Source organism: Apium graveolens, chromosome 8 (genome assembly GCF_009905375.1).
Source record: "Apium graveolens cultivar Ventura chromosome 8, ASM990537v1, whole genome shotgun sequence".
In the NCBI taxonomy this organism is placed as follows: Eukaryota; Viridiplantae; Streptophyta; class Magnoliopsida; order Apiales; family Apiaceae; genus Apium; species Apium graveolens.
The window spans coordinates 18,653,363-18,725,451 of record NC_133654.1 but is presented as its reverse complement, the minus strand read 5'-3'; the positions used below and the strand labels follow the sequence as shown (position 1 = coordinate 18,725,451).

The window sequence follows — 72,089 nt, the reverse complement described above, 5'->3', positions numbered from 1 at the left end:
GGATTTATGAAGGACCACATATGCCAACCAAACTCTCTGTAGAAGTTGCAGGTCAGCCAACAAAGTCTGTACCAAAGGAGAAAAGTGATTACACTGCTGAAGATATCTCTCGATTGCGAAGGATGCAAAGGTTAGACACTTGCTGCATAGTGCCATTGATAATGTCATGTCAAACAGGGTAATTAACTGCAAGACTGCAAAAGAGATATGGGATGCTTTGGAAACAAGGTGTCAGGGAACTGATTCAATCAAGAAGAACAAGAAGACGATACTCACTCAAGATTATGAGCACTTTGACTCAAAGCCTGATGAGTCATTAACTGATTTATATGATAGATTTGTCAAACTCTTGAATGATTTGTCACTAGTTGATAAAGAGTATGATATTGAAGATTCAAATCTTAAGTTCCTGCTAGCTCTTCCTGAAATATGGGATTTGAAGGCCACAATAATAAGAGACAACTATGCTCTTGAGGAAACAACTCTTGAATAAAGAAGCAAGAGGAATGGAAGAAAGTCAAGAACAGTTGCCTTTGTGGCTGAGGAGGAAAGTCCCAAAGTAGCTGCTTCAAGAAAAGGCAAGGAAAAGGCTCTCATCACAAAGTCTGATACTAAGTCATCAAGTTCTGATAGTGATGATGACTCAGAAACTGAAAGTATACCTGAGATGTTCCATGATGAGGAGATGATGAAGCTGTGTACTCTTATGGTGAAAGGGATCACAAAAATTGCATACAGGAAATTCAGGAGAGGAAAGAAGTTTTCCAGGAAAGGTGCAAGTTCTGATAAGAAAGGTTTCAGAAAATCTGAAGGCAAAGGAAGAAAGTCTGAAAGAGGAGATTACTCAAATGTTAAATGCTACAACTACGGTGAAAAAGGCCACATATCTACAGATTGCAAAAAAGGGAAAAGTGACAAAGGCAAGGCTCTTGTCACAAAGAATTAAAGATGGTCAGATGCTTCAGATTCTGAGGATGAAGAAAACTATGCCTTGATGGTAAATGCTGATAGCAGTTCTGATACTGCTGACTTAAAGGGCAACAGGAAGAACATCCTAGTTCTGGACAGTGGATGTTCAGGACATATGACTGGAAATAAAGCCCTGCTATCAGACTTTGTGGAGAAAGCTGGACCCAGGTGTTTCTTATGGAGATGGCAACATTGGAAAAACTCTGGGATATGGCAATATCAATCTTGAGAATGTCATCATTGAAAAAGTAGCTCTGGTCTCAGGACTTAAACACAATCTGCTGAGTGTGAGTCAAATCTGTGACAGAGGTTATCATGTCGATTTCTTTGAAGAACACTGTGAAGTTGTAAGCAAATTTACAGGCAAAGTTGTTCTGAAAGGATACAGGCATGGTAACATTTATGAAGCCAAGCTTTAAACAAGTGCTGATGGTTTTGCAGTCTGTCTGTTAAGTAGAGCATCAATTGAAGAAAGCTGGGATTGGCACAAGAAACTCTCTCATTTAAATTTTAACAATATAAATGAACTAGTCAAGAAAGATCTTGTGAGGGGACTGCCAAAATCAGTATTTGCTCCTGATGGCCTTTATGATTCATGTCAGAAGGCAAAATAAAGAAAATCTTCATTCAAGAGCAAGACTGAATCATCAATTCTTGAGCCTTATCACCTACTACATGTTGATCTATTTGGTCCAGTGAACGTCATGTCTATTGCAAAGAAGAAATAATATATGGTCATAGTGGATGAGTTCACCAGATACACATGGGTGTATTTCTTGCACATAAAAAGTGAAACTGCATCTATCTTGATTGATCATGTCAAGCAACTGGATAAATTGGTCAAAGATTCTGTGAAGATCATAAGAAGTGATAATGGCACTGAGTTCAAGAATTTGATCATGAAAGAGTTCTGCAAAGACCATGGAATAAAGCAGGAATTTTCTGCTCCTGGAACTCCACAGCAAAATGGAGTTGTTGAAAGAAAGAATAGAACTCTTATTGAAGCTGCACGAACTATGCTTGATGAAGAAAAGTTGCCAACCTACTTTTGGGTTGAAGCTGTGCAGACTGGTTGTTTTACTCAGAATTCAACACTCATTAACAAGCATGGAAAAACACCATATGAGATGGTGAAGAAAAAGAAGCCAAATCTGAAGTATTTTCATGTATTTGGATGCAAGTGTTTTTTTCTTAAGACTCATCCCGAACATCTATCTAAATTTGATCTAAAAGCTGATGAAGGAATTTTTGTTGGATATCCACTTTCTACAAAAGCCTTCAGAGTCTACAATTTAAGAACAAGGGTTGTCATGGAATCTATCAATATCTCTTTTGATGATAAGAAGATTACCGGACTTGAAGATTTCAATGATCATGATCAGCTGAGATTCGAAAATGAAGTTTTAAATTTTGATTCTGTAAATCCTGACAATCTAAATTCTGATACTGCAAACTCTGATGGATTAAACTCTGATGTTATTGAAACTGTGGTGACTACGCCTAAGGATAATGCACCTGTGTAGGGGGAGCATACTGAAGATCCAACCACATCTCAAGAAGCATCAGAACCTACAACAGGCTCTTCAAATTATGATGGGCCAAGTTCTGATAATTCTGGAAACTCATATTCTGATACTTCTAGAAACTCAAATAATGAAGGATCCAACTCAGAGAGCATAATTTCAGGGGGAGCATCAAAAAATGTTGATGGAGACAGCATGGATCATGGGGGAGCATCCAGTTCTAGAGAAAACCTTCCATCTATAAGGAAGTGGACTAAAGCACATACACCTGACTTAATTATTGGAAATCCTGATGCAGGTGTCAGAACTAGAACAGCTACATCAAATGAATGCCTCTATCATTCTTTTCTTTCTCAGACTGAACCAAAGAAAGTGGAAGAAGCTCTTCAATATGCTGATTGGGTGCAAGCAATACAGGAAGAGTTAAATGAATTTGAAAGAAATAAAGTCTGGACCCTAGTGCCAAGACCAAGGAACAGATCAGTTGTTGGTACAAAATGGGTGTTCAGAAATAAAACTAACAGTGACGGCATAATTACAAGGAACAAAGCAAGGCTGGTTGCAAAAGGATACACTCAACATGAGGGAATTGATTATGATGAAACATTTGTACCAGTTGCTAGATTGGAAGCCATAAGGATATTTTTGGTTTATGCTGCTCACAAGAAGTTTAAAGTCTTTCAAATGGATGTGAAAAGTGCTTTTCTTAATAGAGAATTGGGAGAGGAAGTATATGTTGAACAACCTCCAGGCTTTGTAGATCCCAAATTTCCAAATCATGTCTACAGGCTTGATAAAGCACTTTATGGTCTTAAGCAAGCTCCAAGAGAATGGTATGAGACATTAGCTCAGTTTCTTCTGGAAAGTGGATTTAACAGAGAGACTATTGACAAAACATTGTTCTACCTCAACCATGGAAAGGACTTACTTTTGGTGCAAATATATGTTGATGATATCATTTTTGGTTCTACAAATGACAGACTTTGTAAGAAGTTTTCCAAGCTGATGCAGTTAAGATATCAAATGAGTATGATGGGAGAACTTAACTATTTTCTGGGCCTTCAAGTCAAGCAGAATGAAGAAGGAACTTTTATTTGCCAATCTAAGTACACCAGAAATTTGTTGAAGAAATTTGGAATGCAAGATTGTTCAAGTGCATCCACTCATATGGCCACTGCAACAAAATTGGATAAAGATACTGGTAAATCAGTAGATATTACTGATTACAGAGGTATGATTGGCTCACTACTCTATCTAACTGCAAGTAGACCTGATATCATGCATGATACCTGACTTTGTGCAAGATTTTAAGCAGATCCAAGAGAACCTCACTTAACAGCTGTGAAAAGAATTTTCAAGTACCTTAAGGGTACAGCTGATCTGGGATTGTGGTATCCTAGAGAATCAGACTTTAAGCTAATAGGTTACTCAGATGCAGATTTTGCAGGATGCAAAATTGACAGGAAAAGCACAAGTGGAAGCTGCCAATTTTTTGGAGGCAGATTGGTTTCTTGGTTTAGCAAGAAACAGAAGTCAATTTCCACATCAACTGCAGAAGCAAAATACATTGCTGCAGGAAGCTGTTGTGCACAGATTCTTTGGATGAAGAATCAGTTACTGGATTATGGGTTAGAATTTTCTAAAATCCCTATTTACTGTGATAATCAAAGTGCTATTGCTATGACAGGTAATCCAGTTCAACACTCAATGACAAAGCACATCAGCATTAGGTACCACTTCATAAGGGAACATGTGGATGAAGGAACAGTGGAATTGCATTTTGTTCCAACAGATCAACAACTAGCAGATTTCTTCACAAAACCACTGTGTGAAGTTACTTTTACAAGATTGGTAAATGAACTTGGAATTGTTTCAGGTTCTTTCTCTAAATCTGCTTAGTTTATGTTCTGATATATCAGACTTTATGATCAGTATTTACAGATATTACTATCTTTGCGTATTCTGTGCTTAAATTGAAAATTACTTAAGTGCTGATTGTTGTCTGATATGAATTTCTAAAATCTGATAGTGATATGAATGTTTCTGTGACTATTCAATCCAATGAGGATAACTGTGCTAGATGTTGACCTAGTAATCTTTAATATACTAAAGATCCCATGTTTGAAGTAATTGTTTATATGGAAATCTTTTTAACACAAGCAAATTCTGATATTGAGCTTAGTTAAGTTTACTTTGTGTATCTTATTACTAAGTCAAAAACTAGAATAGTGCTTCTTATCTGTTAAGTTCTGATGTTAGTAAATCTGGTGGATGTACTAAGTGCTGATAAGCCTCACTTATCAAAAGAAAAGAAAAGAAATAAAAATCAGGTACTCCTTTGAGATCTAGAGTAAAAATGTGGAAGGGAAGACCCGAGTGCATTGCTGGTATTAAGTAATATGCATTAGAAAAGCAAAATAAAAAATTTCTTGGTGACTTTTCACACTCTATGATTACTGGAGAAATACTCTGATAGTAGCATAAATTCTGCTAAGCAGTCGTGACTCACTTACACTGAGAAGCCACTGTAAAATAGAATTTCAAAAGATGCATAAAATGAGCACAAAACAGTTGAGGTGGACTCATGCATGAACTCATTCAATAGTAGGCTTCAGAATAATGACAGATTTTGAGTAAAGTTCTTAGTTATGCCTTATTTCTAAGATGTATTGAATTGAATCAGACTTTACTCTTTGTCTGATATTTAGCATAATGCACACACTTACACTCCATATGAATGATGAAAATTACTGTGGTGATCAATGTTATTTTAGATGAACAGTCTATGTGTCAGATTGCATAAATTCTGAGGACAAGTTCTGATGGAAGTTCTGATGATTAAGTTCTGATGAAACCATATCAGTATTTGTGTGAAGAATTACAGAAATACACATTCACTTTTCGAGTTAAGTAGCCATATTCTGATAACTTTTAAATCCTGATAATAATCAAGTTTTGATGCTTACGTGGCAGTATTTATTTACTTGGTTTATTTTTGGTCATTACTTGAATGATAATATTTTTACAGAATATTGGTTAATGTGAGATAAAACAGTCATAATCATTATGGGTTAGTGGTTAGCGTGTATGTCTTGAAAACCTGCATGCGCACAGTAATTATTATCATATCCCGTGCCCATTAACTCTGGCTTTAGATCTTTTACTGACTGTTATTATTACACATCAGTCTAGGGAGTCGAGGGGTTATTATTTTTAATTGTAATGTTTAACCAGTCCTCGTGTCCCTTAGTATTCCATTGCCTATTTAAATGACTGATCATTCTTCAGTAAAACCACATATGTTCATTTCTCTCAAACAATGGCACATTTTAGTTGGTTTTACTCTTATGGCCCCAAAACTGTGCACATTTTTCAAAATGGAATTCCGACTCCATATCCTATCAACAACATTCCATTTGTCATCTGGATTCAACTTCCAGATAATATTAAAAATGATTTGTTGTCTTTCCAAAGAGAAGCTCATCTTCGTATTCTTAAACAGCAGGAGCAAATCATTCGTCTTGTTGTTCTCTTTGTTGAAAGTAGGAAGAAGAATTAATTGTTATCCATCCGTTTCTCTTCACCGTCAGCTTTGTCAGGCTTCTTAGCTTAGGACTATGGCTGTTGATGTTAGGAATCGTAGAATAGGACTATCTTGTAATTTTTGTATGTAATTGATAAATTTCATCGAATGTAATCATCTGATATATCAATGAAATTTTCTTTAATTGCAAGATTTGTTCTTTGTTTCTCAAATTATGTGACTGTGCATGTTTAATTGTAATTTATTAATCTTCACTTCATCGACTTTTAATTTTATTTTGTGATGAATGTTTTGATTAAATTATGTTGATTTAAGAAAATAACTGAGGAACAGGTTCCCATATCAGAACCTGTTGTTGTAGAAGCTGAGAAGGTTTCTTCTCAGAAAGATACTGTAACTGGGAGTTCTAGGCCCCTCAAAAGGCTTAGAAAATTAAATTATGATGATTTCAAGGCACAACTGAGAGTTACTGCATTGAGTACAGGGCACCTTCAAGGTCAACACTCAATAACTCATGACAAGGTGAACAAAATTCAGGAAGCTCTGATCCAGCAAGATATGAATGTGAAACCTGAAAAGAACAGATTTTTCAAGCCAGCCTTTGACAGAATTGCCTATATTGAGAAAACTCAGGAGAAGCAACAAACTCAAATTGAATAAATTCTGAAGAATCAAGCTTCTCACCAAAGTCAATTCAATGAGATCCAATCCTCAGTAGAATTGCTTATCTCTCTTCTTTTACCTGCTGATGCCAAAAAGGGGGAGAAAGTGATTAAGTCCAAATGCAAATCTATTCAGACACTGAAAGGAAAGGATGATGGAAATAATGACCAGGGAAACTCTGATAAGGGTAGAGGTCAAGGTCAAGGCAAAGGATTTTCATCAAGTAAAGCTAGAATTACAAGTCAAGGAACAAGTTCTGATACTAGAAGAAGAATAAGTTCTGATACTGGTAAAAGGATAAGTTCTGGTGAACATCTGGAACTTGATGAAGAAATTTCAAAATAGTTATTTCTTAAAGAAAATCCAGGAATGGACTTTGAGAGTCTAAAGGAAGAAGAAGCTAGACTCAAAGCAGAAGGTGTTAAAACAAAATCTAAAGCTTCTGTTGTTGAAAAGAAATTTCCGAAGCCTAAGGGTATTGTGATAAAGGAAAGAACAAGTTCTGAGGCAACCAAGGCCAAATCACAAATGGAAATTGATCCGAGGTCCAAGGGTAAATAAAAAGTTGATGAACCTGTAAAGGTTTATATGCCAGTCATAGATGAAGAAGTAACTGATGATGAAGAAGATACTAGTCTTACTCTGATTTCAAAGAAGATTTTTCAAACAACCTCTGACATGGCTCATGTTGTTCAGAGTCAAGATATAGTAAGTTCTGATATGACAGTGAAGCAAGCAACCTCTGACATAGCTCAAGTTGGCTTGATATCAGAAGATAAGGAAAAGGAAACCTCTGACATTGCTCATGTTAAACCTTCAAAGATACTCCTACCAGGATTCACCAAAGCTAAACAGGCTCAACCTTTGAAGACTGCAACAAGTGGTTTTGAAGCAAGAGTTATTATAGGAAAGGAAGCAAGAGATAAATCTGGGTTGGGTAGTTCTGATGAAAGAAGAGTACATAACACTACCAATGATCCAACTTTCTTAAGTGAACCAGGTGTTGGAGCAACTCCTGAAAGATTAAATCGACTTGAATCTGTATAAATGTTTTGCCATACCTTCTTGAAAGAATATATCTTGTTATATTTTATGACAGATGGAAGGGTATACCAGATTAAGTAGAATGCTATACCACTGAAGTATTTTGAAGAATTGGAACATTTTCTATTCCTACTTCAAGTGAAAGATGGATTAACAGATAGTGCTGCAGGGTATTTAAAGTCTCAAATGCAAAGACAGAAGAAGCTTTATTATGTAAAGTCTAACAGTATATACTGTCCTCAGTACAGAGATCACAAAGGTGATATTGTCGATATGAAGCCTAACTCTGCTAGGATTATAACTACTTTGTCTGGGTTATAAGGCTGTGGAATTCAATCTAGAGTCTGATAAGGCATATCTGATAAGACTAGATCAGGAGATAAGAAAAGCTAAGATAAATGATCTCAAAACAGCTATTTTTCAAACTGGAGAAGATACAGCTGAATTGATAAATGCTAAAAGGAGGATGGTCAATGAACTCGAATATGCAGAGAGATGTTTGTTGAAGAACTATCTCAGGACAACTCCTGATATCAAAGAGATCAGAAATTAAAAGTGAAGCCAAGTCAAAGATCTATAACTGCTTAAATTCTGAAGTTTATACAGACTGAAGCTATTATCAGAATTTAAAGATGGTAAAGCTGAAAGGACTGTAAGTTGTAGTTATCTAGTCAAATTCTCATGCATTTGTACATAATGTTTTTGACATCATCAAATATCTGTTGAACTTGTATATTATGCTAATTTATAAGTCGGGGGAGATTGTTAGATATATTTGATAATGTCATGTGTAATATGATTTGTGTTTAGTTTTAAGATCTTACCTAACAGGACAAATCAATACTTAACTGGAAATCAGCACTTATACTGAAGACAGATGTTAAGATATCAGAACTTAAGTAATCAGAATTTAAGTGATCAGAAGATATTTATCAGGAGATAATATCAGGACTTAAGATGACTTTCAGATAAGGCAGGCGGCTGATTGAAAGGAAAGAAGATCGAGACTAAGACAGAAAGAATTGTGCATGAAGAAGGAATTCTATGAAGAATAGAATACTTGGAAGAAAAGATAACTAGTTGATATATTTTAGGAAGCAGAATTATATTCCATATCAATTAGAAGATTATCTTGTAATTGTGTAGTATATAAACACAGGCATAGAGTTTACACTATAAATGTTACGATTATCGAAGTTATTATTCTTTGTAACTCTAGCAGCTCTCGTGATAATTTGTTCATCACTGAGAGAGGACAGTTCCATATTGTAACAGAGTTTATTGTGTTGAATAAAATCTGTTTTCTATTACATGAGTTCTTAAATTCGATTTGATTGTGCTAAACACTGTATTCAACCCCCTTCTACAGTGTGTGTGACCTAACAATAATTTTGTTGAATAAAAATGAATTTATATACTTAGTTGTTAGCTAAAAATTATGTGTTATATTGTGTATGCATATCATTGTGTTGGCCAGAGGAACACAGCACAAAGATGATGCATATACTGAACTAAACCAAATTGTCAGCTGTAAATGGATAATTTTTTTTAATTTATATACTTAGAAAGCGGTTAATTTTTTTGAGAATATAGGTTTAAGTTGTGCATGCATACATGAATTTCTCCAACCAATGTATATGTACTTGCCTGTCAAGTTCAGTGGCTAAAATGTCACAGAGGCCAGTGCCTCCTACTATGAGGCCCGTCCCTCCAGCTGAAGCCGTGAAATTAATACTCTTCTCATATAAATCCCATTGCTTGTTCTACTAAAAAGTGGAGACTAATTTGCTCACTATCTACTGATACTGCATGGAGGAGAAATGCTATTCTACAAATCAATAATCAGATATAGGCGTAAACTTGTTTTATATCCACTTCCTTTTGCCGAATGATTTAAAAAACTAATCCACAATAAAATTTGTTTGCCTAACTAAATTCTTTAGTGGTTGAAACGTTATATAGGGCTGAGCATCCAGCTGCAAGGTGTAACATCCGGGATTTCGCGTGAAATTATTTTTATAAATAAATAATTTTTAAATGATTATTATATGATTTTTGGTGAATTATCTGATAATTGGTGTGGATATGTGGATGCTTATATGTGATACAGTATAAGTTTGTTAGTTTTATTATGACTAGAATAAAATATAGATAATTATGGTATTTTTCTAGTAATTTTTGGGCTGTTAAATGATTTTATATTGATTTATGAATTTATTATTTATTTTCTCAATAATTACAAAATTATTTTATAAAGTCGGGAATCTTCCGACTTCAACCGTTTTTAACGTTTTTACAACCCGAAACTCTTCCAAAAACTCCTTCTTAACCTAATCTGGTAATTCCGGACATTTTCCGTATTTTGACTTTTTCGATCCGGATTACGGTTTGACCCGTGCGTGGCTCGGCGCAAGATTTTCGATACGATAATCATTTCGTTGAACCAACAAAACCTGTATTTTCGAAAGACGGGATATTATTACGTTATTTTCATATATAATGTTTTATAAGAATCCCGGTTTGGATAATTATCCAATACGGGTATCGAATCGGATCGTTTTTGCAGTTACTTAGCGACTAAGTAACTAAATTAACGATCCAAAATGAGCCAATATTCCAAAAATATATATCGCCCTTTTATTATTTCATTTTATTCTTATACTCACAATCAGTCAGTAAAACCCCGTAAAATACAGTGAAAATGTCAAATTAATATCGTGTTCTTGAGAATCAAATGTACGAACGAAGGCGTTATCGAATTTCGATTCGGGCGTGCAACATATCAAAACGAAGCTCTCGAAATCTTCTTTCTGAATCAACCATTTGTTTTTGCCCAGAAATCAAGGTATTTCTCTGATTTAATTATTTTATTTCGAATTAATTATGGATTAAATTATGAATTTTTGTTCATGATATTTTTGATATGATTTGATGATTCCATCGTGTAGATAATCTTTTTCTGGTCATTTTGGTATATTATACTTCAAATTTAGAGTTCAATAACATGTAGAAAATGATGTTTGATTCTGGAAATTGGAATTAGGGTTCTAGTTTATATGAATATTCTTAATTGGAATTAGGGCTTTCTGCTCCTAGGGTTTTTTTGTGATTTCGATGATTGATTAATATTCCTGATAAAATTTGCAACTGATTCGTATATATAAATATATTAAACGATATCGGGAAGGGGCCGAACCGTGTCGCCGGAGTTCTTGAACTCGACGGCGGCGACAGTTTTTTTGACTGGTTTTTCAGGCTGTTTTGGCAAAGATTGGTAAAAACTAACTACAGGAAAGTGTTGTTGGCACATAGAAGAACTGATCTGCACCTTCCTGGATGTGTTAGAGCAGGGGAAGACGACGGTCGGCGCCGGCTCGTCGGAGAAGAAGGTGGAGGGGGGAAACTACATTTTCCACCCCTGCAATTTTCTAAACTTTCGATTTCCGTATTATGGTTTCCAAAACTTACGAAAATCGGATTTCTGTTTTGTTTTTTTTTCAAAAATGATATTCTTAATATTTTAAAAATAAGAAAATTGTTTATTTAATTATTTTAAATTCAGAAAATTATTTTAATTATTTATTTATTCCAAAAATAAATTAAAATTATTTTATTAATTAATTTTAATTAGTTTTTAATTATTTTAATTAATCAATTAATTTATAATTAATTGATTAATTCATTTAATTAATTATTAATTGATTTTAATTGATTTAATAATTAGATTTAATTATTTAAAAATTGATTTAAAAATTCCCAAAAAATAGTTTTGATCTTTAAAATATTATTCTAAATTATTTTCAAGGCTCGATAATTATTATAAAATTATTTTAAAGTCAGATTCGGGTGTTCAAACCCTATTATTTAATTATAAAATGACTCGGAGTCCTAATTTTAAATTCCAAAAAATGTTCAAAAATTCGTAATAAATACCTGGAAAATCAATTTGACCCCGAATCTTCTTTGAAAAATTATTTTGATCGAATACCTTACGTGTTATGTGCTACGTGTTCACTGATTGATGCGTTATATGCCTATGTGGTTATGGTTTGACTGTTTTAGTCATAACTTTTAATCCGTAAATCGGATTTGGGTGAAACGAAGGGTAGGTAAAAGTTATGACGTCTATGTGATGATTAAAATAATACGAGTATGAATAATTGATAGATACTTGTGATGCCTAGCAGAGTCAGCAAGGCATAGAAAAGGAAATCAGTGATCCATAAATAGAAGCAAGGCATAAAAAGAGAAGAAAAGTGGTTGATGAATAAAACTATTAGATGAGTACAAGTAAAGTGGAAATCATCGATGATAAGGCAAGTACTTCTGAACGTCTCTTCAAGATATATTGCAAATATTTTCGAACTGTTTTCATAACATGTCGCTATTATTCATAATAATTCATGTTCAATATTGCAAGTGCTTTAAACTATTTAACCTTGAACCCTGATTGTTATTGATCTTGAGCCATAAGCCTTATTTTTCATAAACCATTAATTGTTGAATTCCCAGATACGAGCCATACACATACGATACCACTCCACAAATACATATCTACTACTGATTCTGATATTGAATTTCTTAACATACCAACCCTTATATCCTTGTTTAACAGAAGACCAATTCTTGGAACCCTTGAACCCTTGCTCTTCTACTTTCTGATTCTTTCCTTGATTGAAAGCCAATCTTTTTGAATTCCTTGTTATACCTTCATGGTATCGTGAATCACCCTATGTTTTAAGATAAATGTTATTTATAATTCAGCTTATTGATTACATTAGTTATCATTTTGAATTATTTTAGAATTGGATGGTTTGATAAACTGTGGATCAGATTCGTGGTCGGACCAGATTCGTGGTCGGACCAGATTTGTGGTCATAATAGGCCAATGTGTGCCTTGGATCCAGTATATATAGAGCAAAGCTAGGAGCCTTGCTCGGGATTAGTGCGTGACTGATCAGCAGCCTAACCTTGGTTTTTAAAATGAAAAGTGAATATCCAATTCTAAGCATTGCTTATTCAGAAACTTGATTCTTCTGAATCATTTCAATTGGTAATTGTTTAACCTCAACTGCTGCTATTATTACTTGCAGAGCTAGTTAGCTCACTCTTGCAAAACTTTTTATATTTTCAACAGTTGAAAAGGAAAGTGTTGGTAACGAGGATTCCCTGTCCAATGTGCGAGCTAGGGTTTCCGGTTTAGTTGGATCGAGCTAGCAGGAGTTTCACATTGTAAATGGGATAAGAAAGATTGTAAGAACGATGTCATTATCAGTTGTAAGTTGAACTAGTTGGGATTTGGTATGATATACTAAAAGTTAAGGTTGTGGCTTATTTTCATATTTTAACCTGTTGCGATCCATGGTTATGTAAAGAAGGGTCAATGCATATAATATTATATATACAGGTTTGTATATTGTGTGTGAGTGTGTTGTGAGCCCCAAACTTCTGACCTGGGTTTGGAGGGCGTCACAGGGTGGTGTCAGAGCTACAGGTTATAAGTCACTGAAACAAGCCTAGATTGTCGGAAATAGGTAGAGGGTGAGATTAGAATTAAGAAATAGAGAAATAGAACGTCGAGAGGTTGAGTGCGATTAAATAATAGGTTTTAGTGAGATTCGTAATGAGATTTGACATCCTTATCTAGCGACGTGATTTTCAGATGACGATAATGGGAGATTCTTTTATTCCTGGATCATCTGATCATTCGGAGCCTTCATTTGGAAGACTATCATATGATTCACGCTCTGCTCTTCCACCGGCATTAACTATGTCACATCTTATTGCGGCGGTCGCACCATTTTCACGTTAGTATCTCATCCCCTGATGCGAGACTATCTATTCGAGAATTTCCCCCATACGTTGTTTCTAGTTCTACCGGATAATTAGTTGTATGTACATCTTTCTGTCTACTCTAAATTTTGTTCTATAACATCCGTTTAAAACCCGTTTTATAAAGTAACAGCATATGGAAGTAATATGATATAAATCAACCTTGTTTTATAAAATAAATCTGATGATTACTGGATAGATTTGTTATACTTAGTAACCGTAAGAGATGAGGATGGAAATGTTACCAGTATGGGAGACTAGAAGTGAAGTTACGAATAAGATAGTATGCAACGGTAACTGAAGTTTTGTCGACCAATGAAGGTAAAATGGACCCAATGAAGGGTAGAAGATATATGGAAAGGAATGGGCTCTTATCTGATTATTTTCCTAATTGGATTCCTTGTGATAGTTGAGGAGGACGACAACCAACTCATATAGTAATGACGACCAGGTGTTGATTTTCAAAATTTTAAACCAGTTTTTAAAAGAGATTTTCTTAACTTTAAAAACTTGGTTGTCCAATTACTACTTGAGCTTCTTGTTTATTATAAGATTCAGGTTATCCAGATGAATACTTGTTCTAGAAATTAGTATGGTTCAGTTTAGGAGGCTAAGTGGACCCACTATTATGGAGAAACTGTTCATCCAATTTCTGAGATGATTAGAGCACGAGGAATCTGTCAATTCACGAGAAGCTGAGTATGAGCAAAGAAGATTAAGGAAATCTCTAGACCTTCTAAAGGGAGAACGTTATTAGCAAAAGAGGCGACAAATTGAATGATTAGCAGCATAAGCGAAATTTGAAGTTATGAGTGTAAATCTCGTAAAATTGCAAATAAAATCGCATATGAACGTGGAAGCGTGACGCTAAAGATACAAGACCTAATAAATGGGACATTATTTTAATGATCGATTTAAGAAAGCATTTCTGAGAACTTTCTAAAATTAATACACGACTCGGCATGGGATCTATTGATCGGAAAAGCGTTGAAGTTGTAAACAGATAAAATGCTGAAAGACGACCAATGATATCATTCTTTCTTATCATTCTTATAAATCTCGAGTGTATGAACTTCTTTCATGATCAGCTTTATAAGGTGATTGTTGAATCCCTTTCAAATCATTCCTTCTTCAAAACATTGTTTCCTAATTGGGACAAGCAGTGTTATGGTGTGACGATTTGTCGAAATGACAAAAAGTCTGGTGAAACGCCACCTAATCATGTGCTGTGTGCCATATGGTATAAAAGACTGGCCATCTTGAGTACTAATATGGTTGTCTCATTCCTATTCAAATCATTATTCATTTTTTTTTCTTCTTAAATCCTGATTTCTTGATTCATAAATTTCTCCAATTATTTCCTTGTAGTCTTATCCCTTACAAAAAGTTTTCAATCAGAATCATATACACAAATTCCTTCTTGTGTATGGTTTACTCTTTGAATGTTTTAAAAAGGAAGCGAAATGAACCCGTGTAGCAGACATAGTTACATAACAAGTGTGGACAATTGCAAGCCGATGAATGGTAGACATTTACGTGCAGAGAAGAATCATTATACCGATAACGGGATAGTTGCGAGAGCATCAAATCAAAGGCAGAAAATCTATATACATGATACGTTTCGAGTCTGAGATTTTGGCATGAATTGGAGTAATTAGAAAACTGTATGAGGTAAATTAACTAGAGAAAAATGAAAGTAAAGCTGCATGTATCAAATGAGGCAAATGATCGATTGGACAATGAAGGCGAATGAATAAATTCTTAACAATAACCAGATAATCAAGTAATACGTTGTGAAGATGAAGCATACCTTAATCATGTGGGAGATATTTATCATAAAGATTCAAGATCGAATAAATGCTAGATACGGATAAACTTTAAGTGTGTTCATCAAGGGATGGTTGGGATTTCCCACTCAAGAAAATGAGTTGTGGTAAAATTTACGCTTATAGAAGGGTCGACAAAGAAGGTTCAATATGGAAAGACATAAGGGGAGATGAAGGTATGGTGGTTTGACTGCAACAATTTTTAAGATGTTAAGCTTTAAAACCAAATGAACTCATTCGCAAGATTTTAAGAGTATTGGTTGAGACTAGGTGTTGGTCATCAGAGGTTGAACAAGTTAATTAATAAGGACAAGTGTATATTGCCAAGGATGGACGAATTGTTAAGTAGAGAGCTTTAAACATGAACTAGGAAGAATTCTAGTATAATTTATAATTATACTCAGTAATGATATTCTGTTATAATCAGAAGATATGAGAAAGGACATGGTATCATCAGAATCGTTCGCTATAATCCTAGGTTGAACTAAAATATGGGTTGTACTGATTATCATTACATGAGATGATGAAATTGTGAGTTTAGAAAATGGCAGTGGAATGGTACACGTGAGGATTGATTGTTGGTTGTTTGATTGATTGTTGGTGTCGGCTTGAGTCCGACTGGTAGTCAATAATATAAAGGAGATGCTGCCAAAATTTTCAGAGATTACCCTACTTTTAAAGATAGAATGTAAACTTTCATATGTTATTGATATTCTTATGATACTCCAAATAATTGTGATCTTGGTTCTCGAGGGAGGTTGTTACATCTAATCCGACTATATGTAATTGGTTTTTAATTTCATTTAGCTAGTCATCACTTGGTACAATTGATCAATTAAGTAAGTTAATTGGTTAATTTTATCAATTAATGGTCAGTTAGATGGAAATCGATTCCAATTAGATTAAATCAAATTTTGATGTGACTTTCAAATTTGAAATCAAAATAATGAGGAATTGGGGAGAAGTAAGGATGCTGGCAGAATTCAGAAATTTTCATAAATGTATGAGTTTTTGTGCGAGTGAATACGCCTGTCATAATGAACAAGAGAAATAAAGAGTCATTTGTATGTACAAGTGAGAAACATGTTTCCAAGAGTTAAAGATTTAAGATAAGGCAACAAGAAGAAAGGAAGAAGGGAGGTGGAATAAAGTAGAGATTAATAACTACACCAATATGGATTTCATTAAACAGTCAAGGAGATTATATCATCTGCAACAAAGTTTTATCAAAGGACGTCTTGTTTCTAAATTGTTGTGATAACCATACAATAAATGATTTGCCAAGTATTTCTGTTTTGGATAGAGTGTGCGGTATAGGTTAAATTCAGTTTCCGATTGATGTTGATACTTAGGTTATTGTTAAATATCGAAAGTGGTATTAATACAGATGATTGATGTTTACTTCAGAATGGGATGTTGTGAGCATTAAAGTTCATATTAATATCTAATTTGATATGATAACAAAATGAGTATTAATGTCAAGAGTTCGGTTTTGAATAAGCTATGAGAATGAAGAACGGAAATGGAAAAGGAAGTGGAATCAAAAGGATGATAAAGAAACTATATAAAATGCCAGGATATAGGTAAGATATGGGTAATATGAACGACAACGAAGATGGCTGGAGTTTAGCAAGGACTATGACCGCACGATTAACTATCACCCAGGAAAAGCAAACGTAGTAACAGATGCATTAAACAGAATGGAAGAACTGAACGTGTTAACAGTGTTAGAAGAATCCTACAAGGAATTTCAAAAATTAAAATTGGAAGCCAGAGTTTGCAAACCTAACAATGTAAAGATATATAGTAAGACCTTTCAGCCAGAATTGCTAGAGAAGGTAAAGAAATATCAAAGGGAAATAATAGATTAAGATATTAATAGTTAGAAGAAAAATATATATATATACTCAAAAAGATAATCAAGGCATTCCCAGATTGTATTTCCGAATATGGGATTCCACCAGTGACAGAATTGAAGAATGGACTTTTACAAGAAGCTCACAACTCAAGATATTCAATCCATCCATGGAGTACCAATATGTATAGAGATTTAGAGGAAAATCATTGGTGGCCAGATATGAGGAAAGAAATGGTGGGATATATTAGCAAATGTTACACGTATCAAGGAGTTAAGGCGGGACATCAAGGAATAGATGGATATATTGCGCCAAGAAACATCATGGTGATGTCACCTGAAAACCAAAAGTGAGGAAAGCGTTAATTGCATTATTATTGATAGGATAATTAAACCTGATCATTCTCATTCAGTAATAAACAGTTTATCCTATAAGTGGGTTGGTTGCTGCTTAAAGAAATGGTGATACATCATCAGATCCAGAAACTAATTGTAGATAATCAATATGGTGTGATTTAAAATTTGACAAAAGTATTCAGAATACGATAGATTATGTTGAACTAGAATGGTATGTAATACTTCTAGATGAACGGATACTAAGTAAAGCGGAACTAAAAAGACAGGAATTTGGTTGAACAACGATAACTCAAGAGATTTAAGCGACTCCGAAGGTATGATACGAGACATAGATGTCAAAGAAGACTCTCTTATGGTATGGCATAAAGAAAGAATAAACGCTATATGTGATTAGACGTCAAGGAAAGCATTGCAGTCAATTTCATATGAGAACTCCTTAGAACCAAAATAAATGATAATATAGGTTAAAAGCATGCCGGTGATGCCTTCAGGTTAGAGTACTTTCTTTAAAATGGTAAGAGATCTTCACTCGATAAACCTCCTCGATTGTGCTTCAAGGAAAATAAAATATGGTGATAAATCTGTGCGTTAGTCATATTCAGTCGAGATTTTCTCATTAATTCTTAACTCTGGAATAATCTCGAGAACGTTAGAAATCGAATACGCCATAGTTCCAGTATATCATTCGCAGATGGACGAGAAGATTAAAAGAACGACTAAAGTTCCTCGAATGCGATTCGAAGTGATTATGAACTAAGTTAATTGAATAGAGAAATATGTGGGAATAAGGTTCAATAACCATTAGCTATTGCAAACGTTCATGAGCATGAATTACTAGAATTACAAAGAAAAAGCTAATTAGTAAGCATTATGCAGGTCCCTTTTGAGACAATAAAATAGTCAGGATAAGTGCAAGTAAGTTGGCTTCACCGCCACACGTTTAGCAGATTCATAGGGTATTTATATGTGTATACTCAGGAAGAGTAATTTAGCTCCATTATATATAAAATGGAGACTCGAGTTGAGTTATATAAGCAACAGATAGAATATGATGTCAGCGAGAGATTGTTAAGTAATGGTTGATGCTGCGAGTAAAAGTTTATGAAAAGTTGTAAGGTTGAGGAATCAACCCGAGAAAATAAGAGTAAGATACTTGAAGGTATCATTATCTGATCCTTAGAGTGATTCTGAGGACAGAATCCTTTTAAGGGGGGAAGGATGTAACATCCAGGATATCGCGTGTAATTATTTTTATCAATAAATAATTTTTAAATGATTATTATGTGATTTTTGGTGAATTATCATATAATTGGTATGGATATGTGGATGCTTATATGTGATACAGTATAAGTTTGTTAATTTTATTATGACCAGAATAAAATATAGATAATTATGATATTTTTCTGGTAATTTTTGGGCTGTTAAATGATTTTATATTGATTTATTAATTTATTAATTATTTTCTGAATAATTACAAAATTATTTTATAAAGTCGGGAATCGTCCGACTTCTACCATTTTTACGTTTTTACAACCCGAAACTCTTCCAAAAACTCCTTCCTAGCCTAATCTGGTAATTCCGGACATTTTCCGTGTTTTGACTTTTTCGATCTGGATTACGGTTTGACCCGTGCGCGGCCCGGCGTAAGATTTTCGATACGATAATCATTTCGGTGAACCAACAAAACCTGTATTTTCGAAAAACGGGATATTATTACGTTATTTTCATATATAGTGTTTTATAAGAATCCCGGTTTGGATAATTATCCAATACGGGTATCGAATCGGATCATTTTTGCAGTTACTTAGCGGCTAAGTAACTAAATTAACGATCCAAAATGAGCCAATATTCCAAAAATATATATCTCTTTTATTATTTCATTTTATTCGTATAATCACAATCAGTCAGTAAAGCCCTGTAAAATACAGAGAAAATGTCAAATTAATATCGTGTTCTTGAGAATCAAACATACGAACGAAGGCATTATCAAACTCCGATTCGGGCATGCAACATATCAAAACGAAGCTCTCGAAATCTTCTTTCTGAATTAACCATTTGTTTTTGCCCAGAAATCAAGGTATTTTTCTGATTTAATTATTTTATTTCGAATTAATTATGGATTAAATTATGAATTTTTGTTCATGATGTTTTTGATATGATTTGATGATTCCATCGTGTAGATAATCTTTTTCTGGTCATTTTGGTATATTATACTTCAAATTTGGAGTTCAATAACATGTAGAAAATGATGTTTAATTCTGGAAATTGGAATTAGGGTTCTAGTTTATATGAATATTCTTAATTGGAATTAGGGCTTTCTGCTCCTAGGGTTTTTGTGTGATTTCTATGATTGATTAATATTCTTGATAAAATTTGCAACTGATTCATATATATAAATATTTTAAAGGATATCGGGAAGGGGCGGGAACCGTGTCGCCGGAGTTCTTGAACTTGGCGGCGGCGGCAGTTTTTTTGACTGGTTTTTTCCGGCTGTTTTGGCAAAGATTGGTAAAAACTAATTACAGGAAAGTGTTGTTGGCACAGAGAAGAACTGATCTGCACCTTCCTGGATGTGTTAGAGCAGGGGAAGACGACGGCCGGCGAATCGCTGCCGGTGCTCGTCTGAGAAGAAGGTGGAGGGAGGGGGGAAATTACATTTTCCACCCCTGCAATTTTCTAAAATTTCGATTTCCGTATTCTGGTTTCCAAAACTTACGAAAATCGGATTTCTGTTTTGTTTGTTTTCAAAAATGATATTCTTAATATTTTAAAAATTAGAAAATTGTTTATTTAATTATTTTAAATTCTAAAAATTATTTTAATTATTTATTTATTCAAAAATAAATCAAAATTATTTTATTAATTAATTTTAATTAGTTTTTAATATTTTAATTAATAGATTAATTTAAAATTAATTGATTAATTAATTGAATTAATTATTAATTGATTTTAATTGATTTAATAATTAGATTTAATTATTTAAAAATTGATTTAAAAATTCCGAAAAAATAGTTTTGAGCTTTAAATTATTATTCTAAATTATTTTCAAGACTCGATAATTATTATAAAAAAAATTTAAAGTCTGATTCGGGTGTTCAAACCCTATTATTTAATTATAAAATGACTCGGAGTCCAATTTTAAATTCCAAAAAATGTTCAAAAATTCGTAATAAATACCTGGAAAATTATTTTGACCCCGCACCTTCTTTGAAAAATTATTTTGATCGAATACCTTACGTGTTATGTGCTACGTGTTCACTGATTGATGCGTTATATGCCTATCTGGTTATGGTTTGACTGTTTTAGTCATAACTTTTAATCCGTAAATCGGATTTGGGTGAAACGAAGGGTAGATAAAAGTTATGACGTCTATGTGATGATTAGAATAATACGAGTATGAATAATTGATAGATAATTGTGATGCCTAGCAGAGTCAGCAAGGCATAGAAAAGGAAATCAGTGATCCATAAATAGAAGCAAGACATAAAAAGAGAAGAAAAGTGGTTGATGAATAAAACTATTAGATGAGTACAAGTAAAGTGGAAATCATCGGTGATAAGGCAAGTACTTCTGAACGTCTCTTCAAGATATATTGCAAATATTTTCGAACTATTTTCATTAAATGTCGCTATTATTTAAAATAATTATTGTTCTATATTGCAAGTGCTTTAAACTATTTAACATTGAACCCTGATTCTTATTGATCTTGAGCCATAAGCCTTATTCTTCATAAACCATTAACTGTTGAATTCCTAGATACGAGCCATACACATACGATACCACTCCACAGATACATATCTACCATATACTGATTCTGATATTGAATTTCTTAACATACCAACCCTTATTCCTTGTTTAACAGAAGACTAATTCTTGGAACCCTTGAACCCTTGGTCTTCTACTTTCTGATTCTTTCCTTGATTGAAAGCCAATCTTTTTGAATTCCTTGTTATACCTTCATGGTATTGTGAATTACCCTATGTTTTAAGATAAATGTTGTTTATAATTCAGCTTATTGATTACATTGGTTATCATTTTGAATTATTTTAGAATTGGATGGTTTTATAAATATGGACCAGATTCGTGGGCAGACCAGATTCGTGGTTATAGTAGGCCAATGCGTGCCTTGGATCTAGTATATATAGAGCAAAGCTGGGAGCCTTGCTCGGGGTTAGCGCGTGACTGATCAGCAGCCTAACCTTGGTTTTTAAAATGAAAGGTGAATATCCAATTCTAAGCATTGCTTATTCAGAAACTTGATTCTTCTGAATCATTTCAATTGGTAATTGTTTAACCTCAATTGCTGCTATTATTACTTGCTGAGCTAGTTAGCTCACTCTTGCAAAACTTTTTGTGTTTTCAACAGTTGAAAAGGAAAGTGTTGGTAACGAGGATTCCCTGTCCAGTGTGCGAGCTAGGGTTTCCGGTTAAGTTGGATCGAGCTATTAGGAGTTTCACATTGTAAATGGGATAAGAAAGATTGTAAGAACGATGTCATTATCAGTTGTAAGTTGAACTAGTTGGGATTTGGTATGATATACTACAAGTTAAGGTTGTGGCTTATTTTCATACTTTAACCTGTTGCGATCCGTGGTTATGTAAAGAAGGGTCAATGCATATAATATTATATATACAGGTTTGTATATTGTGTGTGAGTGTGTTGTGAGCCCCAAACTTCTGACCCGGGTTTGGAGGGCGTCACACAAGGTCTATTCCCTATGCTGAGGTCATTAAAAATATATTGCTTTGGTTATATATATCAAACCAAATGTTTGTTCCAATAGTAAGATCATCAGTGCGGAAAAGATCACATTCCTTCCGAGACATTACAGGTTGGAAATGTGGTTTTATAATTTTAGTGTGTTATTTTTGCTTCAGAGTGGTGTCTGGTCTCTACGTTCCTTCTATTAATCAGTCAAATGTCATTTTAGCTATGTTTAGTACTCAAAATACGTTGATAATACTATTGTTATCTCTAAGTCAGATTTATCCTGCAAAGATGCCTTGCATTACCGATGGGCTGCAGTTTGTTAGAAAAGTGTTGTAATTTCATCAATTAAAGATTATGTTTATAATTTAGTATACATCAGTAGATTCAGTAGATTGCTTATGAGTGAATTGTATTAAGAGATTGTTTATTGTTAGATAAGTCATCTGCCGCAATCTTGCAAGCTGGATACTTGACTGGAATATTACTCTCTCATTTCTTTCTTTTATGCACATGTTTGTTTAGCTAATACTTTTTGTTAATTAAACGGAAAAAGGTAATCATAAGAAATATTTATTTGTTGTTCATTTCACGCCCTGTATATCCATACATATAGCCCTTCTCCATATGGTTATACTAACAATTTGATTTGGTTTATGCAGATTTATGAAGGAGTATCTAGCTATGTACAATATTCTTGGATTTTTAGTTCTCTTGTCTATTGTATATTTTTACAATTTGTCATGGCATTTATTGGCTCATTCATTTATGGTTGTCATAGTGAGTGTGGTAAAAATTTCACAGCAAGTTTTGAACTCTTTTGTGGCATACATATTTTATCCTCTGTCAATGCTACTTGTTTATGATTTGCTTGTATGATGATCACTTCTTAAATTAATATCTTGTATGTGAAAAAATAGTTGTGGTGATACAAGGAATGCAGCTTATTAATTTTTGTTCATCGAATGTAATAGACATTATTGATGTAAAAATTTGGTCTTCAACTCATTTTCTCTGCCTCTATTTTTTTATTCTAGAATTGTTTTGACTATATTTTCTAGAAACCATTTCTATCAAAAGAAGATTGCAAAAATTAAATGATTTTATCCTCTATGACTTTGAAATTTATTAAAGTCTATTTTTAATAATTCTTAAATTTTAAAATTATATCCTTTAATTCTAGCTTAAACTTTATTTTTAAAATTTTAAAATTTTATATTTTTTTTAATAAAAAAATATTTAATTTGAAATTTTGTACTCAACCCTTTCATGACAATGCTTCATCCAAATAAGGTGAGGGTTGAACCCCTTCTTTCAAAACCCTTAAAACCAAACAAGGTAGGGGTTCAATCTAACTCAACCTAACCCATCCTAGCCTAGCCCAGCCCAGCCCAGCCTAACCCCACATCTCCTAACCCCTCAACCAAACAAGGCCTAAGGGACAAGGCTAAGTGATGGTTACACTCTCTGCCAATAGGATCTATCACCACTTGAGAGGATCTTGCGCAAAAGTTTCTCACTAAATTCTTCCCCATGGGGAAGACTGCTGCAATCAGGAATGCTCTTACCCAGTTTGCTCAGCAAACAGGGGAATCTCTGTGTGAAGCTTAGGATCGATATAAGGAGATGCTAAGGAAGTGCCCACACTATGTAATGCCTGATTGGATGATTATTAATTGCTTCTACAATGGATTGGGTGCTACTTCTAGAGCCATACTTGATGCAGCATCAGGAGGAGCCTTGTGGGCTAAGAGCTACGATGAAGCTTATGAACTTATTGAACTGATGGCTGCTAATGAGTACCAGAATCCTTCCCAGAGACTGACTCAGGGAAAAGTCACAGGAATTTTGGAGTTGGACGCAGCTACTGCTATCGCTGCCCAACTTAAGGCTTTGACGATGAAGGTGGACATTTTGGCTAATTATGGAGTAAATCAAAGCGCTAGTGTTTGTGAGCTTTGTACTGGTGCCCATGAAACTGATCAGTACGCAATTTCTAGTGAATCAACTCAGTTTTTGAGCAACTTCCAGCGATCGTAGCAACCAGTGCCAACCACCTATCATCCCAACAACCACAATCATCATAATTTCAGTTGGAGCAATGCTCAGAATGCGGTTTAACAGCCTTATCAGCAGTACCCAGCTAAACAATACAACCCCCCTGGTTTTCAGCAACCAAAGTATGCACCGAGACAGCAACTTCAGCTGCAACAAGCCAGTGAAAAATCTGAATTAGAGGAGTTAAAGCTCATGTGCAAGAGTCAAGTTGTTTCTATTAAGGCCTTGGAAAATCAAATTGGGCAAATTGCCAATGCCTTGCTAAATCGCCAACCTGGTACATTACCTAGTGACACTGAAGTGCCAAGAAAGAGGGAAGATAAGGAGTAGGTAAAGGCAATCACTTTAAGGTCTGGAAAGGTTACGAATCCTGAACAAACTCAAGAGTTGACTGAAGAAGTTGGTGCTGAGAAAGAAGTAGTGCAACGGAACAAAGAAGTGGAACCAAGGAAGACTACTGTTGAGCACACTCCGCCTGAGGGAAATATAAGGGAGAAACAGATCTATCCTCCACCGCATTTTCCCAAGCGGCTTGCAGAAGAAAAAGCTGGACAAGCAATTCGAGAAGTTTCTGAAGGTGTTCAAGAAACTTCATATCAACATACCTTTCGTCAAGGCTCTCGAGCAGATGCCGAGTTATACAAAGTTTATGAAAGGTATTCTCTCTCGAAAGGTGAAGCTAGATGATTTAGAAACAGTTGCTCTCACGGAGGAATCCAGTGTTATGCTGTAACAGAAGTTTTCTCCGAAGTTTAAAGATCCACGAAGATTCACTATTCCATGTACTATTGGAAAAGTGTCTTTTGACAGATGTTTATGTGACTTGGGAGCTAGCATCAATTTGATGTCTTTGTGAATTTTCAAGCAGTTGGATTTACCTGATCCCAAACTGACTTATATGACCTTGCAGTTGGCCGACCGTTCTATTACATATCCGCGAGGTATTGTGGAGGATGTTTTGGTCAAGTCTGATAAACTCATCTTTCCTGATGATTTCATAATTCTTGATTTCGAGGAGGATAAGAAGATTCTCATAATCTTGGGAAGACCTTTCCTGGAAACTGGCCGAACCTTGATAGATGTGCAGAAGGGTGAGGTTACCATGCGAGTTTTGGATCAGGATGTCACTTTTAATGTGTTCAATGCTATGAAATTCCCTACTGATAATGAGGAGTGCTTAAAAGTGGAGTAGGTCGATTCAGTGGTCACGTCGGAACTTGATCAATTGCTAAAGTCTGATGCCTTAGAAAAAGCCTTATTAGGGAATTCAAATAGTGAAGATGACGAAGGGGAAGAACAATTGCAATATTTGAATGCTTCTCCCTGGAAAAGGAAAATCGATATGCCTTTTGAATCTCTCGGTATGGAGGAATTGAACAAAGCTCCTAAACGCCTCAAGCCGTCTATTGAGGAAGCTCCCACTCTTGAGCTTAAGCCTTTACCTGAACATTTGAGGTACACATTTTTAGGTGATGCATCTACTCTGCCTGTTATTATTGCATCTGACCTTTTAGGTAGTGATGAGGAGAGGCTTTGAAGGATTCTGAGAGAGTTTAAGTCGGCAATCGGATGGAATATAGCAAATATTAAGGGAATCAGCCCTTCTTGCTGTATGCATAAAATTCTGCTAGAGGAAGGTAGCAAACCTACGGTCGAGCAGCAAAGAAGACTTAATCCTATCAGGAAGGAAGTAGTAAAAAAAGAAATTCTTAAGAGGCTAGATGCAGGGATTATATACCCTATCTCTAACAGTTCGTGGGTAAGCCCGATTCAATGTATGCCAAAGAAAGGTGGAATTATTGTGGTAGCAAATAAGAAGAATGAGCTTATTCCTACAAGGACAGTCACGGGGTGGAGAGTTTGCATGGACTATAGGAAGCTAAACAAAGCCACTAGGAAGGATCACTTCCCTTTGCCCTTCATTGATCAGATGCTTGACAGGTTGGCCGGTCATGAGTACTATTGTCTTCTGGATGGCTATTCGGGTTACAATCAGATTTGTACCGCTGCAGAAGATCAGGAGAAAACTACCTTCACTTGTTCATTTGGTACTTTTGCCTTTAGACGATTTTCTTTTGGTCTGTGTGGTGCGCCAGCCACATTTCAGAGATGTATGATGGCCATCTTTTCTGACATGATTTGCCATAACGTGGAGGCGTTCATGGACGACTTCTCAGTCTTTGGCAATTCTTTTGATGAATGCTTGCAAAATCTGGGACATGTTCTCAAAAGGTGTGTTGAGACCAATCTGGTTCTCAATTGGGAGAAATGTCACTTTATGGTGCATCAGGGCATTATTCTCGGGCACAAGGTTTCTAGTAAAGGTCTAGAGGTGGACAAGGCCAAGGTGGGGGTCATTGAGAATCTTCCTCCACCTATTTCTGTTAAGGGAATTTGCAGTTTTCTTGGTCATGCAGGTTTCTACAGGCGTTTCATCAAAGACTTCTCGAAAATTTCAAAGCCTTTGTGCAGTCTGTTAGAGAAAGATGTTCCTTTCAAGTTTGATGATGAGTGCCTTGCGGATTTTGAGACATTGAAGAAGAGTTTAATCATGACACCGGTCATAACTGCACCTGATTGGAATGAGCCTTTTGAGATGATGTGCGATGCAAGTGACTATGCAGTTGGAGCAGTTCTCGGGCAAAGGAAGAACAACATATTTCATGTGATCTACTATGCTAGTAAGACCCTAAATGGTGCCCAACTGAATTATACTACTACGGAGAAAGAGCTTTTGGCTATTATCTATGGTTTTGAGAAATTTCAATCTAATCTACTTGGGACTAAGGTGACAGTTTTCACCGATCACAGTGCAATTCGATATCTCGTCTCAAAAAAGGGCTCGAAGCCTAGATTGATTAGATGGGTTCTTGTGCTCCAAGAATTTGAACTAGAGATCAAGGACAGAAAAGGAACTGAAAATCAAGTCGCTGATCATCTCTTACGTTTAGAAAATCCTAATGCTACTTCATTGGATAAGACATTGATAAATGAGTCTTTTCCCGACGAGCAACTATTTGGAGTGCAAGAAGAAGAACCGTGGTTTGCAGACATTGTGACTACCTTGTGAGTAATATCATGCGTCCCGACTTATCTTATGCTCAAAGGAAGAAGTTTCTACATGAGGTGAAGTGGTATATGTGGGATGAGCCATTTCATTTTCGCCAAGGAGCTGACCAAATCATCAGATGTATTTATTACAGCGAAACGGGGGGGGGGGGATCTTGCGAGATTGCCACTCAACGGCTTATGGAGGACATTATGGTGGAGAAAAGACAGTAGCTCGTGTTCTTCAAGCAGGTTTCTTTTGGCCGACATTATTTAAAGATGCTCATCAGTTTGTTTTGAAATGTGATCGATGTAAACGTGTGGGTAATATGTCTAAGAGGGATGAGATGCCTCTTAATATGCTTCTCAAGGTTGAGGTCTTCGATGTTTGGGGAATTGACTTCATGGGGCCATTTGTCTCATCTTGTAACAATTAGTATATCTTGTTGGCGGTTGATTACATGTCAAAATGGGTTGAAGTTAAGGCGTTGCCAACGAACGATGTGAAAGTGGAACTTAATTTTCTTCACAAGCAGATATTCACAAGGTTTGGAACTCCAAGAGTCATAATCAGTGATGTGGGGTCGCATTTTTATAATCGCAAGTTCACTGCTATGATGAAAAGGTATAATGTGAATCATCGCATTGCTACGGCTTATCATCCTCAGACGAATAGTCAAGCAAAGGTATCTAACAAGAGATCAAGCGCATTTTGGAGAAAGTGGTGTGTCCATCAAGGAAGGATTGGTCTTTGAAGCTTGATGAAGCTGTTTGGGCTTATAGAACAGCATATAAGACTCTATTGGGAATGTCACCGTTTCAGTTGGTTTATGGTAAGGGGTGTCATTTGCCTGTGGAGCTCGAGCATAAGGCATATTGGGATTTGAATAAGTTGAATCTGGACTTGGATGCGGCTGGAAAGAAGAGGATGCTTCAACTAAATGAACTTGATGGGTTTCGACTTCAAGCTTATGAGAACAACAAAATATATAAGGAGAAAGTCAAGATGTGGCATGATAGGGGTTTAGTGCTCAAGTCATTTGTGCCGGGGCAACAAGTTCTTTTATTCAACTCTTGTCTCCGTCTTTTTCCTGGAAATTTGAAGTCAAGATGGTTAGGTTCGTTTATTGTCAAAACTGTGTTTCCACATGGAGCGGTGGAAATTTTTGAGAATGATCCGGGCCAAGCATTCAAGGTAAATGGTCAAAGGTTGAAGCATTATTATGGAGACACGGAAAACCGCGAGGTGGTTAGTGTCTTTTTATTGTCCATTTGATTTCAGGATTCTACGTTGAGCTAGCGACGTAAAAGAAGCGCTTCTTGGGAGGCAACCCAAGTATGTTGTACATTAGTAGGTAGAAGAAGCAAGAAGAAAAGAGAAAAAACATAAAAAAAACCAGAAAAATTGGGCGCGGCCGCGCCGTTTTTCCAGTAGCCAAGCGCGCCTGCGCTGTTCTAGCGCGCGGCCGTGCCGGTTTTCCAGAAAGTGAGCGCGCCTGCGCTGTCTCAGCGCGCGGCCACGCCGGGTCCCTATTCGAAAAAGAAAAACGGTATTTTTAAGAGAAAAATCGGGATTTTTAATTAAAAATCAATTCCAACCCGATTTTTACTCTTCCACATCCCATAATTCCCTCTCCTAATCAATTCCATTATTCCCACGATTCCCATAATCAATTCCCACTTCTATTCCTTATAGATCATACCTCTCCACCTATAGATACATACACTTACACACAACTTCTCCACCAATTCACAAACTCTCAAACACAAATTCTCTCTAAACACTTAAGCTTTTATTCTTTCTTCTTCAATCCCGATGGCACCCAAGAGACAAAGAACTCAAGTTGGAAGCAGCACCACCGACTCTTCATCTATGGGTGGTGTGAGGCCCAGGTTTTCTACTCCTGAGGCTGAGGAGAGTATACTAGGCTTCTCTCGAAGCCTATTGCTAAGGAGCGAGGTTTTCTGCCATCTGGGAAGGATGGTAAGCTATTAGAGATGATTCTCGAGATGGGCTGGGTTTTTTTTATGAGGCGCCCGTTGTTGTGCCCATGAATGTTGTGTGGGAGTTCTATACAAATGCCAAGGCGGAGAAGAATGGGTTCACGGTGGTGAGGGGGAGGACTGTAGAGTACAGTGTTGATGCTATCAGGGCGGTGATTGAGCAGCCCGCGAGGAAGGTGGGTCAGGACACTTGGAATGATAAGACTCCGGAGGACTTTGATTTGGATCTCATCGTTGCTACTCTCTGTGTGCCTGAGACTCATTGGAAGTTCAAGAGGGGCACTACTGATTACTACACGTTCCCTGCGTCATGCATGAACATGTTTGCACGGGCTTGGAACTCGTTTATTTATGCTAACATCATGCCATCTTCGCATGTGCATGAGATTACTGTGGAGCGTACTCGTCTGCTGTGGGGTATTCTTCAGGGTGATTACATTGACTTGGGGATGGTGATATATCAGGGGATTCTGAGATTCTTGAGGGGAGGTACTACAGGTGCTATTCCGTATGTATCAGTTGTGACGAAGTTGTGCGTGGCAGTTGGTGTTCATTGGCCAGCACATGAGCAGCTACAGCTTCCCAGTGCTCCTATTGATAGTTCTACGCTGCAGAGCATGCAAGAGTGGTATGGAGGGAAGCCCGATCCTAAGGGGCTTGGTTATTTATATGATCATTTTCCAGGTGGTGTGCCTATGGAAGCATCTACAGCAGGAGGTTCTCAGCATGCCCGTAGAGCAGCTTGGAGAGCTCAATATGGAGAGGAGGCTGGTTCGTCGCAGCAGCAGCAACAGGAGGCAACAGGAGCAGAGATGGAAGCTGGTTTGAGTTCGACGCAGTAAAGGCATCTCGCGAGGAGGATGGATGCGATGCATGACATCCATAGTCGGTTTGCACACGATCTCACCCAGGTACTTGGGACAGCTTTTAGAGCCACCGGTGTTGACATCCAGTGGCCATTTTTTGGTGAGGATTCAGTGTATCTGCCTCCAGACATGCCTGACACTCCACCTTTTGAGGGTGAGGATTCTGATTCACAGTAGGTATGCCTGATTCCTTACTATTACCTTCACCGAGGATAGTGAATATTTTAAGTTTGGGGGTAGTAGTTGAAGGAATATAGTTTATGTGAGTCTCATATAGTTGGCATATTCATGATTGTTTTTTTTCATATAGTTGCATATTTTTCCATGTAGTTTTTTTTTATTTTTGGTAGTTTTATGATATTTTGCTCATGTAGTTTCATGCATTTGCATTATAACATGATCCCTTAGATAATTTTCCGATTGATTTGTGATATTGATGCTAGTGTAGTGATGTCGTATTTGGTGATGTTGAGTCTTATTAGATTGATTTGCATGCTAGAGATACTAGTATTTCACTAAGTCTTATAGGTTGCTAGAGTGCTAGATCATAGTCATGATTTGTTTGATTGTCGAGATTTAATCGCTTGTTTATATTTGGAATTTAGGGTATTCTCTTAATAATAAAGACATGGATATTTAAAAAAATTGGAGAAATTGGATTTCATTGCAAGTTATGTGGCTAGGTGTCAATTGGCTAGTAGCTGGCTCATATTTATATGAGTAGTCTAGGGTTGAACGAGATGGAGCGAAACACACTCGTTCAGAAATTTGTGAAAAAAAGAGGGAAAAAAATAATAAAAAAAAGAAAAAGAATAAGTGTTATGCATAATTGATCACGAGTGGGTTCTTTAGTACTCGAGTTATTAAGTTCTTAGGGGATTTTGTGCCTAGTGACCTAAGGCTTTTATAGTTTGGGATTTGCTAACCTAACGCTCGCTACATGGGTACTATTGTATAAGTCTTTTGTAGACCTCACTCATTGCACGATCCAATAAGCATACTTTTGTTGTGTTATTGTGAATAAAAGCATAAATCCATAAAAAATCTGATATAAGAATTTAAGTGTTATAAGTTATTTTGAGTCTAGCTTTTATTCTATTTATAAACTTGTGATTGTTTTGATAAGTAGTGAGTCATGATTGTCGATCTAGTAGCAATAGTATATTTGTAAGCATTTGCACACACGCACATCTCTGGTTGTAGGTTGATTTGAGAGATTTGATTGATCTTTATGCGAATAATTGCATTTGCTGAGGTGTTGCTTATTGGTTGGTTTAGTTACTCTATGGGGATCATTGCATTCATATTAGTTGCATTCATGCATTTTTATTTCTTGTTTTTCAGTCTGTTTATGCTTGAGGACAAGCATCGATTCAAGTTTGGGGGTATGTTGAGTGGCATTTATGACACTTTATAATGCTCTAATAAGCTTTAGATTGGTGCATTTGTACTCAAGCTATTAAGTGTTTTAACGTCTTTTCTGGTGTTTTTGTATTTCAGGCATTAATCTGTGAATCAGGTAAATTAGCATTATTTTGGTGCTAATATGGTGTCTAGGTGGTGCTGGAATAAAAGCTCATTGAAGCCGGCTTAAAGCTGCAGGATAAAGAAAAAGAAAAGAAGTTATTTCTTGCAGAAGCCCAGCGCGCCCGCGCGGAACAAGCGCGCGGCTTCGCCAAAGTACAGAAAGCCAGCGCGCCAGCGCTGATGAAGCGCGCGGCCGCGCCGCGTCGGGATAATAAAATCCTGATTCTATTACGATTCTATTTTATAGACTCCTGGTTTGATTAGGCTGCTATATATTGATAACTCAAGATCATTTTTTAAGAAGGAGACTTACCAGAGCACAAGAAGAAGACGACAAGAGACTTATAGCACAATTCAGCAAAGTCGAAGACGATCTAGTTTATTCTTGTGAATCTTTGTTTTGAGTGGTAATCTTGGATGCTCATTTCTTGTTTTATTGAACCTATATTCTTTTTTGTACTTGGTTTTAATTATTCGTTATAAAGACTACATTTTATATACCATGCTTTCATTGGAACCCACGTTGATGATGAGTTCGATTATGGGCTAATCGTTATCGTGGGGTTTTAACGGATTTATTTATGGATTACGTTAGTTAAATTGTTTGATGCCTTAGTATGTGGTGATTGTATGATATCCTAGTATTGGTTGAGCGTATTCGTCTTGTGAGCGTCGTGAACTTATAAGATAGTGTGTTAATTCTTAATGAAGTGAAAGTGCATTTAAGGATTTAGAACTTGCCATGCTAGCATAGGTTCATGTATTGTCATGCATGATTTGTAGGTAATTTTAACCATCTTACTTTCCCTGTGTAATCAAGATAGATAACTTGTGCTTAAACCGTTATGTTGTCAAAATCTATAGACATATAGGGTCTCAATATAATTGGTGTCTATTCAGCTTCTATGTCTTTTATGGATGTCTGGTAGTATGGTACTCACGTAATGAAAGTTGGCGTTTATCAGTTTCGTGTTATCTTATTAGTATCATCATCATTGCATGCTAAGGTTAAGAATAATAAGTTTGTCATAATTATTAATTCCATCAATCTTATTTCTGTATTTATAATTATTAGTTTAATTCTTAGTTATAAACAACCTCACTTTGTTATGGGCTTAGCATTGAATAATGTTATTCCCTAACAATACAACAAGAATTACAGAAGGGGGGGGGTTGAATGAAATTCTGGCTACTTTTTGAGATTTATGAAAAATGGTTCTAACCGGATTTATATTTAACTATTTAATTTGCTAGGTACGGAATACATAGTCAAGTTAATCAAACATAAAGTAATAAAAATACAAGTCTTTAAAACTTTCTGGTGGATTTGAATGTATCCGCCAGATATATATATCAAGAAAATCATGTGAAGCTTGAATAGCTCACAGCTGCTTTACAAGTGAACAACTAAACTTGCAAAGAAATGCTACATAATACAGCTTACAAATGTTTCTCTGAAAAATGTGTTTTTCTTAGTCTATTGTTGTTGTTGTTCTACTTGCTACACTTGGTTTATATATCACCAAGTTTACATAAAATAAGACAAGATAATAAAACAAAACCTATCAAGTCTAACTCCATGTTGCTTCACTACTCTATTCCAGCATCTTTGAAAATCTTCATAACTTGCATGGAAATAGTAATGCTTCTTTGTTGTCAAAACCCTGCTAAATAGGCTGCCACATTTTTTTTGCAAACACTCAACACATGTGACTGTGTTGTCACTGTCAATAGATGTTTAAATTGATCATCCGTCGGGTACATGCTTTTTATCCGTCGGGTAGCCTTGTTGATCATCCGTCGGGTAGCTTTGTTGATCATCCGTTGGGTAGCTTTGTTGATCATCCGTCGGGTAGCCATTTATCACTTGACTCCATTTCATTTGTGCAAAATTACAAGACATCTTATATTTACATTTAATCAACCTATTTTGTACATCTACTAGCAGTCTACATGATTGATAAGCTACTATAGAATCTTATACAAAGTTGTTTGCAGAAATGTGATACATGACTTATTGTTTATATAAGCTACTCACCTGATGGATATCAATTAGTCATCCATTGGGACTATATTGAATCATCCATCGGGACTATAATTGATCATCTATCGGGTGCTATAAAATTTACTAAGTTAAATCTTTTAAGGTGTTTTGTTAAGCTTATCATCAAGTACACAACATATTCCTAACAATCTCCCCCAATTTATGTCTACTGGAATTGTAGCCATAAATTAAGAGAAACTTGATGATAACAAAACATACTTAAGATACAGATTGAAAAAATAGTAGATAAAACTGATAAGTGCTACAAATTGCTGAAAGTTGAACAATACAAAGTACATAAAGAAATTGCTCACAATTGTTATCAAGATGCTCCTCTAGTCTGAGCAGATAGATCTATTTCCTTGATTGTCTGGATTTCTTCCCAAGCCTTCTGTTATTTTCTTCAATTTGCTTCTGAATTTGTCTGTGGAATTCAAGTTCATCAGCTTCTGAGAGATTTAGCATTTCCTGCATTTCCAAAAGAGTCTCATTGCTAGAGATACTCAGTTGGTCCTCCAATCTGAAAAATCTTCTGACACCTTTGTCATCCATGAATTCCATCAGCCAATAGGTCCTTAGATACACTCTTTTTCCTGTAAAGGGAATAGATAGAGTCTTTGGAAGTGCATCTTTGGCTCTAATACTCCTTAGTTCCTCAATCCTCTTTAGAACTATTCTTCTTGCAGTCACATTGTATCCAAAGTTCTTTTTGAAGGATGAGTAGGCTTTAATCAGAACAGATTGGCTTTCTTGGAGAATCCTGTGAAGAGGCCATGCCATCTCTTTCCCTCCCTTGTATATAAATACCGGTCTTTCAGGAAGTTATCTATAAGCATCAATTCCTCTTACTTCTTCCAATTCATCGAAGTAGAGATTTAAGTATGAAAATTCCTTGATATCACAAATGTACATGAGATCTCTCTTGTTGACTGTGGGTTGGGATTTGGTTAGAGCTTTGGATTTGAGAGTGTTGTGCATATGTTGTGTACTTGATGATTTCATAAACAAAACATCTAAGTAGATTTTACTTAGTGAAATAATGTAGCACTCGACGGATAAGAATTGTAGTCCCGACGGATAACTCATTATAGTCCCGACGGATGTTAACTTATTATCCATCGAGTGAGTAGCTTATGTAATAATAAGTCTGTAACACAGTTTTGTATACATCTTTGTATAGATTCTGTAGTAGCCTATAAGTCATGTAGACTTTAACTAGATATGCAGAATAGGTTGATTAATTATATATAAATGATGTCTTGTAATTCTGCATAAATGAAATGAAGTCAAGTGCCAAAATAGCTACCGACGGATGATTAACAAAGCCATCGACGGATGATCAAATGACTATCAACGGATGTTTAGTATAGCAGTCGACGGATGATCAATGAAGCCATCAACGGATGTTCAGAAAGTCGACGGATGATCATATATCCAACGGATGTTCATAAATTCCAACAGATGATCATATAAAAAATTCAAACAGTAGTTGAATAGTGAAAGCTGAGCACAGCCGTCGAGATGTATACAAATCTACTGTGGAAGCCCATTAACTGGGTAATAGAGGACGAAAAGCAGCAAAGCTTAAGACTGATAGTTTTTATATTTATTCAGTCTTTTTGACTTTGTAATCTTGGTAATATATAAACCAAGAACGTAGCAAATAGTATGCAGGGTGTTGAGAAAGAAAAACAGAGAAATCTTTGTAAGCAGAATCATTAGCATTTCCCTGTATTCTCAGCAGTTCAATTTGTAAGCAGCTGTGAGCATTCTTGCACACAGAGTCCTCTCGATATATAATATATATATATATATATATATATCTGGTGGAATTGTTTAAATCCACCAGAATGTTTTTAAAGACTCTTATTTATAATTACTTATGTTTTGATTTAATTAAGTTTCTATTCCGCATTGTGCTAATCAAAACACTTATATCTATATTCGAGTTGAACATTTTTATTTCGAGAAAAAGGTTCAAGAATTCCATTCAACCCCCTTCTGTAATTCTAGCTATATTGTTAAGGGACTAACAATTAGTATCAGAGCAAGCTCTTAATATACAAAGAGTTTAAAGATCAAAACAATTCAGCAAGATGAACAAGAAAGACGTTGAAGTCAAGATTCCTTTTCTAGATAAAGATAATTACCATCATTGGAAGGTAAAGATGCATCTTCATATGCTTTCTCAAGATGAGGCCTATGTGGATTGCATAGAAAGAGGTCCTCATGTTCCAATGAGAGCTGCAACAGGAAACGAGCCATCAGTTCCCAAGCCAAGGCACGAATGGTCTGATCCTGACATTGAACAAGTCAGGAAGGATAAAAAGGCCATGTAAATCCTGTTCAATGGAGTTGATGCAGACATGTTTGACAACATTATTAACTGTAAAACTGCCAAGGAAGTCTGGGATACTATACAGATAATCTGTGATGGCACCGAGCAAGTTAGAGAAAATAAAATGCAGCTCTTGATTCAGCAATATGAGCATTTTAACAATGAGGAAAGTGAGTCACTCACTGACATTTTTAGTAGATTCCAAAAACTACTAAATGCTCTTAAGTTGCATGGAAGTCTATCAGACTAAAGACTCTAATATGAAATTTCTTAGATCTATTCCAAAGGAATGGAAACCAATGACAGTCTCATTAAGAAACTCACAAGATTATAAAGAGTTTACTTTGGAGAGACTGTATGGCATCCTGAAGACCTATGAGCTTGAGATAGAGCAGGATGAAAGGATGAAGAGAGGAAAGAAGAAAGGAGGATCCATTGCACTAGTTGCTGATTTGGAAAAGGAAAAGGAAGTAAAGATGGAAGTTGTTGAGTCAACTTCTAAGGTCTGTGAAAGCAAGGGCAAGGGGATTGCAGTAGAAAGTGAAAATTTATTGAGTCAAGATGACATGGAGGACATTGATGAGCACCTAGCATTTCTTTCCAGGAGATTTGCCAAGCTCAAGTTTAAGAAGAACTTTGGAGCAGCCAAGCCAAATAGAAACATGGTGGATAAGTCAAAATTCAAATGTTTCAAATGTGGCTTGACAGGGCATTTTGCAAATGAGTGTAGAAAGTCAGATTCCAGTAAGAAAAGGTTTGAGTCTGTGGATTATAAGGAAAAATACTTTGATCTACTCAAATAAAAGGAAAGGGCTTTTATTACACAAGAGAATGACTGGGCAGCAGATGGTTTGGATAAGATGAAGATGTCAGCTATGTCAATCTAGCCCTAATGGCCAAGTCTGATGAAACAGAGACAAGTTCCTCAAGCAATCAGGTAATCACTACAAACCTTGCACATTTATCTAAAGCTGAGTGTAATGATGCCATAAATGACATGTCTACAGAATTATATCATTTGCGTGTTACACTTAAGTCTCTTACTAAAGAAAATGCTAAAATCAAAGAAAACAACTTGTTTTTAAGTGAGAGGAATAATGTGCTTGAGTCTCAGTTTGTTGATTTTGAGAAACTAAGGATTGAGTGTAAGATTGCCAAGGAGGAATTAACTGAGTCCTTGAAAAAGGAAGAGATTTTAAAGAAGCAGCTCGAGCGTGAACAAGAGGTGATTAAAGCATGGAAAACATCCAGGGATGTCCATGCTAAAATCACCAAAGTTCAAGGAATTGAGTCTTTTTGTGATGAAGCCTGGAAAAAGAATAAAGAGAAACTAGAACCTAATTTGGTAGATAGTTTGCTGACAGATGTAGACTCGACGGATGATAAGGACTATCCGTCGGATAACAAAAAGTGTTATCCGTCGAAAGATGAAAATCCTCATTCGTCGGCTGTGAGCAAGCCCATTAGCAAAGCCAAACTAATCAAGCTAAGTGAGAAATATGGGTCTGTTTCCAAGAACTTTGTTTCAGGAGAGTCAAGTCAAGTTAAGAAAGGAAAAAGGGGTAATGCACATGACTGTCAAACAGCTAAGTGACAGACTTGAGAAAATTGAGATAAAAACAGAGACTAAAAGGAAAAATAACAGGAATGGTAAAGTAGGGATTAACAAACACAATAACTACACACCTGATATGCTCCTAGAAAAATCTGTGTCAAGTGTGGTAGTGTAAATCATTTGTCTGTTAATTGCAAATCTGCCATGCCTACTCCCATGTCTGTTCAGTCTGAATTTCCCAACATGAATGCAATGCCTCCCATGCCTATTAATGCTATGCCTACACAGAACATGAATGCACAGTTTGCTAATATGCCATTTGCACCTAATCCATATTATGCTGCATACAGTATGCCTCAAATGCCATTTAGCATGCCCTATTGGAATATCATGTTTACACCAAGCATGCCATTTCCTGGTAGCCATAATATGCATGATAATTATGTTGCATTAAATGGTTTCAAAGGCCCAACCCAAATGACTAAGGAAGAATCTGAAATTCCTAAGTCAAATGAGTTAAGACCTAAGAAATAGAAGAAGAAAGCTAACAAGGCAGGACCCAAGGAAACTTGGGTACCAAAATCAACTTGATTTGATTTTGATGTGTGCAGGGAAACAGAAGGAATCTTTGGTACTTGGATAGTGGTTGTTCAAGACACATGACTGGTGATTCTACCCTGCTCACAGAGTTTAAAGAGAGAGCTGGCCCAAGTATTACTTTTGGAGATGACAGCAAGGGTTATACTGTGGGATATGGCTTGATTTCAAAAGACAATGTCATCATTGAGGAGGTTGCCTTAGTGGATGGTCTCAAACACAATCTGTTGAGTATCAGCCAGCTTTGTGACAAAGGTAATTCAGTAACCTTCAACAAAGAAGCCTGTGTTGTGACTAATAATCAAAGCAACAAAGTGGTTCTCACTGGTGTGAGAAGAGGAAATGTGTACCTAGCTGATTTCAACTCAACTAAAGCAGAATCTGTAACTTGTCTTCTCAGTAAAGCAAGTCAGGATGAAAGTTGGCTATGGCACAAGAAGCTATCTCATTTAAACTTCAAGACCATGAATGAGCTGGTAAAGAAAGAATTGGTAAGAGGTATTCCTCTAGTGGAGTTTTCAAAGGATGGACTGTGTGATGCCTGCCAAAAGGGGAAGCAGATCAAAGCATCATTCAGGAAGAAACTTGATTCAGCAATTGAAGAGCCTTTACAACTGCTTCACATGGACTTGTTTGGACCAGTCAATGTATTGTCAATCTCAAGGAAAAGATTTTTCCTAGTAATTGTAGATGATTTCTCAAAGTTCTCTTGGACATATTTTCTAAAGTCTAAAGATGAGGCTAGTGAAATCATCATCAATCACATAAGGCAAGTCAACAATCATCCTGATTTCAAAGTAAGAAGAATCAGGAGTGACAATGGAACTGAGTTTAAGAACTCTGTCATGAGAGCATTCTGTGAAGAAAATGGGATACTGCATGAGTTTTCAGCAGCAAGGACTCCACAACAGAATGGAGTAGTGGAAAGGAAGAACAGATCACTTATTGAAGCTGCAAGGACAATGCTTGAAGAATCTAAACTACCAACATATTTCTGGGCTGAAGCTGTAAATACTGCATGCTACACTCAGAATATTTCTCTGATTAATCAAGCAAGATGCATGACTCCCTATCAATTGTTCAAGAACAAGAAGCCAACTCTAAACTTTCTTCATGTCTTTGGCTGCAAATGCTATATCCTGAGAAATCAAACTAATCAAAATGGGAAGTTTGATGCTAAAGCAGATGAAGGAATTTTTGTTGGATATGTTGTTGGTAAAGCATATAGAGTCTACAATCTAAGAACCAACATTGTTGTGGAATCTATACATGTTGTGTTTGATGATAAAAAGATTGAAGGACTGGAAGATGGAGATTACCATGAGAGCCTCAAATTCGACAATGTTGAGATGGTTAGTGATGAAAGTGATGATGAGAGTGATCAAGAAACAGTGTCTAAGGATAATGCAGACAAATCTACCATCAATGAAGCACAAAACTCAACATCCGTCGAGTTGCATAATGCTTCATCCGTCGGAAGGCAATCTGTGTTATCCGTCGGAAGACAACCTGCCTCATCCGTCGGTACTCAAAATTCACCATCCGTCGGGTTATCAAAATAAGCAGGAAGTTAAGGTAGATCACCCATAGAAAGTACCCCTTTCTCAAATCACCTACAGAAAATTCTCCTTTCTCAAATCAAAGATCCACAAACTCAGGGGGAGTTTCTAGCAATCAAAACTCAATCACACATCAAGACAATCATGAGGCCTCTTCATCTAGAGCTAATCTACCTCAACAAAGGAAAGAGACAAAAGATCACCCCTTTGAGCTTATCATTGGTGATGTTTCTTTTAGAGTTCAAACAAGAAGAGCAACTCAGGAAGAATGTTTATACAACAGCTTTTTGTCAAAGGAAGAACCAAAGAAGGTAGAAGAAGCTTTGTTGGATCCTGATTGGATTTTAGCTATGCAGGAGGAGCTAAATCAATATGAAAGGAATAATGTATGGAAGCTGGTACCCAAGCCTAAAGGAAAGAATCCAATAGACAACAAGTGGGTATTCAGAAATAAGATGGATAAAAATGGCATAGTAATCAGGAATAAAGCTAGATTGGTTGCTAAGGGTTATTGTCAGCAAGAAGGAATAGATTTTGATGAAACTTTTGCTCCTGTTGCAAGACTTGAAGCCATCAGAATCTTCTTAGCCTATGCAGCCCATGCCAATTTCAAGGTCTATCAAATGGATGTCAAAAGTGCCTTTCTAAATGGAGATTTGGAGGAAGAAGTGTATGTTAGTCAGCCTCCTGGTTTTGAAGATCCAAATTTTCCAGAATATGTCTATTATCTTCTGAAAGCACTTTATGGACTGAAGCAAGCACCTAGAGCCTGATTATGCAGGTTGTAGAATTGATAGAAAGAGCACAACAGGAACCTGTCAATTTTTAGGAAACAAGCTTGTGTCCTGGTTCAGTAAAAAGCAAAATTCAGTTTCTACTTCTACAGCTGAAGCTGAATATATTGCTGCTGGCAGTTGCTGTGCACATATTTTATGGATGAAAAATCAATTGCTAGATTATGGTTTGCAAGTTGAAAGGATTCCTATTTTCTGTGATAACACAACTGCAATTTCCATCACTGAAAATTCAGTGCAACATTCAAGGACAAAGCACATAGATATCAAGTACCATTTCATAAGGGAACATGTAATGAATGGTACTGTGGAGTTACATTTTGTTCCAAGTGAGAAGCAACTTGCAGATATCTTTACCAAGCCACTGGATGAATCCACCTTTTCAAGGTTGGTAAGTGAGTTAGGTATGCTTAATTACTCTTAAATTTATCTAAGTTATTTTGCAAGTTGTAATGTAGCCAGAAATTTAGTTGATTTTTAAGTCTTGGATGAAATTTTGGCTAAGTCAAAATTTGCATCTCGACGGATGACCCTTATCCATCGAGTTTAGTCATCCGTCGATATACTACCTGCTAATAAAAGTCAATTATTTTTCTGGAATACTTTATGACTCGACGGATATCAGTTTATCCTCATCCGTCGAATTGTCTAAATCTCAGCCGTTAATTCCCTGAACATTATCCATCGAGTATACTTACAGTTTGTAAGCATTACATGACGGATAATGGATGGAATTTTTACAGTTTACTTTTAAACGGCTATTTTAGGCAATTTCTATTGGTTAATTTACTTTTCTTTATTATTGTTGTCAGTTATTTTTGAGATAGTATAAAAGCTTATTTCATTCCAATTATTTTCTTTTATCATTCTCAAATTCAACTGCTGTTATTTCATTCTCTCTCAAGCAAATATTCTCTTTCTCTTCAAGCTTTCATTCTCTAACAATGGCACCTGTAGTAAAGATTATGTCTCAAACTGGGTTCATTTATGAGAAGAACAACTTTACTACATTGGTCAATAAGGTTATTCAGCAATCAGAGGACTATCACAAGATGATGCACTTTGTGAAGAACTATAAGCTAAATTACGCCATGCTGGAATCACCCACAATCTTCTGTGAAGTTGTTGAAGAGATGTGGACCACTGCAATCTACAACTCTACTGACAAGACCATCACTCTAACCATCAAAGGTAATGAATTATGTATCAATAGTGATGTGATAAAAGCATGTTTCAAAATTCCTGATAATAATGTGACTTCACCACACACTGACACTGATATTATCAATATGCTTAATTCCATGCATTATGCACTTCCTACTTCTAAACTGAGTGATATTAGAAGAATGGGTCTTAGGAAGGAGTGGAGTTTCATGTGTGATGTAGTTACTAAGGTTTTCTCTGGAAAAGTCAGTAATTTTGATTCTGTGAACATTTCCATGCTTAACATGCTATACATGCTAGTTACAGATAAATTTTACAATTTCAGTGACCTTGTCTTGTTTGAGTTAGGTTTTAAACTAGGCGAGTTAGCTAAAAGAGGAAAGAATGTGTATTATGCTAGATTTTTCATGTTATTGGCTAACCATCTATGTTAAGAGATTGTACTTAAGAACCCAAACAACAAACTGGCTTGTTGGGTTCAAGAGAGAAGACTCATTGCAGATTTGAACAGAGCCAACCATCACAGGGACGTGCCAATGTTCTATTTTCCTGTAATGCAGGCACCTCAGGTAAGTGAGGTAAGTTCATCCATCCCTACAACTGTTCCAACCTCCTCAATTTCTTTGAGTTCAAGAGTAGCTATGGCAACTGTGACAATGACCAAACAGTTGCCTACCAAAGCTGCCAAAACTACTGCTATTTCTAAATCCAAATCAAAGAAAATCCCCTCTGGTATCTCTCAAAAGGTACCAGTTGAAAAATCCACCAAAGCAAAAGAGGGGAGTGTGAAGGAGGGTAAGTTAGGTGAGGGAAGGGGCGAACATCAAAGAAACCCCAATAATAAGGATGGAGGGTTGAGTGAACCCCAACCTAGCCACACTGCAGTTTCCCAACAAACTGTAGTGCTTAAAAAGGATAAAAGCTCACTTCTAGCTACATCCTCCCAAAAGGATGCAGTTATTGAACAAAGCTCTCAGCCAAGAGCACAGGCCAAAAGGGTTAGGGATACAAGCACACCCCAAACTTACACAAGAAAGAAGAAATCTAAAACCTCTGGGGATGCACAGGGCACACACACAGTGCAAACTGGTGGTAAAGACACAGTCCCTGCACTCTCTCAAATTCAGTTTGATGTGGATCCAATAAATGTGGAGTCACAACCAAAATCTCTAATAATAGAAGCATCTGAATCACCATACTCACCAACAAACTCTCTGAAAGTGGATATGATAAACACTTCAATTCCTGATTCCCCTTCTTTAACTCTGTTGGGGAAGCCAAAATCTAGTGCAAGTGAGCATCATCTTTTAGATGATTTGTTGGCTCACTTGCCAATTCTTTCATATTCTATTGTGATATATGTGCCCCTAATATCTTCAATCAACACAGAGTCAACAATAGTTTCTCTTCCCACCTCATTCATTTCTACTCTCTCGATGGATATTGCTCATTCGTCGAGTAGTGATTGTATCCCGACGGATAAGCCTAACAGCAGTTATCCATCAGATAGCATTACCACTCACTCGACGGATATCACTTATCCGTCGAGTATCTCTACACAACTTCAAACTTCAACTATTTCAAGTGCAGAAGATTTAGTGGTTATACAATCACTCTTAGGACTGAGAGAGGAGAGTGTATTGAGTGAGAGGCTGGGTTGCTCCCAGGCAAAAGGAGAGGAAAAGAGTGAAAATCAGCAATCCATTTATTCAGGATTGGCAAAAGTGAGTGAGAGGAGTCCCACCTTAGTAGGTGAAGGTGAGGGTGTGAGGGTGGGGAGCCAGGGTGAGACCCTGATACAACAAAAGAGAGATTTTGAGAGAAAAGCAGGTACAGAAGCCATAAGGGTGGATCCAGCCATTGCTAGTGAGTCAATGATTGTGGATGATGCTGAAAAGGAAAGACAATTTCAGCAACATTACAAAGCTGTAATTGATAACATTTCCTTGGATCCTGACACTTTTACTCACCTTGTGTCAGCCTATCAACTCTTGGCTGCTCAGGGCAATGTGGAGGCAGAACAGACTTTGAACTTAGTACACACCTCAGAATCTCTTCAAAGAGATAAAGCTGCTGTCAATAGGATGCCTTCTCAAGCCGGTGAGCCATCTGAAGAATTTGAAGTAAATTCTAATGATGATGACTCTGTTTCTTTGGATGGAAGCATGAACTTAGGGGGAGATGAAGGCCCTGTTTCAAATTTACCTGAATGGGCATGGACAAAGGAATCTACACCAGTACAATTTGGTGTATCTTTGGTTAAGCAAGTTATGGCTATTCAAAAGGCCATTCAGGAAACTTCAGATGCTGGTACCAAGGCTATTCTTCAAGCTCACCTAGACTCTCTACATCTCATGAAGATCCAGCAATTAAGACAGAATCTGAGTGTGGATGAACTCAAAAAGGATATAGCTGACTTAAAGACCTATAATTCTGAGAAGCTGGATTCAGTCATGACATATGGTACCATGCAGGATCTATTACTAAGACTGAGGAGAGAATCAGATTCTAAAAAGAAGCTGGCCAAGATGGAAGATAGAGTTCAAGTTATTGAGAATTCAGTGGCTACCCTTCTTCAAAATCAACAGACTCAGACAAATCTTCTCATGCAACTGGCTAAAGCACAAGGTCTAACTCCTCAACTTGATGATAACAAAAAGGGGGAGAGAGAACCAAGTGAGGGGGAGAAACTTCAAGTTCAAATCAGTAAAGTAATTGTACCTTCAATTACTGTCTCCAAGCCACCAGTTGCAGATGGTATAGATCTAATTAAAGCAGCAGCAACAAATTTGAAAGTTGCTGAGAAAGGAAAGTTGAGTTTGATCAACTGGAATAAGATTGATGAGGAGATACAGAAAAAGTTTGAACTTGTCAAGGAGCCAGTTAAGTCAGCCATCCATCACTCTCAAGTCAAGCAAATAAGTGTGAATGAGATGAGCATGAATTATCTGGAAAGAGGACAATCTTCCTGCATCAAGTCTCCAAAGGCTGAAACAATTCTTAAACCAAGGGCAAATTATCCAAATCATCTTTGAAGAACCCCTTGGACACTATGTATGAGACATCCAAGCCTGATGAGAAGAAGCTTATGTCAAGATCAATTGTCTTCTATAAAGATCCAGCTGACTCAGCTTCAAAAAGGAGAATTGCTAAGATATTCAGAAATGGAAAGGAAATTTGTGTGGTAGCTGGACATCCACAATTTGCTCAAGCAAAGAGAGAAGAAAAAGCCAGATTAAAGCATGAAAAGAAGCAAGCTGCTCTAGATACAAAGAAGTCTAAACAAAAGAAAGAGCAGATTGCTATCTTGGCCAAGCTACAGGTTGTGAACTCATCTCAACAAATTCCCTCTCAACCATCTGAAGCTGCTGAATCAAAGAAGCAAATTGAAGAACAGAAGAAATCCCCAAGAAAGAAAGAATTGGCTAGAAGAACAAAAAGGAAACTGGATATTGTTGACAAGGAATTGAAAGATCTAAGGAACCCACACCAGCTTCAACTCAAGCATCAAAGCCCTCTGTGGTATTTGAAGACATAAGGGTGGTGGATCCCTACAGGAATATTCATGGTGAACCTATTGTGCCAAAGGATGAGCCAATAGAGTGGGATAACATACCAATTCTTAACTTCAGCTTACCAATCCTTAGCAAGCCAAAAAGGACAAAGTCAAGGGCAGTTAAGAAAGTGAAGCTGTCACCTCCCAAATCCAAATCAGTAGTTAAAGCTCAACCCAAAGTCAACAGGGGAGACTACTTGTACTTGTGTGATATCAAAGAATTTTCAGATCTAAATCTTTATCTGGATGAACTGGATGAAGTGAGGGTAATTGATGCATACAGGAACCTACCTGAAAGGTTAGTGTTCAAGTACAAAGGAGGAAGGGAGATTCAGTGGCCACTTCACAGGATTCTTCAAGAAAGTCAAGCTGTACTGATTAAAGTTTATTCATCCTTCAAGAAGAACTTTGGGTTCAATGTAACTGCAAGAAGACTAGTATTGAAGAAGATTGAAGAACTAAGGAGTATTAGAGCTAAAGATGCACTCCCAACGACTCTAATCATCCCATACACAGGGAGAAGAGTGCATCTAAGGCCCTACTGGCTGATGGAGTTCATAGATGATAAAGGTGTGAGAAGATTCTTCAGGTTATAAGACCAATTGAGTATCTCTAGCAATGAGACTCTCTTGGAAATGCAAGAAAAGCTAGATCTCTCAGAATCTGATGAACTGGAATTCCACAGGCAACTCCAAAATCAGATTGATGAAAACAACAAAAGGCTTGGAAGAAGATCCAGACCTTCAAGAAACTAGAAAAATCTGCTCAGGCTAGAGGAGCATCTTGAAAATGACTATGAGCCAAACCTTGTACATTTTGATTATTTGAAGCACTTTCAGTATTATCTGCTTATCTTTAAAGCTGTATGTTTAGGATGTTTTGTTATCATCAAGTATCTCTTAATTTATGGCTACAATTCTAGTAGACATAAATTGGGGGAGATTGTTGTGCATATGTTGTGTACTTGATGATTTCATAAACAAAACATCTAAGTAGATTTTACTTAGTGAAATAGTGTAGCACTTGACGTATAAGAATTATAGTCCCGACGGATAACTCATTATAGTCCCGACGGATGTTAACTTATTATCCATCGAGTGAGTAGCTTATGTAATAATAAGTCTGTAACACAGTTCTGTATACATCTTTGTATAGATTCTGTTGTAGCCTATAAGTCATGTTGACTTTAACTAGATATGCAAAATAGGTTGATTAATTGTATATAAATGATGTCTTGTAATTCTGCATAAGTGAAATGAAGTCAAGTGCCAAAATAGCTACCGAAGGATGATTATAAAAGCCATCGACGGATGATCAAATGACTATCAACGGATGTTTAGTATAGCAGTCGACGGATGATCAATGAAGCTATCAATGGATGTTCAGAAAGTCAACGGATGATCATATATCCAACGGATGTTCATAAAATCCAACGGATGATCATATAAAGAATTTAAACAGCAGTTGAACAGTAAAAGCTGAGCACAGCCATCGAGATGTATACAAATCTACTATGGAAGCCCATTAACTGGGTAATAGAGGATGAAAAGCAGCAAAGCTTAAGACTGATAGTTTTTATATTTATTCAGTCTTTTTGACTTTGTAATCTTGGTAATATATAAACCAAGAACGTAGCAAATAGTATGCAGGGTGTTGAGAAACAAAAACAGAGAAATCTTTGTAAGCAGAATCATTAGCATTTCCCTGTATTCTCAGCAGTTCAATTTGTAAGCAGCTGTGAGCATTCTTGTACACAGAGTCCTCTCGATAATATATATACATATATATATATATATATATATATCTGGTGGAATTGTTTAAATCCACCAGAAAGTTTTTAAAGACTCTTGTTTTTAATTACTTATGTTTTGATTCAATTAAGTTTCTATTCCGCATTGTGCTAATCGAAACACTTATATCTATATTCGAGTTGAACATTTTTATTTCGAGAAAAAGGTTCAAGAATTTCATTCAACCCCCCTTCTGTAATTCTTGCTATATTGTTAAGGGACTAACAGAGAGATACAGGCTTCACTTTCTTGCTAGCTCTAGTCTTTGTCTTCTTTGTCTTCTTTGTCTTGAAGATGGGTAAATTTAGCTCAGGAATTGGTAAACTATCCGAGTCTACTGGCTCATCCTTAGGAACAATTGGTTCACCATGAATATTCCTTGTTGGATCAACCACTTTAAATTCTTCAAATACCACTGAGGGTTTTGATGTCTGATTTATAGTTGTAGGCTTTTTGGGAAACTGATCTTCCAATTTCTCATCATTAAAGTTCACTTTCCTCTTGGAATGAAGTTTGTATCTAAATCTTCTTTTCTGCTGTGATTCTTCTTGCATTTTCAGATCCTTAGGTTCAGTGATTACAGTTGGTTGTATAGGAGGTTATGTTGTGGTTTTTACAGCTTGAAGCTTGGCCAAGATAACAGCTTGTTCTTTCTTTTGCTTTTGCTTCTTAGCATCCAAAGCAGCTTGCTTCTTTTCTAGCCTAATTCTTTCTTTCTCTTCCTTCTTAGCTTCCACAAATAGTGGGTGTCCAACCACCACACAAATCTCCTAACCATTTTTGTAAATTTTGGCAATTCTTCTTTTCAATGCTGAATCAGCTGGATCCTTGTAGAATGCAATAGATCTTGATAACAGTTTCTTTTCATCTGGCTTTGGTGTCTCAAACACTGTATCCATAGGATTCTTGTCTAAAAACTTAGGATAATTCCATTTGGCCTTCATGATGAGATCTTTCTTTGGAGATTTGATACAGGAAGTTTGACCCCTTTCCAGATAGTTCATACTTATATCATTCACATAGATTTTCATGACTTTAGAGTGATGATTAAAGACTTTTTCTGGCTTCTGTGCTGGGCCAAATATCTTCTGGATGTTCTCATCAATTTTCTTCCAATTGATTGGACTTAATTGCTTCTTCTCAGTAGCTCTCAAATTGGCTGCTGCTTCTATGATTAGATCTATGCTATCTTTAGCAGGTGGCTTTGTGAAAACAATTGTTGGCACAATTGCTTTACTTACTTGAATATTGAGTAGTTTTTACTCCCCCTCACTTCTTGATTCCTCTTGACTGAATAAGATAATTGAGCTATCTTTCTCCCCCTTAGAAGAGGTTTCTTTCTCCCCCTTTTTGTTATCAGCAAGTTGAGTATAAGAGGAGGTTTGTGCTGCCACTAGCCTTTGAAGCAAGTCTGTTTGTTGTGCTTGGTGTAGATGAATTTCTGTTAGAGAGGCTTCCATTGTTGTCATTCTGGTATCCAAGGAATCTATCTTTTTGGCAAGATCAGAATTCTTCCTGAGTTGTCTTTTGATATAAAGCATTGTAGCTTCTGGAAGTTTTGCATCTAATCTATCAGCTATATCTTTCTTCACTTGAGTAATCTCTGTTTTGATAGAAGTGATATCCTGATTGTGTTGGAAACCTTGGATTTATTGTAGTTGGAGAGAAGCAAAATGTGCTTGTAGAAGCTTCTTGGTGCTAGCATTGTTGGATGATTGAAGAGCAGACTGTGTTTGACTGATAAGGTGGATGAGTGTGGTCTTGAAATGATGTTCATCACATTTCTTGGAGAAGGCCCATGATGGCATGCCTGATCTAGAACTAGGGCCTGCTTCTCCCCCTGTGTCCATTGGCTCTACTTCACTTTCTTCACCCTCACCACCAAAGAAATCTTCTGAACCATTAGTCTCATAGTCAATATCACCAGCTGTAGAGGGCAGAGCTGTGATTGCATCCTTTGCTCTTTGCATAGACTGTATGGTGTGCACCAAATTTAGCATCCTTTCTGCATTGTCATTGCCCTGTTCAGCTAGAAGTTGATATGTTGGAACAGGATGAGTAAATGTCTCAGCATCCAAGGAGGTAGAATCTATAACAGCTTGACTTTGCTGAAATAGTCCCTCCATGTCTGCATCCTGGACATTCATTAACTCACTTGCAATGACATCCACCCTTATATCTCTTGTACCTGCATTTCTCTCATTATCTCTCTTTTATTGCATCAAGGTCTCACCTTGGCTCCCCACCCTCATACCCTCACCTTCACCATCTAAGGTGGGACTCCTCTCACTCACTTTTACCAGTCCTGAAGAAATGGACTGCATTAGATTACTCTTTTCCTCTCCTTTTTCATGGAGCAACCCGGACTCTCACTCAAATCACTCCCTTCCCTCAGTCCTAGGAGTGATTGCACTACTACTAAGTCTTCTACACTTGTAAGAATAGATGAAATTTGAAGTTGTGCAGAGACACCCGGCGGACGAGGAACATCCATCGGGTTAGCAGTTTGACTATCCGACAGATAACTGCCGTTAAGCTTATCCGTCGGGAAACAATCACTACTCGACGGATGAGAAATATCCATCGGGATAGAAGAAATAATTGAGTTTGGAGTGGAGACTATTGTAGACTCTGTGCAGATTGATGAAAATTTTGGCACAGATGTCTCAACGGTCTCAGAAAGAAATGGCAAGTGAGCCAACAAATCATCTAGAAGATGATGCTCACTTGCATGGATTTTCGGCTTCTCCAAGAGAGTTAAAGATGGATAATTTGGTTAAGATGTATGAATCATATCAACATCCAATGAGTGTGTGGGAGTGTTTGGTGTTTCAGGTGCTTCAATTATAAGAAATTTTGGCTGTGACTCCACATTTATTGGAGCCACATCAACCTGACTTTGAGAAGGTGCAATGACTGGGTCTTTTGCACCAGTTTGCACAGTGTGTGAGCCCTGTGCATCCCCAAGGGTTTTTGATCTTTTCTTTCTGGCATAAGTTTGTGGTGAGCTAGTGTCCCTACCCCTCTTGGCCTGTGCTCCTGGTTGGGAGCTTGTTTCAATGGTAACATCCTTTTGGGAGGATGAAACCAGTAATGAGCTAATATCCTTATTAACAACCACAGTTTGTTGGGAAACTGTGGTGTGGCTAGGTTTGGGTACACTCTTCTCACCATCCTTATCCTTAGGGCTTCTTTGATTTTCACCCTGTCCCTCACCTTTCTTGCCCACCTTCACACTCCCATCTTTAGGTTTGGTGGATTTTATAACTGATTTCTTTTGAAAGAAATCAGAAGGGGGTTTTCTTAGCTTTGGATTTAGGAACTTTTGTTGATTTGGTAGCTTGGGTAGGCAATTGTTGGGTCATTGACACAGTTGCCATAGCTACACTAGAAAGCAAAGAAGTTTGTGAGATTGGAAGAGTGGAGACAGAAGAAATTACCTCACTTACCTGAGATACCTCCATTACTGAAAAGTAGTATAAAGGAACCTCCTTGTGATGGTTTGCTCTGTTTAAATCTGCAATTATCCTTCTTTCTTGAACCCAACAATTTAACTTGTTGGTTGGGTTCTCAATCATAATATCTTCAATAAGATGTTTAGCAAGCATCATAAAGAATCTAGCATAGTAGACACTTTTACTTCTCTTATTGACCTCTCCTAACTTAAATCCTAACTCAAACAAAACCAAATCACTGAAATTAAAGTACTTATCAGTAACTAGCATGTAAAGCATGTTAAGCATAGAAATGTTTATAGAGTCAAAGTTACTAACTTTACCATAAAACACCTTAGTCACTACATTACACAGGTAACTCCATTCCTTCCTAAGACCCAACCTCCTAATTTCACTTAATTTAGAAGTAGTGAGTGCATAGCCCATGGAATAAAGCATATTAACAATGTCAGTGTCTGTGTGTGGAGTAGTTACAGTATTATCAGGGATCTTGAAGCATGCTTTGACAATATCACTATTTATGCAAAACTGCTTACCTTTCAGAGTGAATGTGATGGTCTTGTTTGCCGAGTTGTAAACTGCGGTTGTCCATATCTCTTCAACAACCTCACAGTAAATAGTGGGTGATTTCAGCATGGCATAGTTGAGTTTGCAGTTCTTCACAAAATCCATCATTTTGTGATAGTCACTAGACTTTTGAATCTCCTTATTCACCAAAGCTGAGAAGTTGTTTTTCTCATAGATATAACCGGTTTGAGACATGATTTTCACTACAGGTGCCATTGTTAGAGGTTTGGAATTTGCAGAGAGAGGGTTTGCTTTTGACAAGAAAGAAAAAAGAAATGAATAAAAGTGAATTTGCTTTTATACTATCTCAGAAAATAACTGTCAAAAATAATAAAGTAAAAATAAAGTAACCAATAAAAATTTCCCAAAATAGTCGTTTAAAAAAATAAACTGTAAATATTCAGTTACTTATCTGTCGTGTCATGCTTACAAGTTGTAAGTATACTCGATGGATAATATTCAGGGAATTAACGGCTAGGATTGAGACAATTCGACGGATGAGGATAAATCAGTTATCCGTCGAGTTATAAAATATTCCAGAAAAATAATTGATTTTATTGACAAATTGTATTCCGACGGATGATCAAATTCGATGGATAATGATCATCCGTCGGGATGTAAATTTTGACTTAGCCAAAATTTCATCCAAAACATAAAAATCAATTAAATTTCTGGCTGCATAACAACTTGCAAAATATCTGAAATGATTCAAGAAAAATTTAGCATACCTAATTCACTTACCAACCTTGAAAAGGTGGATTCATCCACTGGCTTGGTAAATATATCTTCAAGCTATTTTTCACTTGGAACAAAATGCAGTTCCACAATACCATTCATCACATGTTCCCTTATGAAGTGGTACTTGATGTCTATAAGCTTTGTTCTTGAATGCTGTACTGGATTTTAAGTGATGGAAATTGCACTTGTGTTCTCACAGAAAATAGGAATCCTATCCACTTGTAGACCATAGTCCAATAATTGGTTTTTCATCCACAAAATCTGTGCACAGCAACTACCAGCAGCAATATATTCAGCTTCAGCTGTAGAAGTAAAAACTGAATTTTGCTTTTTACTAAACCAGGACACAAGCTTGTTTCCTAGAAATTGACAGGTTCCTGTTGCACTTTTTCTGTCTATTTTACAACCTGTATAATATGCATCTGAATAACCAGTTAGATCAAAACTAGAATCTCTAGGGTACCAAATGCCAAGTTTTGGTGTTCCCTCACTACAAGAATAATGTCAATAGACATCACACATTAGACATCGGTTAACTTTACCACTGATGTTAAAAAGAGTATTGACATCACCCCGTGTTTTTGTGATGTCTTTGTTCTTTGTAGACATCGCTTATAATTAAACAGATGTCTAAAATTCACCCAAAAAAAACAAAATTCGCGCCCACCATTTCTTCCCCCGTTAGTGAAATTTCATTCAGTTTTTAGTTCTACATTCCCCCAATCCCAAAATTCTCCCCCCTTAACCAAATTTTGGTTCCCCCCAAATCAATCTTCAGACACAAAATCAAAACAAAAAATCAAAACTAAAAACTAAAAAACAGAAAACTGTTCTCTCTCTCTCAAACCTGTCTCTCTCTCTCGAACCCCTCTCTCTCTCTCTCACCTCTCTCCCCTCACAATCTCTCTGAACTCCGGCCATCATCTCACCATCATAATCTCTCAAACCTCTCTCTCTCTCTCTCTCGAACCTGTCTCTGGAACCTCTCTCTCTCTCTCTCTCTGAACCTCTCTCCGCTCTGAATCTCTCCGTTAAGCCTCTTTCGTTTAACCTCTCTACTTCGGTAAGTGTTGTATCTTCTTGAATCGAACTGGTCTTCTCTGCATGAAGACCAGTTTTAAAAGTTGAGGATTTTTGAATTCAAAACCCTAATTTTGTAAATTGGGGTTTTTTCTAATTCGAAACCCTTATTTTTTTATTAATTTAGTGTCAAATCTTGTTGCTAATACTTTTCTTCTTGTTGTATACAGGACCTAATCTGAGAAAAAGATTTAAAGCTTTAGGTAATTTGGATTTTTTAGTTGTACATTTATATTTTTGTTTATTTTTTTTATTTTTATAAATTAGGTTTTCATTTGTTTGTAATGTTGTGATTTATTTTTGCAGGACATTAGTGTTGTTTGATTTTTCGATCTTCGGTGAGTTTTCTTCTCCAACTCTATTTTGTACGCTTATACATTTGATTTGTTTTGTTAGTTTTGATAGTGTGTTTTTTGTCTATGTGCTATGCAGTTGGTTCTTATGTTGATCTATGTGTTGTGTATAATATGCATTATGTATTATATGAAATCTCAGTTTTGTTTTATTTGCAATTATGTGTAGGAGAATTCATTTTGGTATTAGTATGTTATATTTCAATGTAGTCGTGTTCTGAATTTTGGATGCAAGTGTGTGGTTAATTTAGTGATTGTGTATGCAAGTGTTTAGTTGAAAATAGTACATTTATAATTTGATAATCTGCATCCGTGATCTGACTATTATACTATGGTTAATTATATAGTGATTATACATTAAGTACCGAATGACTAGTTAATATATAGTACTAGTACTATAATTAAATGTATAATATGAATTACGTAATGCATTACAAATCGATTCATATCATATTATAATAAAATATATAACATTAAAATGTATAATATGCATTATGTATAATATTAATTCTCAGTTTTCTTATGTCGTTTATAGTCTACCCTATGTGTGGATGTCATACTTAAAATCAAGTTAGACTTCTAAAATAAATATTAGACTTATAAAATAAATATAAGCCTTAAACTGAATTTTTTAGTGACATACCAGGTGGTTTTAAATGGATAGGTCTTGGATAAAAGCCGATAGGGATTCTCTACAGTATGAAATTGGTGTTGAAAACTTCTTGATATTTGCCGAGGAAAATGCTAAAAACCCCAAGAAAATTCCTTGTCCTTGTGCACACTGCTCTAACTTCAAAAAGTTTTCTGTGAATATAATCAGAGGTCATCTTTATGAATCAGGGTTTAGTTTAGGATATTCTGATTGGATTTGGCATGGAGAAAACCATGATAATAGTACTAGGTCATCTGTTGGTAGTACTTGTCCTCCCTCGAAGCCCATACCAATTTCAGAAACATTTGACGTGTGTGAAGCAGCCTATAGTAGGGAAGATTGCGATAAAGAGTCAGATAACTTTAAGAGGTTTGTTGCCGATACAGAACAACCTCTGTTTGAGGGAAGTGAGTGTACTAAACTGGAGTCGGTCTTAAAATTACATAATTGGAAGGCTAGGTTTGGATTTTCCGATAAAGCTTTTACTGATCTGCTTCAATCAATTGGATCAATTCTTCCTAAAGATAATCTGCTTCCATCTAATATGTATGAAGCCAAGAAAACATTGACTGATTTAGGCATCGAGTATATTAAATTCCACGCTTGTCCAAATGACTGCGTATTATACAGGGGTCCAATTCTCGAGTCTTCTTCCGAGTGTCCCAAATGCCATCTCTCTCGCTGGAAAGTTGGGAAAGATGGTCAAGTTAGGGTAAATGTGCCAGCTAAGGTTATGTGGTATTTTCCGATAATCCCCAGATTTAAAAGAATGTTTAAATATTCATCTACTGCTGAATTAATGAGTTGGCATGCAAATAATCGATCCAAAGATGGAAATATGCGTCACCCCTCTGATTCTCCTTCTTGGAGAAATGTAGATTGTAGGTGGCCTGAGTTTGGTAGCGAGGCAAGAAATATACGTTTAGGATTAGCGGCCGATGGTATAAATCCACACAATAATGGATTAAATAATCGGTACAGCTGCTGGCCAGTTATGTTAGTAACATATAATCTTCCTCCATGGTTATGCATGAAGAGGAAGTTTATGATGTTAACAACATTAATTTCAGGCCCACAAGAGCCTGGTAATGATAATGACGTATATCTCCAGCCACTGATCGACGATTTAAAAAAATTGTGGGAGGAAGGTGAACCAAACGTGTACGATGCCCATACCAAATCCTTTTTCACTCTAAAGGCAATCTTGATGTGGACAATAAATGACTTTCTGGGATATGGAAATTTGTCGGGGTGCGTTAATAAGGGTTATAGGGCTTGTCCAGTATGCGGTGATCAAACCGTGGCTAAATATCTAAGTCGTAGTAGAAAAATGAGCTACCAAGGACATCGTCGGTATTTAGATCTTTATCATCCGTATAGGAGACAAAGGACAGCTTTTAATGGAGAACAAGAATTTGGTTGTGCACCTGAACCACTTAGCGGAGAGGAAGTGTTGGGGCAACAACAGCAACTTAGGTTCAGTTTTGGGAAAGGGGGGAAGCCAAAAAAGGTGGAGTCTCCATGGAAAAAACAGTCAGTTTTTTTTGAGTTAGAGTATTGGAAGTTTCACCATGTTCGACATTGTTTAGATGTCATGCACGTCAAAAAGAATGTGTGTGATAATATAATTGGGACACTTCTACACATGAAATTCAAGAGTAAAGACAGCCTTGCCTCGCGTCTTGATTTGGTTGACATGGGAATACGGCCTGATTTAGCTCCAGAAGTAGGTGAGAAAAGAACATACCTACCTCCTGCCCCTTATACCCTCTCCCGGAAAGAAAAACAAATAATATTGGAATCATTGTACGACATGAAACTTCCATACGGACATGCTTCAAATATAAGAAATTGTGTATCGATGATTGATATGAAGTTGTATGGTTTAAAGTCCCATGACTGCCATATCCTTCTCCAACAACTACTACCTGTTTGCATTCGTTCAGTGCTTCCGAAAAATGTTAGGGTTAGTATCATAAGATTGTGTTTTTTCTTCAACTCTCTGTGCAACAAAGTTGTAGATGTGTCAAAGTTGAATAAATTACAAGTAGATGTGATATTGACCCTGTGTGAGTTAGAGAAGATATTCCCTCCGTCATTTTTTGATGTTATGATACATCTTATGGTCCACCTAGTAAGGGAACTGCGATTATGTGGACCAGTTTTTTATAGATAGATGTTTCCATTTGAACGCTTTAATAAAATATTGAAGAGTTATGTAAGAAACTGATTCTATCCAGAAGGTTCTATAGCTGAAGGTTACCTCAAAGAAGAGTCAATAGAATTTTGCAGTAAGTTCTATAGCGGGAGTAGTAGAACAACCGGTCTTCCGAAAGATGAAGAAAAAATTTCTGGTCCAATCGGTGGTGTGACTATGAAGTCAGTTGCGGAAAAAGAACGAGATGAGGCTCATCTTTCAGTTCTTCGTAATAATTCGGAAGTGGAACCATATGTTATGTAAGTAAAACATAAAAAGTATACATATAATTGTTAAAGTTGTATTTGGTATAGTTTAGTCGAATTTGATGTAAGTAATTTCAGGTTGCATAAAAAATATTTGGAAGAGATTTATCGAGGGAAAAAGAAGAGTGTACAGTGGCTATTGGGAGAGCACAATCGACAATTTGCCGATTGGTTTGAACAAAAAGTTGGTTTACATTATTTTTCCTTCTCTTTTATTTTTATAAGTCGTGTTTTTAAATTTGTAGCCACTTATATGCATCAATAAATTATATGTAGGTCAGTACAGAAATGAGGGAGAATGCGGAAGCCGTATCTGAAACTATAAGATGGTTGGCCGGGAAACCTTCATTTTCAGTTTTGACTTACGAAAGTTATGCTGTTGAAGGGGTCCGATACCACACAAAGGATCGAGATAATGCAAGGGTAGTTCAGAATAGTGGTGTGTCATTAGTTGCGAGGACAGTCCAAGTCTCTAGTGCTAAGGACATGAATCTTATAGAGAGTGATTTAAAATTTTATGGGGTGATCAGGGAAATATGGGAATTAGACTACCACGCAATCAAGGCCCCTCTGTTTTTATGTACATGGGCAGCAAGTGACAAAGATGTCAAGTCCGATGATCTTGGTTTCACCCTTGTCAACTTCAATCGACCAGGTCACAAAAAGGACAAATATGTCTCTGTTGACCAAGTCAACCAAGTATTTTATATTGAGGATCCAGTTGATGCTAATTGGTCCGTTGTGTTATCGGCGACAACTCGAGACTATCATGATGTTTACAATGAAGATGCTCCTGAAGACACCTCCTGGAACCCTCCCCTATTCTGTTCTAATATCCCTACATGTGACCCTGCTAAAATTGATGATGCAAGTGTTTGTAATAGAAGAGAAAATGTTGAGGGAATATGGGTCAAAAAGTTATAGGAGTCTAGCTATATATTCTCCTTATTTGTAATTTTTCTTGTTATTTGTAATTTTTCTTGTTATTTGTAATGTATCTTGTGATCTCTGTTTTCTTGTAATTTTTTAATGTAGTTATAGAAGTCTATCTGTAATTTTTCTTGACAATTAAATGAGAATTTTGTTTAATTTTCTGCATATCTGTTAGACATTATACCATGAACTGTGTAGTTGTTCTAATCTGTTAAATATTAGTTAATTTTTCAGATTAGAGGAAGAGGAAAGAATGGAACCAAAAAAGCAAATGCGAAAGCAATCAGAAAAGACTGCATCACAGAATCTTAGCGGTGGAAGCCCCAAGCGGCTGGAGGATGTTCCGAACAATAATGAAAACAATGAAGGGCATGCATCGGAATCTCAACCGACTAACTCAGAACAGACAAATACTACAACTAATACTGCTACAAGAAAGTCTGGGGGTAAGCGAGGCGTATGCGCAATGTACAAAGTGATTGTCAAGAAAGCTCGCGGGAAGAAAGTTAAAGTCACTGCCAATGAATGGGGGATTCCTAATAGGGAAACTAGAGCCCGTTTGCAGTCTTACATTGGTATGTTGGCTAGGACTACGATTCCAATCGACATTCCTACGTGGCCAAATGTAGACCCTGAATTAAAATCAAAGCTTTGGTTAGATCTCCAGGTACTAGATCAATTGTAAAAAATTATTATCAAATATAGATCTTGAATATAAGTTTTTCCTGTTATGATTTTGTGAACTTGTGTTTTTTCAGGCTACCTTCAAAGTTAAACCAGAAATTGAAAACATGGTCCTAAAGTCAGCAGGCTCTAAATGGCGACAGTTTAAGACTGATTTGACGAGAAAGTATGTGCTACCATTTATTGGAGAAAAGAAGAAGCTGAGTAAGCCGCCAAGAGGCTATGGCTATGTTAGTAAGGCAACCTAGAAAAGGTTTGTGAGACAGAGGACTGATTCTAAGTGGAAGGTATGTTTTAATTCTGTAATATATGATTTTGGTGATTTTTTTGCATCGTCTGTTGTAATTTTTGTAATCTTGTGACATGTTTTTAAGAAATTCATGACACACAAAGTGAAAGAGTTTCTAAGAGAAAATATCATCACCGGTTGTCAAGAAAGGGCTACATCGGTTTAAAAGAAGATGAGGTAAGAAAAGTTCATTTAATTGTATAACTGTATTTAATTTATAATAGGTCAGTCCATAATAAATTAGAGTCCTACATTTTTTAGCCCTGGAGTTATTTGTATTACTGTATTTTATTTTATTTGTAACAGATAAAAAAAGGAAGGTTGAATCCGGGAGAAGAACCGGATAGAGCGATTTTTTGGCAAAAGGCTCGTAAGCGGAAAAACGGACAAGAGGTCGAAGAGGTCGATGAAGATTTGGCTGTTGTATGCGATAAAATTGTAAGTTTTAATTTTGGTTAAATTACATTAAAGCAGGCGAATCAGTAAAATTAGGACGACATAAATCAGTAAAGTAGGCGAATCAGTATAAATAGGACCCCTGTCAATGTTTTAGTTAATTGGTCTTTAATCATACTGATTACAATTATGCGAAATAATTATTATTTATCTTTTATTGAAAACTAGTTAACTCCATTTTGGTTAATTTATTTTCTTGTTAACAGAACGCATTGTTGGAAAAAAAGAAGAAGGGTGAGATTCAGTTTTCTGGTGCTGAAGATGTTCTGACAACGGCTTTGGAGAGTCGTGAGCATTCTGGGAGGGTTCGGGCTGTTGGAGGGTACATCACTCCAAAACAATACTTTAATTTGCCAAGAGAGCCAAAGCTTCGAATCACAAAGGCAGAGTTGATGGCCCGTGATCGACAAAGGGATGAACTGCTTGAAAAAAAAAACGCAAGCTCTCGAGGCAGAGATTGATCGCTTGAAGTCAGTGATCGAAAGTGGAGGTACTTTTCACTCTCCAATGCCATCTGAAAAGGCAAGTTTCGATCCGGAAAAGGATAAAGAAATGAAGTCAAATCCACCACCTGCAAGAGGAGTTGTGTTGGTATATGAAGATGATGACTGTGTTTTTACAGATGGCCCAACTAGGCCTTCACCTCCTGGAAGTCACGTAAGTTATTTTAATTTTGTGAGCAACCTTGTCATTTATCTTACTAAGGTAAATCATTGTTACCTTAATTTTTTAATTTTGTTTATTTAAATATTATAGGCCCAACGATCTTGTGAGCTATCTGTCGAGAGACTTGAGAATAAGGTTGCATTTGGTATGGTATATCCTCGCGAGGATAATTTAACTGATTTGGTACATGGAGTTGATATACCAATTGGACGTCAATGTGTCTCCGTTGATGGCCTCATAAAACCAGATGCCTTGCTTCCAGCTGAGACACGTGGTGATGACATGATGACTGTCCGCGATGCTCTAGGATCTTTTTTGGCATGGCCTGAGGAATTAATTAGCTACACAAATGTTGCGGTATAATGAATAATATATATGTATAATATTGTCTGAATTTTGAAATTAAATTATTCATTTCAAGATATTAAAAATTAAGTGGTATGTACATTTTATTTTGGTTTTATATTATCATCAGGTGCAGAAAAAAGAAAGGCCCCGAACAAGTGCTGAAAAAATAAAAAAGAATGACGGGTTGCAGGATTTGAAGGCACAATTTCTTCAAGCAAAGCCATGTGCGAAAGTGCCAAAGGGCTTTAAGCTGTTGTATAAACATGCAACAACTTGGATGAAAACTACCGGGGTCAGTATCCAGGTTCGATGTGAGCCGAATGTGTTTGGACATGAAAAAACAATTTATTTGTTGCATGAGAATGTTGTGTCTTTATTGGAGTTTGAAATGTTGGGCCAAGCAGTAGTTGCAAGTTACATGGCGTAAGTTACCTTTTTTTTCTTTTTAATGATCATTTTTTTAATGTTTGTAATTTTCCAGAACTTGCATTTTAATATCAGCACTCTTTCGATAAGCACTTGCATTCTGAGATTAGTGAAATACCAGAACTGGCGGAGACATTTGCTTTTATTGACCCCGGATGTAATAACCCCAAAATTTTCAACTTTTTGTAACCCTTGTGAATAGTGTTTTAGCTGAATGAGCAAACTTTTCACGCCACACTATGTAGGGGTTCTGTTATGGATATTCTGGGATATTATTAGTACTCTATGAAGTATATAAGTGTATGTAAAGATCGTCAGAATCCAATTCCGAACACTTTGGTTTTTCCCGGAAATCCACAAGATACGGAGAGAATTGAGTATAAGGTAACAGGATAAAAAGGATTTAAATTAAAGGATTATAATAGAGGATCATAAAAAGGAATATAATGTATTGAGAAAGGTTAAGGGAACCTAAGTAATAAGATCCCGGGTATGATCCTTCAAACGATAAACGAGAACGAAAGTTAAGCGAAACGTATAACAGATCAGCGGTCATTAGGCAAACGATTAGGAAGTTAATCAAAGGGATTAGTGGGAATGATGTCATCCAACCAATAGAAAGAGGACAAGGAAGGGAGGATGACATCATGAGGATGACACAAGCATGACAAGGGAAGGAAGGAGGTGTGGTTGAATGAGAACCACACAAATTCAAGGGCAAGAAGGTAATTGACTAAAGCAAACACAAAAACAAATCAACCAAGCCAAGTAAAATCATTTTCATCAAAAATCAAAAAGCAACCAAGGCTTGTTCTTGAAGAGCTCTCGGCTTTTTAGCATTTTAAAGGCAAAGAATTTCAAAACTCAAGATCCAAGCCTCCTAAATTGGTAAGATAATTCCCTAATCATCTTCATGCTTAGTTAGGACTATATCATGAGTTTAAGCCATTAATTCCTTCTCAATCTTCTTCATTTAATCAAAGAAGAAGACAATGAATAGTGTTTTCAAGTTTTTAACTTGAAATTTTTCTTGTTTTTCTTGAAGATCCAAGCATTCTTAAGACTTCTCAAAGCTTCTTAAGGCTTCCTAGCTCCTCCCACCACTTCAAGGAAGGTATACCATCTCCAAACCCTAGATTCCTATATATTATAAGATGATTTTGATTAGTAGGATGATATTGTAGCTTGTTGTTGTGATTAGAGTTTGGGATTTGAAATGGTAGTGAAATGGAATGGTAAATGTTGTGGTTTTGATTAAAAGAACTTAAGTATGATTAAAGTTAAGTTTAGGCATAAGTATGATTGATTAAATTGAATTGGTTGGGGTTGTTATGATGTGATAAGGATGGATGTTGGTTGTATGTTGGATTTGAGGTTGATTTGGGATGGTTTTGAATGGTTTAAAATATTGGAAATCGCGTAAACTATAGCCGTCGTAGCGTCCGATTTTCTTTGGACTGTTTTTGTGCATAGCATTAGGACCCGAGAACCCCCTGCTAGATTATGACCACTGCCATGATTAGATAGCTCATGTTACGAGCTTCGTTTTGATATGTAGTTCGTTCGATTCCGATGCACGGTTTAGGAGAAACGACCGTTTCAAGTAACGGCGTTTCGCGAACGAAACTTTTCCCCTCGCCTTACTTTGAAACATAGGTTAAAGACCAAAAAGGGTTAATTAATGTATGAAACATTTATGGTAAGTGTGTTAGGCAGTTGGTAAGACACTCGCGAAGGAATCGCTTTAAAACTCGTAAAGGTTAAATTATTAAAAATGGTGGAGCCGAGGGTACCCGAGTGACTTAAGCGAATCAGTGAGCGCAAAACAAGCGTTAGAGTCTAAGTTAGTTAAAGTATAGATTTACAAGTGATTTTGGTTTAATTCCAACTTACTTGTTGTTTATAGGTTACCAGACTCGTCCCGAGCCTTTTATCACCCCGAGTCGCTCAGGCAAGTTTTCTACCCGTTATAACTGTTGTTGTGATGAATATATGTATTTGCATTATCTTGCGATAGATGCATGTTGGTTAATTAGCAAATGATGCAATATATTGAAGCATGCTGCTATGGTATATATATATGCATGCCTGTTTCGCATTCTTTCCATATATATATCTGTTGGTTCAGTTGATAATACCTATGCTAGAGGATAGCGGTAACTTGCATATACCCTTAGTATAGGGACCCAAAGGTGAAAATATTTTCTAAAACCGGGAGTCGAGGATCCCGAGTAGATTTTGTATATATGGATATGGATATATATATATATATTTACATATATATATATGGTTATAGTTTTCCAAACTATTAATCGAATAAGGTTTATTCGATAACTTTAACTTTATTTTATTATTGAATATTATTTCGAATATTCATCTGAGGACTTATGACTCCTTTATTTTATTATTGAATATTATTTTGAATATTCATTCGAGGGCTTATGACTCTTTTATATTATTATTGGATATTACTTGGATATTCATTTGAGGATGTATGACTCCTTTATTTTATGAATATTATTTATAATATTCATTCGAGGTATTATGACTCCGCTTATTACTGCAATATATTCTTTATTTTATTAAAGAATAAGGTGTCAATAATCAAACTTATTTTCGATTATTCAAATAAAGATAATACTTTCATATAAGTATATCTTTGGTTATTTAATACTCGTTTCAAGTATAAGTTTAATACTTCTACTTCAATTATTTTTATAAAGATTATTCTTTATGGGAATATTATTTAAATAATAATATTCAGTCATTTTCTAAATATTCTGGGGACTGATTTACTTCATTAAATCAGCTTTACTCCAAACACTCTATAAAGTGTTTTCGAGTCTTCAAAATGATTTTTAAAGTCAGAGCGGATCCCAAAACTCATTTTTATATTTAAGATCTTCCTTTTTAAGGGGATTTAAATACTCGCTCAAAACCTGGGGAATCCGGCTCTGTGGTGTATTTTATATTCGCAACGAGGTTGCAGTTTTGGTAAATGAATTGATTACTTGCCCAATGTTCGGGAAGTAAGCCCATCTAATTGAGTCGGCATAAGCGACAGGCCGGGGTACGGTCTATGAAAGTGTAAGTGGCTGGGTGGCAGTCCATCAACGCGTAAGAGGCCGGGTGGCGGTCCAGCACAAGGTCCTTATGTGGCCAGGGTGATGACCGGTGGGGGATTCATCCATCTACTAGTAGAAAAGGTTACTTATTGGTATCTTTGCCTGATCAGCAAGATATCTGGTTTATGCCAAAATTCTTTTCCTTTCCAAAATTCATTGGATGTTTCAAACTCTATTCATACTTTACGTAACAGAGGTTCCAGGAAATGTTTAAAGAGATATATATGTGGATATATATATCGGGACTAAATAAAGTATCTCGTAACTTTTTTTTCATTCAATAATATTTCAAAGATTGAATCTATTCAAGTCTTAACTTGTGGTCTCATCTATGGGATATTTTTCTTAAAACTTATAATACTTTGAACGGTGGTAGTTCAAGTAGCTTTATAAATGATATAAGTGTAGTGAAGTATTGGTAACTTCATTCCTTGTTTTTACTTATATCTAGTAAGTAATTATCTTACACATGATAGAGATTCTAGTAAGTATCCATTTAGATACTTATATTATTGTTATCACTATGTATTATCTTGCGAGCTGTAAGGCTCACTCTTGCTTTATTTCTTCATCACACAACAACAGTTAGGAGAGATGGCCAGACTCCAGCAGACCCAGCGCAAGCGCGTGGGAAGCGTCCCGCGTCTTCCCGATGATGTTGTAGCTGCTATAGCTGCAGAGGTAGATCTATTGTAGTTAAGACCATCTACTTTTGAGAATCAAATTATGTATAATTATAACTTGTGGCAGATAATGGCAATTAACTGTAAATTTATCAAGTAATCATTTTGGGTTGTAATAACTGTTAAATGGTGGATTCAAAGACTTGTACTTATTTCAATTTCATCTCTGAGACTATAACGGGTTGTGGCGTGTGTTAGTGTGGGGTCACAGCATAAGGTTATTATTATTAATTAAGTGAAGTGATATTGTGGAAAGAAAGACCGTGATGACCCGGATCCCCGACCCCGGATCTGGGGGTGTTACAGAAATGGTATCAGAGCTAAGCGTTATAAACCTCAGAGATGATGCGTCGATATAATAACAAACTCACAAAGATAATAAGAACTCTTGCCAAGTTCATGGTCGGACTACTTAGAGTAGTGCTGACAGTTAAAACCCTTACGGGAACCATTATAAGTATCATGATAGTAACTTAGCTCGTTTAATGTGTAGGCGCCTGAGATAGAGGACCCTGAGATGTTTGAGCGTGAGCATGATGAGGCATTGCTAGATGTTGAGGATCAGGAGGAGCCTGAGATGGAGGAGGATGAGGAGGACCCCTCAGAGGAGCCTGAGACGGAGGTCATTGCTATTTCATATGAGGAGGACCCCTCAGAGGAGTCAGAGACAGAGGTTATTGCTGTCCCAGATGAGGAGGACCCGGATGAGGTCCCAGTAGCTGAGGAGCGTGTTGGACCTATGGTAGTGTATGCTGGTATCCCATTACCCACACTTCCGGTGGTCAGAGCCCCTACCCCTCCACCACTATCTTGGATTCCTAATGATGACAGCTCAGAGACCCATACTTCCGAGCCTAGGCAGACCGAGGAGGCACCCTCAGCGGCTCCGGATTCACCACCTCTTGACCCTGCCCACAGGCAGTCTTCGTTAGCACATGGATATGTTCAGGATGTTCTGAGGACCCGAGTGGCTGTTGCCGAGGGCCGACTAGATGAGGCCAGGAGGGAGTTGGATGCAGAGAGGGCGGGTAGGCGTACCCGAGCTTATGAGACTAGGGCTTCTATACCCCGATCCTTGAGGAGGGAGCTTACGGGGATAGAGCTCACATCCCGAGCGAGGCTCAGATCGCTCCAGGGGGACAGGCATGGTAGGATCTCCAGGCGGCAGGCCGACTATATCTTCCGTCGTGCGATGGAAAGGGTTTGGGAGCTGACCCGCTCCGGTGTGTGATTCAGGATTGATGATGGAATAGTCTAGTTGTCTAGTTAGCCGAGGCCTTAGTAAGAGCCAATTTTCCGGGATAGTAGACTTGTATATAGCATCCCTTTTTCTGACTAGACAGATAGACTCTTGTGTATCACTTTTGGGACAGATGACTGTAGCACTGTTGTACTTTTGACCAGATCAAACTATGTATTTCTCGCATTATGTATATATTTGTTTCCTTTCGGTTCAGTTCCATAGTGACGGGATTACTGTTTTTATCATTATTATTACTGCACTTCGTATTAGAACTTTCTTAAAATAATAGAATTGCGATATACGTTCTCCCCATTATAAGAGCTGTGCAAGGCACAATGTTGTGTATGATTGTGACCTAACGTTGAATTTTCCCAATAATTGTTTTTATTATTATCAGAATCATGCCGCCAAGAAAGATTGGAACTAGGGCGAACCCTGGATCTGAGGACCAGGGAAGCCATAATCAGGACAATAGAAACCAAGAACACAGTGAAGAGGAAGATGAGGATTATGTGGAACAGGATGACTCCCTGTATGAAGAGGAAGAGGAAACATATGATGTTGAGGGATTTGAGATAGAGGCTGAAGAAGGAGAAACCGAGGTTGAGCAACCAGTACCAAACCCAGGCATGGATCCCATGAGCCAGTTCATGCAACTTCTAAGGCAGAATTTGGAACGTCAACCCAACCCACCCCCTCAAGGAAGTAACAATGCAGTGGCAAACTCTTTCAGGGCTTTTAAGTCCCTTAAGCCCCCTGAGTTCCACGGATCAGCCGACCCAGTTGAGGCAAGGGCATGGTTAAAGGAAATGGAGAAATCTTTTGAGATTTTGAGTACCGAGGAGGCACAGAAGACTGTATTTGCTACCTACCTTCTGAAAGGAGAAGCTAACTACTGGTGGGAGGCCAAGAAAAACATGGAGACAGATGCTATTATAACCTGGGAGAGATTTAGTCAGTTGTTTCTGGGAAAGTATTTCCCGAGGTTTATGGAAAACCAGATGGAGCTCAAGTTCTTGGAGCTAAAGCAGAATAACTTGTCTGTAGCAGAGTACGAAGCGAAATTTACTGAGTTATCAAGGTTTGTGCCGGAGTTTATGAGCACCGAGGAAAAGAAAGCTAGGAGGTTTCAGCAGGGACTGAAACCGTGGATTCAGAATAGGGTGGCAATCCTTGAGCTTACGGACTATGCCACTCTGGTGCAAAAGGCAACGATTGTAGAAGTTGGAAGTGAACAGATGCAGAAGGAAAGAGAGAAGAAAGGAATAAAGAGGAAAAGTATGAGCATGGGTGGAGGTTCCGCAGGAAGGAGCTTCCCAACTAGATTTAATCGAGGAGCAATGTCCCTACCAGGAAGGAACACTGGGTTTAAGCGGCCAATGAGTGTGAGTGTGAGCCAGGGCGGCCAGAAGTCAAGAATGTCCTATTCCAACCAGTCTCGACCCCCATTGCCAGCCTGTAACATATGTGGAAGGAATCACACTGGGGAGTGTAAAGGAAAGCCAGTAACCTGTTTTAAGTGCGGTCGGGAAGGCCACTACTCAAATAAGTGCCCATCATCAACCCCTGTCGTCGTTCCAACAGCCACTTGTCATCAGTGCGGACGCCCAGGTCATTGGAAGAGGGAATGCCCAATGAACAAACCAGCAGCTTCGGGAGCAAGCAGGGCTGGTTCTAATAAGCCACCTACTGTGAGGACTTTCAACATGACAGTCCAGGATGCTATGAAAGATTCAGATGTGATAGCAGGTACCCTTTCTCTAAATTCAGTCAGTGCAAATGTTTTATTTGATTCGGGAGCAACTAAATCTTTTATATCAAAGGACCTTGTGCGTAAGTTAAGACTTAAGGCTGAACCCTTGATAGAACCCTTACAAGTAGAAATAGCCAATCATGAAATTATTCCTGTTAACCAGATTCACCCCGCCTGTGAGATAGACATAGGGGAGCAATCTTTCAGTGTTGATCTGATTCCTTTTAAATTAGGGGAGTTTGATGTGATTTTGGGAATGGACTGGCTATCTAGCAACGATGTTCAGATAGACTGTAAAGGGAAGAAAGTTAAGTTAAATATCCCCGGGAAGAAAGAAGTTATATTTAGAGGAAAGAGGCAGACGCAGAAATTTTTGACTATGGCTCAGGCCAAAAGGATGCTACGAAAAGGAAGTGAGGCCTACCTAGCCTATGTGGTGGACACGCAGAAGGAGGTGCCCAACTTACAAGATATTCCAGTAGTCAACGAATTTGAAGATGTATTCCCACAAGACCTTCCGGGATTACCACCCGATAGAGTGATTGAATTTGCTATTGAGTTGGCCCCAGGGACGGCGCCAGTTTCAAAAGCACCTTACCGGTTAGCCCCGTTAGAAATGAAAGAATTAGCTATCCAATTGCAGGAACTCTTGGATAAGGGTATGATAAGACCCAGTGTGTCTCCGTGGGGAGCACCAGTTTTATTTGTTAAGAAGAAAGATGGGAGCATGAGGTTGTGCATAGACTATCGAGAGTTGAACAAGCTAACCATAAAGAACAGGTACCCATTACCTAGAATAGACGATCTGTTCGACCAGCTAAAGGATGCTGTTTATTTTTCCAAGATTGACCTGAGAACTGGATATCACCAACTAAAGATTAAACCCGAAGATATTTCCAAGACAGCGTTCCGTACCAGGTATGGGCATTATGAGTTCTTGGTAATGTCCTTTGGATTAACCAACGCCCCAGCGGCTTTCATGGATTTAATGAATAGAGTATTTAAGAAGTACTTGGACAAGTGTGTGATAGTTTTTATCGATGATATTTTGATCTACTCAAGGACTGAGGCAGAACATGCAGAGCATTTGAGGATAGCTCTAGGAATACTCAGAGAGGAGCAGTTATATGCCAAATTCTCGAAGTGTGAATTCTGGCGGAATGAAGTACAGTTTTTAGGACATGTGATCAATAAAGAAGGAGTATTGGTCGACCCCTCCAAGATAGAGGCGGTCTCAAATTGGGAAAGGCCAACCACACCCACCGAGGTAAGGAGTTTCATAGGATTGGCTGGCTACTATCGTAGATTTGTTCAGGACTTTGCGAAGATCGCAGCCCCTTTGACACGACTTACTCGTAAGACAGAGAAGTTTGAATGGACGGAGAAATGCGAGAACAGTTTTCAGGAATTAAAGAAAAGGTTGATAACGGCTCCGGTATTGGCATTGCCGGACGGAAAAGGAGATTTTGTGATATATAGTGACGCGTCGCACAAAGGATTAGGATGTGTGCTTATGCAGCACGGTAAAGTTATTGCGTATGCGTCGAGACAACTGAAGGAATACGAGGTTAGATATCCTACTCATGACCTTGAGCTCGCGGCAATAGTATTTGCTTTAAAAATTTGGAGGCACTACTTGTATGGAGAGAAGTGCGAGATTTTCACAGACCATAAGAGCCTCAAGTACATATTTACGCAGAAAGAGCTCAACATGCGCCAGAGGAGATGGTTAGAACTAATCAAGGACTATGATTGTGAGATTCTCTATCATCCAGGGAAAGCCAATGTGGTGGCTGATGCCCTTAGTAGAAAGGAAAGACTCAGAATGATAACGACTTCGGAAGAGTTGATAAGGGATTTTGAGAGAATGGAAATAGAAGTAAAGGTAACCGAACCGGAACTGAAAAGCTTTTTGAGATCTCAATGCAGCCAGAGTTATTGGAAAAGATCAGATTGTGCCAGGAGAAAATAATGAATGAAGGCAGAGAGTCAATGACTGGAGAGGAGATCCATACTGAGAAAGATGATAAAGGGATAATGAGGTACTCCTACCGAATTTGGGTTCCGAATGTTCAAGAACTTAAAGACGAGATTTTGGATGAAAGCCATAGTTCAAGGTATTCCATTCACCCGGGAAGTACAAAGATGTATAGGGATTTGAAGGAATATTAGTGGTGGCCCAACATGAAGAGGGACGTAGCAGAATGGGTAAACAAGTGTTTGACTTGCCAAAGAGTAAAGGCAGAGCACCAGAGACCCAGTGGACTTTTGTGACCCCTGGAGATTCCCGAATGGAAATGGGAACAGATAGCGATGGATTTTGTTGTAGGCTTGCCAAGGACGAAAGCCAATCACGACGCCATTTGGGTAATTATAGACCGACTGACAAAGTCAGCTCATTTCATTCCTATCAATGAGAGATACACAGTCGATAGACTGGTGGACATTTACCTTAAGGAAATAGTGACGCGACATGGAGTCCCAGCGTCCATTGTCTCAGACCGAGACCCCAGGTTCAACTCCAGATTTTGGAGGAGCTTTCAGGAGTGTGCGGGGACCAAGTTAAATATGAGTACCGCGTACCATCCCCAGACGGATGGACAGAGTGAAAGGACCATCCAGACACTAGAAGATATGTTGAGAGTCTGTGCAATAGACCTTAAAGGAAGTTGGGATGATCACTTGCCGTTGATCGAGTTTTCTTATAACAATAGCTTTCATGCTAGCATCGGAATGCCGCCTTATGAGGCCCTGTACGGAAGAAGGTGTCGATCTCCCTTATACTGGGATGAAGTAGGAGAGCGGAAGATGCTCGGACCCGAAGTGGTCCAAAGGACCAAAGATATAGTGGATCTTAACAGAGGGCGACTTGTAGCAGCCCAAGACAGACAGAAGAAATATGCAGACCTAGCCCGAAAGGACAAGGAATATGAAGTAGGGGACTTAGTACTGTTGAAAGTATCCCCTTGGAAGGGATTAATGAGGTTCGGAAAGAAAGGAAAACTAAGCCCAAGATACATTGGACCTTTTGAGATATTAAGACGGATTGGAAAGTTAGCTTACGAGCTAGCCCTACCCCCTAATTTGCAACAAGTTCATAATGTGTTCCATGTGTCAATGCTAAGGAGGTATCATCGGGATGCCAGACACATAGTGGAGTACGAGCAGGTGGATATGCAGCCAGATCTAACTTACGTGGAGAAGCCAGTAAGGATTATGGATAAGAAGGAGCAGGTGCTTCGGAACAAAGTGATCAAGCTAGTCAGAGTACTATGGCAGAATCATAACGTGGAAGAATCAACTTGGGAACTAGAGAGCACAATGCTAGAAAAGTACCCCCATTTGTTTTCTGTTTGATTCCGGGACGGAATCCTATTAAGGAGGGGAGACTGTAATAACCCCAAAATTTTCAACTTTTTGTAACCCTTGTGAATAGTGTTTTAGTTGAATGAGAAAACTTTTCACGCCACACTATGTAGGGGTTCTGTTATGGATATTCTGGGATATTATTAGTACTCTATGAAGTATATAAGTGTATGTAAAGATCGTCAGAATCCAATTCCGAACACTTTGGTTTTTCCCGGAAATCCACAAGATACGGAGAGAATTGAGTATAAGGTAATAGGATAAAAAGAATTTAAATTAAAGGATTATAATAGAGGATCATAAAAAGGAATATAATGTATTGAGAAAGGTTAAGGGAACCTAAGTAATAAGATCCCGGGTATGATCCTTCAAACGATAAACGAGAACGAAAGTTAAGCGAACCGTATAACAGATCAGCGGTCATTAGGCAAACGATTAGGAAATTAATCAAAGGGATTAGTGGGAATGATGTCATCCAACCAATAGAAAGAGGACAAGGAAGGGAGGATGACATCATGAGGATGACACAAGCATGACAAGGGAAGGAAGGAGGTGTGGTTGAATGAGAACCACACAAATTCAAGGGCAAGAAGGTAATTGACTAAAGCAAACACAAAAACAAATCAACCAAGCCAAGTAAAATCATTTTCATCAAAAATCAAAAAGCAACCAAGGCTTGTTCTTGAAGAGCTCTCGGCTTTTTAGCATTTTAAAGGCAAAGAATTTCAAAACTCAAGATCCAAGCCTCCTAAATTGGTAAGATAATTCCCTAATCATCTTCATGCTTAGTTAGGACTATATCATGAGTTTAAGCCATTAATTCCTTCTCAATCTTCTTCATTTAATCAAAGAAGAAGACAATGAATAGTGTTTTCAAGTTTTTAACTTGAAATTTTTCTTGTTTTTCTTGAAGATCCAAGCATTCTTAAGACTTCTCAAAGCTTCTTAAGGCTTCCTAGCTCCTCCCACCACTTCAAGGAGGGTATACCATCTCCAAACCCTAGATTCCTATATATTATAAGATGATTTTGATTAGTAGGATGATATTGTAGCTTGTTGTTGTGATTAGAGTTTGGGATTTGAAATGGTAGTGAAATGGAATGGTAAATGTTGTGGTTTTGATTAAAAGAACTTAAGTATGATTAAAGTTAAGTTTAGGCATAAGTATGATTGATTAAATTGAATTGGTTGGGGTTGTTATGATGTGATAAGGATGGATGTTGGTTGTATGTTGGATTTGAGGTTGATTTGGGATGGTTTTGAATGGTTTAAAATATTGGAAATCGCGTAAATATAGCCGTCGTAGCGTCCGATTTTCTTTGGACTGTTTTTGTGCATAGCATTAGGACCCGAGAACCCCCTGCTAGATTATGACCACTGCCATGATTAGATAGCTCATGTTACGAGCTTCGTTTTGATATGTAGTTCGTTCGATTCCGATGCACGGTTTAGGAGAAACGACCGTTTCAAGTAACGGCGTTTCGCGAACGAAACTTTTCCCCTCGCCTTACTTTGAAACATAGGTTAAAGACCAAAAAGGGTTAATTAATGTATGAAACATTTATGGTAAGTGTGTTAGGCAGTTGGT

The 72,089-nt window shown here is 37.1% G+C and overlaps 1 protein-coding gene and 1 non-coding gene across 2 annotated transcripts; one reads left to right on the top strand and one right to left on the bottom strand.

Moving 5' to 3' along the window:
• Positions 1-13,414: 13,414 nt before the first annotated feature.
• LOC141679347 (uncharacterized) lies at positions 13,415-58,014 on the top strand. The gene is made up of 8 exons (XM_074485849.1): positions 13,415-13,550; positions 54,390-55,007; positions 55,137-56,135; positions 56,310-56,523; positions 56,608-56,713; positions 56,806-57,446; positions 57,697-57,919; positions 58,006-58,014. Exons 1-8 carry the CDS (start codon positions 13,415-13,417, stop codon positions 58,012-58,014), a joined length of 2,946 nt encoding a protein of 981 aa, XP_074341950.1.
• On the bottom strand, positions 23,870-23,976 carry LOC141681194 (small nucleolar RNA R71). Its single transcript, XR_012558636.1, has one exon. It is a non-coding gene; the product is annotated as a small nucleolar RNA R71 (small nucleolar RNA).
• Positions 58,015-72,089: the final 14,075 nt, after the last annotated feature.

Coding starts and splice junctions, on each gene's coding strand:
- LOC141679347 (XM_074485849.1), top strand. CDS start 13,415: ATGGGAGATTCTTTTATTCCTGGATCATCTGATCATTCGGAGCCTTCA. Junction 13,551..54,389: donor GGCGGTCGCACCATTTTCAC/GTTAGTATCTCA, acceptor TGTGTGAAGCAG/CCTATAGTAGGGAAGATTGC. Junction 57,447..57,696: donor GAGGGAATATGGGTCAAAAA/GTTATAGGAGTC, acceptor TTAATTTTTCAG/ATTAGAGGAAGAGGAAAGAA.